The sequence below is a fragment of the Ovis canadensis genome, chromosome 7 (assembly GCF_042477335.2).
Source record: "Ovis canadensis isolate MfBH-ARS-UI-01 breed Bighorn chromosome 7, ARS-UI_OviCan_v2, whole genome shotgun sequence".
NCBI classification, from domain to species: domain Eukaryota; kingdom Metazoa; phylum Chordata; class Mammalia; order Artiodactyla; family Bovidae; genus Ovis; species Ovis canadensis.
The window spans coordinates 109,552,299-109,624,387 of record NC_091251.1 but is presented as its reverse complement, the minus strand read 5'-3'; positions in this window follow the sequence as shown (position 1 = coordinate 109,624,387).

Here is a 72,089-nt window from a genome sequence, read left to right as displayed (position 1 = left end):
ATCAATATCTCCAAAATTCACGTGTGAACAATGCAAATATCCATCATTTGGTTATAAAGGCTATGTCTAATGAATTCAGTGAATGCCGTGAAATTAAACCATGTTTGCTTCTTGGAAGGAAATTTATGACCAACCTAGGCAGCATATTAGAAAGCAGAGCCATTACATTGCCAACAACTGTCCGTCTAGTCAAAGCTGTGGTTTTTCCAGTGGTCATGTACGGATGTGAGAGTTGGACTATAAAGACAGCTGAGCACCGAAGCATCGATGCTCTTGAACTGTGGTGTTGCAGAAGACTCTTGAGAGTCCCTTGGGCTGCAAGGAGATCCAACCAGTCTATCCTAAAGGAAATCAGTCTTGACCACTCATTGGAAGGATTGATGCTGAAGCTGAAACTCCAATAGTTTGACCACCTGATGCGAAGAGCTGACTCATTTGAAAAGACCTTGATGCTGGGAAAGATTGAGGGTGGAAGGAGAAGGGGATGACAGAGGATGAGATGGTTGGATGGCACCTCTGACTCAATGGACATGAGTTTGAGTAAACTCTGGGAGCTGGTGATGAATAGGGAGGCCTGGTGTGCTGCTGTCCAAGGGGTCACAAAGCAGACATGACTGAGCAACTGAACTGAACTGACTGAATGAATTCAATATTTTTGGTATACAAAAACATTTAAATACTAGAAATGTCTACATAGGACATTTTAATATTAAACATACTTCTAAGTGGTTAAAAAGTCAGAAGCTATTGTTTCAAGATTGCAAGATTTCATGGATGTTTCTGGGAATAAAGAATAGAAAATTTTCTGAACCATTTCTAAAACCATTTCTGGAGTTTAATTCTGTACTTAAGTTTTCTCTACACTGGAAAATTTTTTAAATTTTAGAGGCATAACTAAAAGGAATCTATTATTCAGAAGGTCCCCTGGAGAAAGACATGGCAACCCACTCCAGTATTCTTGCCAGGAGAATCCCATGGACAGAAGAGCCTGGTGGGCTACAGTCTATGGGGTCGCAAAGAGCTGGACACAACTGAAGCGGCTTACCACGGCACATTTAGTCAGCCCGATCCTCATGGGTCAGCCTTGCCTATCTCTCTAGCTAAAACTTCCACCCACCCTGATAACACTTGAAATTCCTAAAACATCTCCAGTTGTTTTATGCCTCTGTGCTCTCTGAAGGTGAAGGTGAAGGTGAAGTCGCTCAGTCGTGTCTGACTGTTTGTGACCCCGTGGACTATAACCTACTAGGCTTCTCCATCCGTGAAAGGCCCTCTCAATCTGATCCAAACATGAACGCCTTCCTAGAATTCTAGCTCTGATAGCATTTCTTCCCTGAAGCCTCAACTCCTCCTTCTCAGGCAAATTAATCACACTGAATCCTGATGCTTTGTTGATGAGGTTGCTTACTACAGTAGATGAATTCTAGAGGGTGGGATATCCAACCCCTAGATAAGGTCCAGCCCAGAGCAGATGCCCCTAAATGTGTATTGAATTAAAGTGAAATGAATCATCTAGTGACTTTTTAGAGATTTTAAAATAGGAGAAGGAACGCACATTGCTTTTTAGTTCCAGGGTTAGTCATCTCTTCAGTGTCTGCTACTCCACTGATACAAAGAGAATGTCAAAACAGAGAATAATTATACTGTGATGACTAAATTGTGGAGGAACAATATTGAACTTGGGGATTTGATGCTTAAGAACACAGTGGGTTGTGTGCTGATGGGGAAATGACTACCAAGCATTTGCCTTTCTGCCTCAGTAGGTTGTGGTGGAAGACCCATGAGTAAGGCATGAGAATGGCAAGACTTGAGTGCTTCTGGAAATGGCAGGTCCTCCAGTAGGATGTGAGAGCTGGACTATAAAGAGAGCTGAGAGCTGAAGAACGGATGCTTTTGAACGGCGGTGTTGCAGAAGACTTTTGAGAATCCCTTGGACTGCAAGGAGATCCCACCAGTCCATCCTAAAGGAAATCAGTTCTGAGTATTCACTGGAAGGACTGATACTGAAGCTGAAACTCCAATACTTTGGCCACCTGATGCAAAGAACCGACTCATTTGAAAAGATCCTGATGCTGGGAAGATTGAGGGCAGGAGGAGAAAGGGACGACAGAGGATGAGTTGGTTGGATGGCATTACCAACTCGACGGACATGAGTTTGAGCAAGCTCCAGGAGTTGGTGATGGACAGTGAATCCTGGTGTGCTGCAGTCTGTGGGGTTGCAAACAGTTGGAGATGACTGAGTGACTGAACTGAACTGAACTGAAAGTAGGATCCTGAGGGAAAAACAAAGATGCCAGATCTCCATGTTCATATTTGAGTTAAATTTCTCCAGGGAGAAAGGAAGAGATACCAATTTTCAGCACTCCAGAGCAGTGTGCCAACATTATAGTGTGGTGATCATATGTATACTAGTTTGAAAACTAATAGCCACTAGAATTCTTTTGATCTTAAGCTTTCTCCCACAATGCAACAAAATGTAACATAACCTAGCATTGTACAGCATACTATACCAGTCTGTGATTTGGTAATGGTCAAAGGAACTAAAAGATATATACATACCTTTATGCAACGGCACCCCACTCCAGTACTCTTGCCTGGAAAATCCCATGGACGAAAGAGCCTGGTAGGCTGCAGTCCATGGGGTCGCTAAGAGTTGGACACAACTGAGCGACTTCACTTTCACGTTTCACTTTCATGTATTGGAGAAGGAAATGGCAACCCACTCCAGTGTTCTTGTCTGGAGAATCTCAGGGATGGCGGAGTCTGGTGGGCTGCTGTCTAAGGGGTCGCACAGAGTCAGACACGACTGAAGTGACTTAGCAGCAGCAGCATGCCATATCTATAAAACATATCTTTTTCTAAAAGTATTAAATAATTTAACATTATTAAAAATTTCAAATAGCTCTTTCTATTGGTTATTTTGAATATTACATTTATGTTTAGTTAGAAGTATACCTTATTTTCTTCTTCTTCTAAAACCTACTTTTAAGGTCAAATTCTGTAAAGAGACCTGTTTTAAAGATAAGGCATCAAGTTATGTATATATCTTTTAGTTCCTTTGACTATTACAGGAGCATAGACCCTGATGCTGGGAAAGGCTGAAGGCAGGAGGAGAAGGGGACGACAGAGGATGAGATGGTTGGATGGCATCACCCACCTGATGGACATGAGTTTGAACAGGCTCCGGGCATTGGTGATGGATGGGGAGGCCTGGCGTGCTGCAATCCATGGGTCGCAAATAGTCGGACATGACTGAACTGAACTGAATGGATGAAAAAAGATGCTTAAAATATGAGAATAAAGAGATATTCAAAGGACACAGTAAAAATATATATATATATATTTTTTTTTCTTATATTTGTGTTTTTCCATATCCAGTTACTGCTTTTGAGGTTGAAACCTGAAATATAATTTGTTTTTAATTCTAAATTTAAATAATACATTCATAGGAATAGATAATTAAATGTGCTCTTTCAATTCAAAAAAATACTGAGGGGGCATTTGAGTCGTTTGGCGATCTTGTCAAAGTCCATATGATAGTAGGTCTGGGGTTTGGCCCGAGAATTTGCATTTCTGACAAGCTCTGAAGTGATGTCTGTGCTGCTGGGTTGAAGTCACTGTTAAATAACAGCGATCCTGCATGGGTGAAAGCACTGGCACAGCTCTTAGTAGCGAAGCTAAAGTAATTTTAGTCCCAAATAGTCACTCAGCTCTACATGCAAGAGGCCCATCAATTCAGTTTTGGGCTTTTTGCCTTCCTACCTTGTGATTCATTTATTTTTTCCCTTCTATAAGTCTGATTTTGTACATGATTAAGTATGAACTGGTTGCTAGGGGATACGGTAAATGAGACTTCACAGTAGGAGAAGATAGAAAACTTAACTGTTAGGTAGTCAAGTGAGAAGAACAGAAAAGTAAATTATCAGCTAGTCTCATTCCTATTCATCATACGACTTTTAAGAATAACAGGATATCAATTAAGTGCTAGATACCATCTTCCTCCACATTAAATGTGTTATTTGACACTACATTGCTTAATCAATCTTGTTGTACACTAATTAAATGGCTATGGCTGAAGTTTTTTTTTTTTTTTTGAGAAAGGCAATTGGTTACCAACCAATAGCAGTCAATGTATGTTCTAAAATTTCCTATTCTGAGTGAGAAACCTCTGTTTTGTGGACTATCTTATGGGACTAAGGAACGGGACAGATGAAACATCAAAGATAAGAGAATGCAACCTCATTACTTGTTAGTTACTTGTTCTGAAATCAAAATGGTGAATAGTAAAATGGATTTTGCTATCTGGAAAATAACGATAATAATAAAGATGATATAAACAAATATAAAATTTTAAAAATAGAGTGGGTCAAGCTGATCTGTAGATCAGTAAGGGGATGCAAGGTCATAGGTATAATTGAGATCTCAAGTCCACAGGTTAGTCTTGAATGTTCATTTATGAAGGAAGAATTTCAGAGCAGAAATCTGGCAAGCAATTCAAGACACTAGTTTTCAAACCACCCTAACATTACAAGGCCATATTTTTAAGGTAAAAGGCTTTTTGAGAAGGCAAGAGAGGAGGCACTGATGGAGTTCACTAAGAGGCCGAAACCTCTTGCTCCCACACCAGTATCCAGAGCTACCCCTTGAGATTGCTGTTAGCACATAATGTACAAAGATCCCAATATTTTAAAAATGTGGCATAGCCTATAAAGCACTACTCAAATTAGAGTTGTTTTTTTCTACTATAGCTGAAAGAAAAAAAGTCTTAAAACACAGTCTGAATCTGCGTTGAACCCATTTTTAAGGAATTGCAAGTGAAGTTTTTAGCATCTATAAGAATGTAATTATGCTTCCATTGCTTAATGTATGGACTCAAATTCTGACTTAATTATTCTGCAACTAAATTTATATGCCATTTAAGTAGTAAATCTTGGCAACTGCTCTTACAACTATCATTGGAAATGTAATTAACTTGGGTTAGATAAGTTTTACAGTGAGAACTGAATGCAGTGTAATACCAAGGCATTATTTAAAAGGCAAAGGCTAAATACATCTTTCTAAACTTTCTTGTTTGTTTGCGATTTCTTTTCCCAGAAGGCTAAATGTTTAGTTTGTTTTCTTTTTCCAGCTTCACATTTTAGTCTGCTAATTGGAAGTTTTTCCTTTTCTTTCTTTTAAGGAAAAGAGTTCTACTCTTTGTATTACATCTTTTACTAAGAATTCAGTTTATTTTTAAAAAAAGCCTTCTCTGTATGTGATAGAGCAGTTTGACTATATTTTAAAAGTTAGTTCCCTCTGTTTCACTGTAGTTAAGTATTGAATTTTCTTTTTGTAATTTGAAACTAAGGTTTCCCTGGAATAAATATTTTACTGAACCTAAAAACTGTATTTTTTGTGACTTGTTAAGAACTGACAATGCCCTTAGCTATTTTTATTATAAAAAAATACAAATGATAGCTTAAAAAAAAAGAGGAAAAAGGAAAAAGCAGATTAAGGGCACTGTGATCCCACAAGCATGTATGCTCAGTAAGTGTTCAGTCACTCAGCTTATGTCTGACTGTTTACGATCCTTGGACTGTAGCCCACCAAAGTCTTCTGTCCATGGAATTTTCCAGGCAAGAATACTGCAGTGGGCTCCCATTTCCTCCTCCAGGGTGACCAAAAATATTTTAAGCTTATTGAAGAAATATTGATAAAGAATAATTGTCTTCCCTTAGGTTTGGGATTTGGATAAATCATGATGCTACATTAAGATTATATAATGAAATCTTTTGTCATCATAAGTTAATGTTCCTTTTTTGGTTCAGGTGGTAAGTAATATCTCTCTTCTTATAGATGAGAAGAATGCAGAGGAAATCTTTTTTTAATTTGAGATTTATTTCTTCTATCTACCCTCATAGAATTAGGTTTATACTAACATAAATTTCTTACATTTATCTCATTTAATTATTATTCATTGTATCAGATTTTTTATGAATGCTTTCATATAAATACACATGAAATTAAACATAAAAGGAATCATACATAAGAATCAATTCCAAGTAAATTATAGATCAAAATATAACATGAAAAACAATAGAGCTTCTAGAAAATAACATAGGCAAATATATTCACTAACTTGGAGTACACGAATATTTGTTAGAATTTACAAAAGTTTAAAAAAAACAATAAAAAGGAAAAATTATCTGCAAAAAAGAATATGCAAATAGCCAATAAACATATGAAAATGTTCTTGACCTTATATACTAAAGAAAATATAAAACCAATTTATATATCGCTAGGCAACAGATGATAAAAGAGCCAAGTCAAAAAGTCTGATAATGCTAAGAGTTGACAATACATAGAGCAGTACATCTTGCAAAGAGCCGACTCATTGGAAAAGACCCTGATGCTGGGAAAGATTGAAGGTGGGAGGAGAAGGGGACGACAGAGGATGAGATGGTTGGATGGCATCACTGACTCAATGGACATGCATTTGAGGAAATTCTGGGAAATAGGGAAAACCAGGGAAGCCTGGCGTGCTGCAGTCCATGGAGTCACAAAGAGTCAGACACAACTTAGCAACCAAACAATAACAACAAAGAGGACTTGAAGTTCTCATCCATGGCTGCCCTGAGTATAAACTAGCATCAAGCACTTTGGACAACTTTTTAGAAGGATGTTCTGAAGATGCCTTTCCTATGATCTAGAAATTCCTCATGTAAGAATATGCCCATAGAACTGAACACATAAGCTCACAGAGACTTAGATCAAGACCACTCAGAAGGGACAGGCCAAGACGGAACCCTGGGAGGATCCCAATCTCACCTCTTCACAGACATGACCTACAGATACATAAAGATTCCCTGTGAAAAGGACCTGAAAACCAGCTGCATATCTCCTCTACAACAAAGGGTAACAGAGTGACATTAATACACGCAGGGGAGGCAGAGGCCTTCTAGCCAAAATCTCCACCCCAGTGCATTTACCCACGACTGGCAGAGATCTCACAGATATGGAGCTTATTATTTTTGTGTGTGTGTGCAGTCCACCTCAGGCAACCTTTAGGACCTGAAATCCTGAAACGAGCCACCCAAACCTCCTACATCCAGAACCACAGATATATAGGGAATAGAGAATCTTTGCTTTTAAAGGACTCATATGTGCACTAATTTGCCCCAGAACCCAGTGCAAAAACAGCTGCTTGAAAAATGCCCAGACCGTACATGAAGGAGACTCATTTGCAACTATGAAAGCACATGCTGGAGGGGCTGGAACCTGCTGGGACTGTCTCTGGGGATGAGGAGCTGGCAGACATCGATTTTGCCTTTTCCCTCTAACAAGCTGACGCTACTGGGCACCGTTTTTCACTCTCCCTCCCATGGACTAGTACCACTGAGCACACCCACTCCGGTGGCCCCTCCAAAACCACTGGGTGAGAAATATGCCCCCATGTGCTACCCGGTGACCCTCCTCAGCCAGCAAGCAAGTGCGCTGTCTCTGCATCACTCCCACAGTTCCACCGAAGCCAGTTGGGGTGCACAGTTTGCGCAGGGGATGCCTCTGAAACACTTGGTCCTGGTGACCTCATCCCCAAGCAATTGGAAAGAGAACTTCTTGCAAGCTGCCACCCCCATAGCACTGCACAGATAGACTAAAACACCCCCTAGGCTTCCTGTAATAAAAAAGGCCTATTTATTTCTGCTCAAGGGGCACGCTTTAGGTTTCCACACGTCTAGAGCCTGTGGAGGGCTCTCAGAGAATGTGGGTCAGGGCATGCCATTTTTGTGCTCGCTTTTGATTTTGCTTCAGCTCCCTGGTACCTACCCCCCTCAACCCCCCAGAAAGGAGCCCAATCACTACTGTAAAGCCTTAAATTTGAGAACTGTTACTGAAGAGACATCTCTAGACTGCCTGACCTGGAGGCCAGGAGGGGTTATAATTATGATCCAACAGGATTGTACACTTTTGCATGTCTTTATACCTGCTTTTGGAGACTCTCATTTTCCATCAGCCCTGAAACCAAGGGCTAACAGAGATCCCTCTCTCTGGAAACTTCACAGGTCTTGGCACACCTTCAACATCTGGGACCTGAAGAATAAACCAGACTGCTAAGACACAAGCACAAAAATCTGAGAGACAACAGCTAGGCCAAGGTGTAAAGGATAAGGTTTATCTCATTCATAAGGCTGGGAGGGAGTATTGTTTCATCTGATATGTAGAAACAAACAGAGTCAAGTAAAATGAAGAGCCAGAGAAATACGCTCCAAACAAGAAAACAATAGAAAACCCTAGAGTGGGAAACCCATAATGAAAGGGAAACGAGTAATTTAACAGAAAAGAGTTCAAGTAATGATCATAAATGAGCTCATGAAATGCAAAGAACGGAATAATACAGTGGGAACTTAAACAGAAAGACAGAAAGCATTAAAGAGTAACAGAGAGAAGTCAATAGTTAAAACACACAGAACCGAAGTGAAACATACTCTAGGGGTCTGTCAGCGGAATAGATCAGTTCAGTTCAGCTCGGTCCCTCAGTCGTGTCCTACCCTTTGCTACCCCGTGGTCACACGCCAGGCCTCCCTGTCCATCACCAACTCCCAGAGCTTACTCAAACTCATGTCCATTGAGTCGGTGATGCCACCCAACAGCTCATCCTCTGTCTCCCCCTTCTCCTCCCACCTTCAAATGTTTCCCAGCATCAGGGTCTTTTCCAGTGAGTCAGTTCTTCGCATCAAGTGGCCAAAGTATAGGAGTTTTGGCTTCAGCATCAGTCCTTCCAATGAATATTCAGGACTGATTTCCTTGAGGATAGACTGGTTGGATCTCCTTGCAGTCCAAAGGACTCTCAAGAATCTTCTCCAACACCACACTTCAAAAGCATCAATTCTTTGGAGCTCAGCTTTCTTTATAGTCCAACTCCCACATGCATACATGAAGACTTGAAAAACCATAGGTTTGACTTGCCAGACATTTGTCAGCAAAGTAATACCTCTGCTTTTTAATATGCTGTCTAGTTTGGTCATAGCTTTTCTTTCAAGGAGCAAGTGTCTTTTAATTTCATGGCTTCAGTCACCATCTGCAGTGATTTTGACCCCCCAAAATAAAGTCTCTCAAGGTTTCCATTGTTTCCTCATCTACATGCCATGAAGTGATGGGACCAGATGCCATGATCTTAGTTTTCTGAATGCTGAGTTTTAAGCCACCTTTTTCACTCTCCTCTTTCAGTTTCATCAAGAGGTATTTAGTTCCTCTTTGCTTTCTGCCATAAAGATGGTGTCAAATGCATATCGGAAGTTATTGGTATTTCTCCTGGCAATCTTGATTCCAGCTTGTGCTTCATCCAGCCTGGCATTTTGCATGATGTATTTAACATGTAAGTTAAATAAGCTGGGTGACAATATACAGCCTTGACATACTCCTTTTCCTATTTGGAACCAGTCTGTTGTTCCATGTCCAGTTCCAACTGTTGCTACTTGACCTGCCTACAGATTCCTCATGAGGCAGGTCAGGTGGTCTTGTATTCCCATCTCTTTCAAAATTTTCCAGTTTGTTGTGATCCACACAGTCAAAGGCTTTGGCATAGTCAATAAAGCAGAAATAGATGTGTTTCTGGAACTCTCTCACTTTTTCTATGATCCAGCGGATGTTGGCAATTTGATCGCTGGTTCCTCTGCTTTTTGTAAATCCAGCTTGATCATCTGGAAGTTCATGGTTCACGTACTGTTGAAGCCTGGCTTGGAGAATTTTGAGCATTACTTTGCTAGTGTGTGAGATGAGTGCAATTGTGCAGTAGTTTGAGCATTCTTTGGCATTGCCTTTCTTTGTTTTTTTTTTTTTTTTACTTTATATACTTTATTTTTTATTTTTTTTTTAGTTTTTTATTTTTTAAAATTTTAAAATCTTTATTTTTTTATTTTTTTTAGCCTAATTTCTTTTTTTTTCTTTTTTTTTATTTTTAGTTTTTTATTTTTTACATTTTAAAATCTTTAATTCTTACATGCATTCCCAAACATGAACCCCCCTCCCACCTCCCTCCCCATAACATCTTTCTGGGTCATCCCCATGCACCAGCCCCAAGCATGCTGCATCCTGCGTCAGACATAGACTGGCGATTCAATTCACATGATAGTATACATGTTAGAATGTCATTCTCCCAAATCATCCCACCATCTCCCTCTCCCTCTGAGTCCAAAAGTCCGTTATACACATCTGTGTCTCTTTCCCTGTCTTGCATACAGGGTCGTCATTGCCATCTTCCTAAATTCCATATATATGTGTTAGTATACTGTATTGGTGTTTTTCTTTCTGGCTTACTTCACTCTGTATAATCGGCTCCAGTTTCATCCATCTCATCAGAACTGATTGAAATGAATTCTTTTTAACGGCTGAGTAATACTCCATTGTGTATATGTACCACAGCTTTCTTATCCATTCATCTGCTGATGGACATCTAGGTTGTTTCCATGTCCTGGCTATTATAAACAGTGCTGCGGTGAACATTGGGGTACATGTGTCTCTTTCAGTTCTGGTTTCCTCGGTGTGTATGCCCAGAAGTGGGATGGCTGGGTCATAAGGTAGTTCTATTTGCAATTTTTTAAGGAATCTCCACACTGTTCTCCATAGTGGCTGTAATAGTTTGCATTCCCACCAACAGTGTAGGAGGGTTCTGAAAACTGACCTTTTCCAGTCCTATGGCTACTGCTGAGTTTTCCAAATTTGCTGGCATATTGAGTGCAGCACTTTCATAGCTTCATCTTTTAGGATTCTAAATAGCTCAACTAGAATTCCGTCATCTCCACTAGCTTTGTTTGTAGTGATACTTCCTAAGGCCCACTTGACTTCGCATTCCAGGATGTCTGGCTCTAGGTGAGTGATCACACCATTGTGACTATCTGGGTCATGAAGCTCTTTTTTGTACAGTTCTTCCGTGTATTCTTGCCACCTCTTCTTAATATCTTCTGCCTCTGTTAGGTCCATACCATTTTTGTCCTTTATCGAGCCCATATTTGCATGAAATATTCCCTTGGTATCTCTGATTTTCTTGAAGTGATCTTTAGTCTTTCCCATCCTATTGTTTTCCTCTATTTCTTTGCATTGACTGCTGAAGAGCAGAAGAAAGAATCCATGACCAGGAAGACAAGGCAGAAACTCATCTGAACAAAGCATCAAAAAGGAAAAAAAAAAATTAAAAAGTGGAGATAGAGTAAGCGACCTATGAGAAGCATCAAATAGAAAAATATTTGCAGTATAGGAGTTCCAGAAAAAGAAGAGAGAGAAAAAGGGGAAGAAACTGTGCTTCAGCAGATAATGGCTAAGTGTCACTAACTTAGGGAAGGAAACAGATGTCCAAATCCTAGAATCCCAGGGAGTCGCAAGTAAGATGAACCCCAAAAGACTCAAAGTTAAAGAAAGAATCTTTAAAACAGCAACAAAATAATAACTTGTTCAGTGCAATGGAACTCCTTTAAGATTATAAACAAATTTCTCAGCAAAAACCTTGTAGGCCAGGAGGAAATGGCATGATATATTCGAAGTAATGACAGAAAAAAATGAAAACAGAACTTGAAAGCAAGAATACTCTACTGGCAAGGTTATCAAGAATTCAAAGTGAGGTAAAGAGATGTCAAGAGAAACAAAATCTCAAGGAGTTCGTCTGTACTAACCTGGTTCTACAACATATGTTAATGGGGCATCTTTAAGCTGAAAAGAAAGAGCAACAGTTAGTAACAAAATCACATGAAAGTGGATATCTCACTGGTAAAGGTAAATGTAAGCGTCACGAATCAGGCACTTACAAAGCTGGTATAAGGACTTCCCCGGTGACCCGGATGGTGAAGAATCCCCTTGCAATGCAGGAGATCCAAGTTTGATCCCTGGGTTGGGAAGATACCCAGGAGGAGGGAATAGCTACCCACTCCAGTATTCTGACCTGGACAATTCCATGGACAAAGGAGCCTGGTGGGCTATAGTCCACGGGGTCACAAAGAGTCAGACACGACTGAGCCACTTTCACTTCACTTCACTTCAAAACTGGTATAAAGATTAAAAGACAAAAATAGCAAAATAAGTATAACCACCATAATTAAGGGATAAACAAAAAATTAATATGTACAATGTGATACCAAAAACATAAAACATGTGGGGTAATAAAAATATAGAATTTTAGAATGTGTTCAAACTTAACTTGCTATCAACTTAAATTAGACTGTTTTATACATAAATATATATGTCTATTATATGTTTATATTTATATATTTAAATATACAAAATATATATTTCACAAATAAATGTATATATAAAATATATAAAAATTATATATATTCCATATATAAATATATATATTTATATAAAATATAAACATATATAAAACTTTTATATTTTATATATAAAACTGTTCTATTTTATATATTGTTCCATTTATATATTTATATATAAAAGTGTTATATCATGCTGCTATGTATATGTATAAAAAACAGTCTAACTTAAGCTGATAACAAGTTAAGTGTGAACACAATCTGAAACTCTGTGTTTCTACTACCCCACATATTTTATGTTTTTGATATCACATTGTACATCCTTTTTCTGTTTACCCCTTTATTAATTAGAGTGTTTATTTTTATTTTGCTATTTTTCTCTTTTATTCTTTATACCAGCTTTATATGTTGCTGTATATAAACCTTATGGGCACAAGAAAGCAAAAACTGTAGTAGATGCACAAAGGAATCTAAGATCAACACTGCAAAAGTCATAAAACCAAGTGGAAGAAAGGAGAGAGAGGAAGAAAGACGAAAACAACCACACGGCAATAAGTACATTCTATCAATAATTACTTCAAATGTAAACATGCTAAATTCTTTAATCAAAAGACATATAGTCGCTAAATGGATTTTAAAAAAAGTTTCATCTACCTACTGCCTATAAGAGATTCACTTCAGATATAAGGACACATAGAGGCTGAAACTGGAGAAACATAAAGAATGTTTAATGAAAATGAGAAACCACAAGTAAGACGGGGTTCAGTTCAGTTCAGTTCAGTCACTCAGTCGTGTCCCACTCTTTGCGACCCCATGAATCGCAGCACGCCAGGCCTCCCTGTTCATTACCATCTCCCGGAGTTCACTTAGACTCACATCCATTGAGTCCGTGATGCCATCCAGCCATCTCATCCTTAGTCGTCCCCTTCTCCTCCTGCCCCCAATCCCTCCCAGCATCAGAATCTTTTCCAAGGAGTCAACTCTTCGCATGAGGTGGCCAAAGTACTAGAGTTTCAGCTTCTGCATCATTCCTTCCAAAGAACACTCAGGGCTGATCTCCTTCAGAATGGACTGGTTGGATATCCTTGCAGTCCAAGGGACTCTCAAGAGTCTTCTCCAACACCACAGTTCAAAAACATCAATTCTTTGGCGTTCAGCCAGTCCAAATCTCACATCCATACGTGACCACAAGAAAAACCATAGCCTTGACTAGATGGACCTTAGTCGGCAAAGAAATGTCTCTACTTTTGAATATGCCATCTAGGTTGGTCATAACTTTTCTTCCAAGGAGCAAGCGTCTTTTAATTTCATGGCTGCAATCACCATCTGCAGTGATTTTGGAGCCCAATAAAATAAAGTATGACACTGTTTCCCCTGTTTCCCCATCTATTTCCCATGAAGTGATGGGACTGGATGCCATGATCTTCGTTTTCTGAATGTTGAGCTTTAAGCCAACATTTTCACTCTCCTCTTTCACTTTCATCAAGAGGCTTTTTAGTTCCTCTTCACTTTCTACCATAAGGGTGGTGTCATCTGCATATCTGAAGTTATTGATATTTCTCCCGGCAATCTTAATTCCAGCTTGTGTTTTTTCCAGTCCAGTGTTTCTCATGATGTACTCTGTGTAGAAGTTATTTAAGCAGGGTGACAATATACAGCCTTGACATACTCCTTTTCTTATTTGGAACCAGTCTGTTGTTCCATGTCCAGTTCTAACTGTTGCTTCCTGACCTGCAAACAGATTTCTTAAGAGGCAAGTTAGGTGGTCTAGTATTCCCATCTCTTTCAGAATTTTCCACAGTTTCTTGTGATCCACACAGTCAAAGGCTTTGGCATAGTCAATAAAGCAGAAAGAGATGTTTTTCTGGAACTCTCTTGCCTTTCCCATGATCCAGCAGAGGTTGGCAATTTGATCTCTGGTTCCTCTGACTTTTCTAAAACCAGCTTGAACATCAGGGAGTTCAGAGTTCACGTATTGCTGAAGCCTGGCTTGGAGAATTTTGAGCATTACTTTACTAGCATGTGAGATGAGTGCAATTGTGCGGTAGTTTGAGCATTCTTTGGCATTGCCTTTCTTTGGGATTGGAATGAAAACTGACCTTTTTCAGTCCTGTGGCCACTGCTGAGTTTCCCAAATTTGCTGGCATATTGAGGGCAGCACTTTCACAGCATCATCTTTCAGGATTTGAAACAGCTCAAGTGGAATTTCATCACCTCCACTAGCTTTGTTCATAGTGATGCTTTCTAAGGCCCACTTGACTTCACATTCAGGGATGTCTGGCTCTAGATGAGTGATCACATCATTATGATTATTTGGGTCTCCAAGATATTTTTGGACAGTTCTTCTGTGTATTCTTGCCACCTCTTCTTAATATCTTCTGCTTCTGTTAGGTCCATACCATTCCTGTCCTTTATTGAGCCCATCTTTGCATGAAATGTTCCCTTGGTATCTCTAATTTTCTTGAAGAGATCTCTAGTCTTTCCCATTCTGTTCTTTTCCTCTATTTCTTTGCATTGATCACTGAAGAAGGCTTTCTTATCTCTTCTTGCAGTTCTTTGAAACTCTGCATTCAGATGCTTGTATCTTTCCTTTTCTCCTTTGCTTTTCGCCTCTCTTCTTTTCACAGCTATTTGTAAGGCCTCCTGAGACAGCCATTTTGCCTTTTTGCATTTCTTTTCCATGGGGATGGTCTTGATCCCTGTCTCCTGTACAGTGTCACGAACCTCATTCCATAGTTCATCAGGCACTCTATCTATCAGATCTAGGCCCTTAAATCTATTTCTCACTTCCACTGTAGAATCATAAGGGATTTGATCTAGATCATACCTGAATGGTCTAGCGGTTTTCCCTACTTTATTCAATTTCAGTCTGAAATTGATAATAAGGAGTTCATGATCTGAGCCACAGTCAGCTCCTGGTCTTGTTTTTGTTGACTGTATAGAGCTTCTCCATCTTTGGCTACAAAGAATATAATCAATTTGATTTCAGTGTTGACTTTCTGGTGATGTCCATGTGTAGAGTCTTCTCTTGTACTGTTGGAAGAGGGTGTTTGCTATGACCAGTGAGTTTTCTTGGCAAAACTCTATTAGTCTTTGCCCTGCTTCATTCCACATTCCAAGGCCAAATTTGCCTGTTACTCCAGGTGTTTCTTGACTTCCTACTTTTGCATTCCAGTCCCCTATAATGAAAAGGACATCTTTTTTGGGTGTTAGTTCTACAAGGTCTTGTAGGTCTTCATAGAACCATTCAGCTTCAGCTTCTTCAGCATTACTGGTTGGGGCATAGACTTGGATTACTGTGATATTGAATGGTTTGCCTTGGAGACGAACAGAGATCATTCTGTCATTTTTTGAGATTGCATCCAAGTACTGCATTTTGGACTCTTTTGTTGACCATGTTGGCTACTCTATTTCTTCTGAGAGATTCTTGCCCACAGTAGTAGATATAATGGTCATCTGAGTTAAATTCACCCATTCCAGTCCATTTTAATTCTCTAATTCTAGAATGTAGACCTTCACCCTTGCCATCTCCTGTTTGACCACTTCCAATTTGCCTTGATTCATGGACCTGACATTCCAGGTTCCTATGCAATATTGCTCTTTATAGCATTGGATCTTGCTTCTATCACCAGTCACATCCACAACTGGGTATTATTTTTGCTTTGGCTCCATCCCTTCTTTCTTTCTGGAGTTATTTGTCCACTGATCTCCAGTAGCATATTGGGCACCTAATGACCTGGGGAGTTCCTCTTTTGGTATCCTATTATTTTGCCTTTTCATCATGTCCAAGGTAAGAGAAACCCAAGCAAGATGGTAGGTGTTGCAAGAGGGCATCAGAGGGCAGACACACTGAAACCATACTCACAGAAAACTAGTCAGTCTAATCACACTAGGACCACAGCCTTGTCTAACTCAATGAAACCAAGCCGTGCCTGCAGGGCAACCCAAGATGGGCGGGTCATGGTGGAGAGGTCTGACAGAGCCTGGTCCACTGGAGAAGGGAATGGCAAGCCACTTCAGTATTCTTGCCTTGAGAACCCCATGAACAGTATGAACAGTAAGACGGGGTAGCTATATTTATATCAGACAAAATAGACCTTAAATTGAGACTGTAATAAGAGACAAAGATAGGCATAGACAAAGATAAGGGCATGAACCTAGCAAGAAGATAGAACATCTGTAATATTTATGCACTCGATGTAGGGGCCCCTAAATAAATAAAGCAAATATTAATGGATCTAAAGGAAGGAACTGACAGCAAGAAAACAACAGTAGGGGAGTTTTATATCTCACTGTATCGGTGGATGGATAATCCAGACAGAAAGCCAATAAGGAAATATTGGCCTTAAATGATACCTTATGCCAGATAGATGTTAACAGGATATTTATCCAAAAGCAACAGAATGTACGTTCTTCTCTAGCGCACTTGGAATATTCTCTAGGGCAGATCATATGTTCGGCCTCAAACCTCTCAATAAATTTAAGAAGATTGAAATCACATCACACACCTTTTTCTAACCATAGTGGTATGAAACTAAAAATCAACTGCAAGAAGAAAACTGGTAAAATCACAAATATTTGAAGATTAAACAACTGAGAAACAAATTGGCCAACAAAGAATTCAAAGGAGAAATGAAAAAATATCTTGAGAGAAATGAAAATGGAAGTACAAAAACTCTGAGCGCTTGCACCGTAAAGATATTACAAGGATTAAACAAGCACATGTGAATAGCTCCATGCTTACTGTCTAGGTAAATCTTAACTGAATTTCTTTCCTTTTCCCCTCAAATTTTTGTTGTCATTATTGTTCAGTTGCTAAGTCATGTCCACCTCTTTGCGACCTCGTGGACTGTAGCATGCCAGGCTTCCCTGACCTTCAGTGTCTCCCAGACTTTGCTCAGATTCATGTCCACTGAATTAGTGATGCTATCTAACCATCTTTTCTTCTGCCACCCTCTTCTCATTTTATCTTCAATCTTACCCAGCATCAAGGTATTTTCCAATGAGTTGGCTCTTTGCATCAGGTGGCCAATGTATTGGAGCTTCAGCTTCAGCATCAGTCCTTCCAATGAATATTCAGGGTTGATTTCCTTTGTGATTGATTGGGTTGATCTTCTTGAGTCCAGGGGACTCTGAAAAGTCTTTTTCTTTTTTTTTTTAATTTTATTTTACTTTACAATACTGTATTGGTTTTCCCATGCATCAACAAGAGTCTTCCACAGCGCCACAGTTCAAAGGCATCAATTCTTCTGTGCTCAGCTTTCTTTATGGTCCAGCTTTCACATTCACACATGACTATTGGAGAAACCATGGCTTTGAAATACAAGAGGTATTTTATGTGTTTGTATCTTACGGTGCATGACAGCCTAAAAGACGCTTGTAGATCTAAGTTAATTCAAGTTTTGCTGAAAATTGAGTACATACTTTCAGGACCTAGATCAGGTGTTAACTTTTTATTAGAATGAGAATGTGACATATTTCTTGAGAATCCAAGATTGACAAGGGCCAAGTGCCAGCCTTTACTATTTCTTCAGGCTGACGGATAGCTTTTTCCTTTTCCACCGGTATCTCTAAGAAAATTTGCCTTTTAAAAGTTTCTAGTCCCTGAAAAGTGGCAAAACAACTTGTCTACAAACATATTTCTATAATAGATGATAAAAAAATGATTCTCTCAGATGTGAAGGGTGATATTTCTGTACAGATTTCAATGTATTCAGGATCCCAAAGTTGAATAAATGAGATAAAGTTAACATTGATCCTTCTCCTATTGAGTGAAAGGCTATGGTTTGTCACTAGGATGTTTTAAATTTTCCCCCTACATTTGTAGCTATTTTAGGTCTTCATTCTCATCATCTTTAACAGTTTTGAGAGTGGCCAAATGAAGCACAGCTTTATAAGTGATTCATTTTGTGTTACTTTTAAATGTTTGCCTGGAAACAGAATTGCTTTCCTCATTGACTATCTGAAACAAAGTTTAAAAGAAAAAAACCTGACCAGCATTCCTAAAATACTAGTTTTATGAAGACTTTATGTTTTCCCTTTTCCTATTAGAGAAGAACAGACTGTTTGAGAATATGAAGACTGGTTTGCCTGACCCATGAACCGAAAAAGTGGGCACACAATACAAGTTTTCTTCTGAGTGGGTATAGTGGTAGTGTTAGTCAATCAGTCATGTCCGACTCTTTTCCACCCCATGAACTGGGGCCTGCCAGGCTCCTCTGAACCAAGGAATTCTCCAGGCAAGAATACTAGCGTGGGTTGCCATTCCCTTCTCCGTCTTCTGAGCGATGGCCTTCCTAGTTGTCTCTTTGGAGTGTGAAGAGTGATGATGTGAAAACAAAGGCATCTAGCCAAACCTAGAGTCTCTTAAGCAATGTGTGTATGTGGGATGGAGATTTTAAGCATTTTGACATTCAGAAATTGCCTTTGTTTCGCTTTTACTGTTTACCATAGTTTGATGGGATTTAAAAGTTTAAATAAATTTCCCTTAAAAATTTGAAGGCAACATGCAGTCTTCCATCTGCTGATTACTGCTGATGAGAAAGTAGATATGAATTTACTTCTTCTTCTTCTTGTAAGAATAAAGAAAGCTGAGCACCAAAGAATTGATGCTTTTGAACTGTGGTGTTGGAGAAGACTCTTGAGAGTCCCTTGGACAGCAAGGAGATCCAACAGTCCATCCTAAAGAAAATCAGTCCTGAATATTCACTGGGAGGACTGATGCTGAAGCTGAAGCTCTAACACTCTGGCCACCTGATGTGAAGAACTGACTCATTGGAAAAGACCCTGATGTTGGGAAAGATTGAAGGCAGAAGGAGAAGGGAATGCCAGAGGATGACATGGTTGCACGGCATCGCCGACTCAACGGACATGAGTTTGAGTGAACTCCAGGAGTTGGTGATGGACAGGGAGGCCTGGCGTGCTGCAGTCCATGGGGTCGCAAAGAGTCATACATAACTGAGTGAGTGAACTGAACTGAGCTTGTATGAATAGGCAACTTTCCCTTTGCTAACTTTGGAAATCCTAAGGAAACTTTCTTCTATGATGTTCTTTAATTTTACCAGTGTCCTATAATTTTGGGGCCTCTTAACTGATTCCACTGTTTTCATTTATTCTACTTACTCTCTGTGGGCCCTTTCAATGGGCCCACCTATTTCTCCAGCTCTGAAAGATGGTCTTCTGATTCTTCCTTTATTATTACCTCTCATCCATCTCTCCCGTTCTCTCTTCCTGAAGTTCTACTGTATAGACGGGAGTCCTCCACAGCACTTGCTTTCTGTCATGTTATTCTTCTCTTTATCCCCTTCTCCAGTCCTGATCTTTGTCTGTCTTATCTAGTTTTAATTTTGCCAATAAGACATCTTAATATATATTTTCTCGTTTTTCATACCAGCCTATTTCATGGATGTAGTATCTTCACAAATCTCTATGAATATATAATAAAACATATCTAAGCCCTTTCTTTCTTATTGAGGCAAGTAGTTCACTTGGAAAATAACCTTGTCCTTTCCATTTGTGATGCTCCTTTTTTAAAAAGTCAAATGCCTGGTGATATTTGTTCCTTTATTCATATTTAAGAAAAAAGAAAAAAACAAGTTGATTTCATGGAGGACTCTTACCTCTGCTACACCATAAAGCTACACTTCAGGTTGCTTGAATGGATTGCATGAAGGCAGCCTATCCCTCAAATACAAACTAAGAATGGACCCTGGGAACACTATTCAGCAACTTAAAGGTCCTTTAGATAGAGGCTCAATTAAAAAATATATATTATATATATATATAAATATATAATAAACATTCATTTTTGAGGGTAGAATTTCCAGCCATGGTAATATAAAGAGTTTGGTAAATTTTTGCTGCAAAATATAAATTTTCTCTGGGCAAAAGTGTGGAAAATCACTATGTTACCATTCTGGAAATCAGCTTAGGCAAACAACCAATTCAGAAATGTTTATTCATAGAAAGTGGGAATCTATAGCTGTTGCCTGAGATGGCTCCTATTCCTCTCCTCCTTGATTCAGTTTACAAAGGAGTTTTATCGGGATGGGGTTGGCTGTGAAAACAAGAAATTTTGCTCCCACTGGGCTAAATTTTATTTGGATCAGAGAACAAAAACTCATGGCCACTGCCCTTGATGGAAGAATAGTAAAAAAGAAAAAAAATAGTGAAAACAGAAAACAGAGAATACACACAGTTCAGTTTAGATTGAAGCTGCAAATCCAGGTAGGGGCCTGGATCAGCTACAAATTCAACAGAGATCCAGGAGCTGAGCGAGCCATAGAAGGATTAGGCAAGCTCCCTACACAGCCGTGAATGATGGGAAGTTCCTATTCATGAGCAATGAAAACCTGAAGGCATAGAACTCGGATTCCAGACCTATTACACGGAGAAAGCATAGGCACATAGATCAGTGGAACACGGCAGAGAGCCCAGAGATGCACGGATACAGAGACACCACACATAGTCGCTTCAACAAATGTGCAGATATTTTCAGTGGAGAAATAATAGTCTTTTTATTTATTTATTTATTTTGGGGATTCTTAGTGTGTCTATTTATTTATATAAATTTATTTATTTTAATTGGAGGCTAATTACTTTACAATATTGTATTGGTTTTGCCATATATCAACATGAATCCGCCACAGGTATACATGTGTTCCCCATCCTGAACACCACCTCCCTCCGCCCTCCCTGTACCATCCCTCTGGGTCGTCCCAGTGCACCAGCCCCAAGCACCCAGTATCAGGCTTCGAACCTGGACTGGCGATTCGTTTCATATATGATATAATAGTCTTTTTAAAAAATAGTGCTGGAATGACTAGAAATTCATATGCAAAAACGTGAATCTCTGTTTGTAAATCACACCTGATTAAAATTAAACCAGAATGGAATACAAATCTATATGTAAGAGCCATAACTATAAAGTGCCTCAAATAAAATATAGAGCAAAATATTTCTGACCTTACTTCAGTATAAATTCTTACATATAATGCCCATGAAATAGAATTTGATAAATTTGACTCTTTTGACCAGAATTAAAAACTTTTCTCTGGAAAAGACACCACTAATAAAACTGAAAAAGAAGCCACAGAGAGGCAGGAGATATTTGAAAATTGTATATTTGAAAAATAATTTGTATTTAGAATATATAAAACTGTTTACAAGTCACTAAGAAGAAGAGTAACAGTCAATTAAATATGCACAAAATATTTGAATAGACACTTTGCAAAAGATGATATGAAAATATAAAATTTTCTAATAAGCATGTGAAATATCATTAATGAAATATGGGGATAACGTTTCCCCATATTTCCCCAAATAACATTGGGGAAATGCACATTAAAACTACTGAGTCATACACTTACATGCTCTTTATAACGGGCAGAATGGTATCTTTAAAAAAAACTGAAAGTATCATGTTTCGGTAATTATTTGGATAAATTTGAACCCGCCTACATTGCTGTTGGCAAAAACAAACAAACAACTGAAAAAAAAAAAAGGTGCAATCAGTTTGGATACAGTTTGTCAGTTCAGTTCAGTTCAGTCGCTCAGTCGTGTCCGACTCTTTGTGACCCCATGAATTGCAGCACGCCAGGCCTGCCTGTCCATCACCATCTCCTGGAGTTCACTCAGACTCGCGTCCATCGAGTCAGTGATACCATCCAGCCATCTCATCCTTGGTCGGCCCCTTCTCCTGCCCCCAATCCCTCCCAGCATCAGAGTCTTTTCCAATGAGTCAACTCTTCACATGAGGTGGCCAAAGTACTGGAGTTTCAGCTTTAGCATCATTCCTTCCAAAGAAATCCCAGGGCTGATCTCCTTCAGAATGGACTGGTTGGATCTCCTTGCAGTCCAAGGAACTCTCAAGAGTCTTCTCCAACACCACAGTTCAAAAGCATCAATTCTTCAATGCTCAGCCTTCTTCACAATCCAACTCTCACATCCATACATGACCACTGGAAAAACCATAGCCTTGACTAGATGGACCTTAGTCGGCAAGTAATATCTCTGCTTTTGAATATACTATCTAGGTTGGTCATAACTTTTCTTCCAAGGAGTAAGCGTCTTTTAATTTCATGGCTGCAGTCACCATCTGCAGTGATTTTGGAGCCCCCAAAAATAAATTCTGACACTGTTTCTACTGTTTCCCCATCTATTTCCCATGAAGTGATGGGACCGGATGCCATGATCTTCGTTTTATGAATGTTGAGCTTTAGGCCAACATTTTCGCTCTCCTCTTTCACTTTCATCAAGAGGCTTTTTAGTTCCTCTTCACTTTCTGCCATAAGGGTGGTGTCATCTGCATATCTGAGGTTATTGATATTTCTTCTGGCAATCTTGATTCCAGCTTGTGTTTCTTCCAGTCCAGCGTTTCTCATGATGTACTCTGCATAGAGGTTAAATAAGCAGGGTGACAATATACAGCCTTGACATACTCCTTTTCCTATTTGGAACCAGTCTGTTGTTCCATGTTCAGTTCTAACTGTTGCTTCCTGACCTGCATACAGATTTCTCAAGAGGCAGGTTAGGTGGTCTGGTATTCCCATCTCTTTCAGAATTTCCCACAGTTTCTTGTGATCCACACAGTCAAAGGCTTTGGCATAGTCAATAAAGCAGAAAGAGATGTTTTTCTGGAGCTCTCTTGCCTTTCCCATGATCCAGCAGAGGTTGGCAATTTGATCTCTGGTTCCTCTGACTTTTCTAAAACCAGCTTGAACATCAGGGAGTTCAGAGTTCACGTATTGCTGAAGCCTGGCTTGGAGAATTTTGAGCATTACTTTACTAGCATGTGAGATGAGTGCAATTGTGCGGTAGTTTGAGCATTCTTTGGCATTGCCTTTCTTTGGGATTGGAATGAAAACTGACCTTTTTCAGTCCTGTGGCCACTGCTGAGTTTCCCAAATTTGCTGGCATATTGAGGGCAGCACTTTCACAGCATCATCTTTCAGGATTTGAAACAGCTCAAGTGGAATTTCATCACCTCCACTAGCTTTGTTCATAGTGATGCTTTCTAAGGCCCACTTGACTTCACATTCAGGGATGTCTGGCTCTAGATGAGTGATCACATCATTATGATTATTTGGGTCTCCAAGATATTTTTGGACAGTTCTTCTGTGTATTCTTGCCACCTCTTCTTAATATCTTCTGCTTCTGTTAGGTCCATACCATTCCTGTCCTTTATTGAGCCCATCTTTGCATGAAATGTTCCCTTGGTATCTCTAATTTTCTTGAAGAGATCTCTAGTCTTTCCCATTCTGTTCTTTTCCTCTATTTCTTTGCATTGATCACTGAAGAAGGCTTTCTTATCTCTTCTTGCAGTTCTTTGAAACTCTGCATTCAGATGCTTGTATCTTTCCTTTTCTCCTTTGCTTTTCGCCTCTCTTCTTTTCACAGCTATTTGTAAGGCCTCCTGAGACAGCCATTTTGCCTTTTTGCATTTCTTTTCCATGGGGAAGGTCTTGATCCCTGTCTCCTGTACAATGTCACGAACCTCATTCCATAGTTCATCAGGCACTCTATCTATCAGATCTAGGCCCTTAAATCTATTTCTCACTTCCAGTGTATAATCATAAAGTATTTCATTTAGGTCATACCTGTTTCTTAAAAAGTTAAACATATATTTACCATGAAACCCGAGTCAGCTTCTGGGTATCTACCTCTTTGTCTTTTCAATTCTTCACAAATTTTCTGTCTTCTTGTATAAAAAGTACAAAAGCTGTCTGCTGTGGTCACTTTTTTGAGTCTCATATTTTTTATGGACTTCCATATGTATGAAATTAGATCTGTCTTTCTCCTGACTTTGTCTTATGTTGACTTAATTATTAGACCAGGCAGAGAATCTGGAATGGAAGAAAGGAAGCCTTTCCTATCTCTGGAGTGGCACCAACCTAACGCTGAACTGTGCTTACTGAGATGTGACTGTGGACACTGGATCTGACATCTTAGACAGTTTCTCCCCATGACTAATGACATCATATTTCAGTAAGATTTTTCTCGATTTCTTCCTGATGAATTTATCTTTAGAGTAACATCTGCTTTCAACTTCTAAAGAGCAGTAGATTCAAAACATGAGGTGGTGTGTGACTCTTTATTGAACTGCCTTATCTTTCCCTTGAATCTGGCACAACTATTTCCATGCTTAAGGCATATATTAGTTTTTACATCTAAAATTGCTTCTTTCATGGATTCCTGTTTTTCAACTTTATTGAAATATAATTGACATATGACATTGTGTAACTTTAAAGTTTACAAACTCTTGGTTTTGCATACTTAAATATTTCAACATAGTTAGCATAATAATCTAAGCTAACACCTCCATCATTTCAAACATTTACCTTTTTTTTTGTAATGAAAATATTTACTATCTACTCTCTAAGCAACTTTTAAGTGTGTAGAGCAGTACTTTTATCTACAAGCCCAATGCTGTGCATAAGAGCCCAGGATTTCGTCATCTTCTAACTGGAATTTTGTACTTTTTGACCAACATTTGCCACTCCTCCCACACTTCAGACTTTAGGAACCATCATTCTAACCCTGTTTCTACAAATTTGGCTTTTTCATGGTCCCTACTTCCTTTCTCGTAACTCTTAAATCCAAGTCCAGATGTAACTAAATAATTCTTTCTTTGTGGAATATTGTATCCTCCAAAATTACACTTTCACAGCGATACGGACCGTACTTCCACTAAATCCCACACTACGGACATTTTATGATCTTTTCCTATAATAGAGATGGAGATTATGTAGGTTATGTACCATCAATCTATATTAACCTGTCAAAGGATAGGGATGCCAATCCCATCTAAGGAGAGACACTTTTTTGATTTTGAAACAAGAGAATTTATGGCCTCAGGATCCCCTTGGTTAATTCGTTTCTTACATCCACTCCCTACAGGTGGCTGACCATGCTTCTTTCACATAAATAAATGATGTGTTAAGACCTCTTTGCTATGAGAGATAAAAATTGACCATTATTACCATGATTTACTGGTTTAAGTGATTATAGCATAGTGGATTGCTGTTACCTTATTAATTACAAATTAATTTAATTTGGGGAGGTTGAAAGAACTAGCTGGTTTTCTCTAATTAATTGTTTTTGGATGAATTGCTAGAGGAGTCTTTTATGGTGGTGATATGAGCTAATGGCATCGGCTTCCATTTATGAAGACTAGGTTGTAACTTAGATGAGAGCCATAAATTATGTGAATCCCGTCATGTTTTAGGTGCTACTCGTATGTTCGGATACTAACTTAATCAGCAGACTCAGAGGAAATGAGCCTCATCACAGAGAAGAGACTGAGGAGCTTTCCTGAGATCTGCCTTGGAGAGGGTTTATGAAGTCCTTTGTGCGTTCGGCGAATCTGAGCTCTGGAGTAGCTCTGTCATCTGAGTGTACTTGGTCTCTCTGGGATTGAATTCTGGCTCAACCTCATACTGGCTGCATGTGACCTGCAGGATCTTGAAAATGTTGCTTCAACTTCTAGGCTTTGGCTTGCTCATCACAAAATTAGGGAGAATAATGGTATTTACTTCAAAATGGTTGGTGAGAGGGTTAAATAAAATCAAAAAACGAAATGCATGAAGCAATTCCCTAACATGTAGTTAAATGCTCAGAAGTGAGCTGTACTATTATCACTGTTGTTGTTTTTTATCATTATTGACCAACCTTCGTAGAATCTCCTTTCTTACCCTTCAATTCTCTCTTCTTTCTCCATTTCATGAGTCTTGTATTCTTGAATCATTTTCAACATCAACCTAAAAATACTAATGTTGCTGCTGCTGCTGCTGCTAAGCTGCTTGTCATGTCCGACTCAGTGAGACCACGTAGATGGGAGTACACCAGGCTCCCCCGTCCCTGGGATTCTCCAGACAAGAACACTGGAGTGGGTTGCCATTTCCTTCTCCAATGCATGAACGTGAAAAGGGAAAGTGAAGTTGCTCAGTCGTGTCCGACTCTCAGTGACCCCATGGACTGCAGCCCACCAGGCTCCTCCATCCATGGGATTTTCCAGGTGAGAGTACTGGAGCAGGTTGCCATTGGGATGAGTTTGCAATAATTTCGGTGTCTAAAATAGCATTTTGTCCTTATGGATTTTTCTTTAAACGTGAAAGGCGTTTAATTTCCTCTTTACTATTGCTTGTTGCAGGACTCATTTTTTATGCCAACATGTCTAAAAGTTGATTGGTTAGTTAAATTTTCGATTCATGCATTAGTCATTTTAGAAGGTACTTATTGCAAGTATCATGCTTGTTCTTTCCTCTGCGTGTACAGGCATACCTCGTTTTATCACACTTCACAGATACTGTGATTTTTACACATGGAAAGTTTCTGGCAACCCTGTGTCTAGCACATCTACCTTTTTTCTGTCGGCATTTGCTCACTTTGTGTCTTTCGGTCACATTTTGGTAATTTTCAGAACATTTCATTTTTTCATTATCATATTTGTTATGGTGATCTGTGATCAGCGATCTCTGATGCTGCTACTATAACTCACTGAAGGCTCAGACGATTGGTAGCTGTTTTTAGCAATAAAGAACAACAACAATCTTTAATTAAAGTGTGCAAATTGTTCAGACCTGATGCCACTGCACACAATGGTGGTGGCGGTTTAGTAGCAAAGTCGTGTCCAACTATTACCTTAAAGTATAAACAGAATTGTATATGCACTTGGGAACCAAAAAATTTTGTGTGACTTGCTTTATTATGACGACTGCTTTACTGTGGTGGTCTACAACTGAACCCACAATACCTCTGAGGTATGGTTATACAAATTATGTTGTTTAGATTAAAAATATCTTCTTGGCTATATGTTAGCTGCATTCATTCATTCATTCATTCAGGTACTTAACAGAAAGTGCTTGTGTACCAGCTGTGCGCCAGGCATTCTCTAGGTACTGATATGCAGTTAAAGCTGACCATGGCTTTAACAACAGAGAGGTCATTGGTAGTCTTGATAGTTAACAGCCTGACGAGAGGGTGAACAGGAGTAGAAAAATGGAGGAAAGCAAGAGTAGGTGACTCTGTCAAGAAGTTTTTCAGAGAAGAACAAAAGCTTGGGATTAAGTGAAGAAAAAAGCAAAACAAAACTGCACAGTCAAGAGAAGTCATTATTGTTGCTGTTATTATTGAGAAATGGGGAAATGATAGCTTGTTTGTATGCTAATGAGATTGATCCCATATTGTTGATTCAGGAAAGAGGAAGTAGCCGAAGCCGTGTCCTTGAAGAAATGAAAGGCTACAGAATGTGTAGCTAAGACAAATGCTGGCCTTTGATAAGGAAAGAGAGCCCATTCACAGCAAAATAGAAAGAACTGAATATTGGTCATCAATATCCATCATTAGCTAAACCGTGCTTAGTTATGTTTCCCTCTAACATTGGTCCTGCACCCGGGAGAGGAGACCCTAGAACATCTGGTTTTGAAGGTCAGTGGGAACTGCATATGGGGAGAGTTGAGGGTCTGTAGGAAATAGCCCACACTCTCAAAGGGCGCACACAAAATCTCAGATGCTCCAAGTCCCAGCTCAGAGACAAGAGTTTGAAAGGAGCCTGAGTCAGATTGACCTGTGGATGTTGAAGAGCCTCCCAGAGAGACAGGATGTAAATGGGACTCACTAGGGATGAAGGTGCTGGCAATGGCCGATCTGGGGAGTCCATGCTACTAAGTGGACCTTGGAGCTGGCAAGAGGCACTTTGAAGTCCTCTTTGTAGCCTATTAGAGCAGCCAGGGGCTCCCCAACCAGGGCTGGTGCTGGCAGTTCGGCTCCTCAGGCTGTGCAGAAGGGGGCAAGCAGCACGTCTGATAAAGGATTCACATCCGAAACATACAAATAACTCACACAACTCAACACCAATAATGCAAACAGCCTACTGAAAAAAAAAGAAAAAGGGTTGCTGTTGCTGTTTCTAAGTCACGCCTGACTCTGTGACCCCATGGAGTGCAGCACACCAGGCAACCCTGTCCTTCACCATCTCTCGACATTTGCCCAAGTTCTTGTCCATTGAGTCAATGATGCCATCCAACCACCTCATCCTCTGTTGTCCCCTTCTCCTCCCACCTTCAATCTTTCCCAGCATCAGGGTCTTTTCCAGTGAGTCCGCATCAGGTGGCCTAAGTATTGGAGTTTCAGCTTTAGCATCAGCCCTTCCAATGAGTATTCAGAGTTGATTTCCTTTGGAATGGACTGGTTAGGTCTGTTTGCAGTCCAATGGACTCTCAAGAGTCTTCTCCATCACCATAGTTCAAAGGAGTCAATTATTTGGTGCTCTCCCTTAAAAAAAAAAAAAAAAGAAGAAGAACCAAAAAAATGAATAGTGAACCCAAATAGACTTTTTTTTCCCCCCAAAGAAGACAACCAACAGACATATGAAAAGATGCTCAGCTCTTAATCACTAGGGAAATGCTTATCAAAACCACAGTGAAATATGATTTCACACCATTCAGAATGGCTACCATCAAAGTGACAGCAAACAACAAGTGTTGTCAAGGATATGGAAAAAAGGGAACGCTTGTGCTCTGTTGGCGGGATTGTAAATTGCTGCCGCCGCTACGGAAGACAGTATGGCGGTTCATCCAGGGTGCGCTATTACGTTCGAATGGATAAACAGGCTCCTAATGTATAGCACCGGGAACTGTGTTCAATATTCTGTGATAAACTGTCATGAAAGAGAATATAGAAAAAGAATATATGTGTATAATCGAGTCACTTTGCCTACAGCAGAGATTGGCACAACCTTGTGAACCAACTAAACGTCAATTTAAAAAAAAAAAGAAAGGAAAAAATACAACCCCTTTAAAAAACATAAAAAGAGATCTTATTTGCAGTAATGTGGATGGATCTAGAGGATATGATACTAAATGAAATAAGTCAGACAGAGAAAGACAAACGCTAAATGCTCTCGCTTACATGCGGAATCTAAAGAGAAAACAAGTGAAACAGAACAAGACCAGATTCATAGATACAGAGAAAAAGAACTGGCTGTCAGAGAGGATTGGGTGAAATAGGTGAAGGGGCTTTAGAAATACAAGCTTCCAGTCACAAAATAAATAAGCCACAAGGATGTAACAAAACAAAATAATAGTGTGTGGAATAGAAATACCTTCCCCCCCTTAGTGAGGGCTGCTTCTAATTTCATCAGTGAAATCCCTGGCTCTGCTCCTGTTCTCTGCTTTCATCCCCTTTTCTATGGAGTGAAATTTAGTCCACAAGGTCCATGTGGCATCCTTAGAATGTGGGAGTGTGAAAATTCAAGCTTGTGTGTGTGTGCAAAGTCGATTATATGTGTTTGCATATGTATCGCTTTATTTTTTATTGGAGTATAAATTGATTAGCAATGCTGTGTTCACTTCGGGTGTTCAGCGAAGTGGTTCAGTTGTGCATCGACATATATCTATTCTTTTTCAGATTCTTTTCCCATTTATGTTGTTAACTAACATTAGGCTGAGTTCTCAGTGCTATACTGAGGCCCTTGTTGGTTATCCATTTTATTGGAGTTGGCAAGTTCATTGCTAACTTTATGTTTTTAGCTTTTATTTTATTATTGTTACTTAAATTGGAGTATAGTTGGTTTACAATGTTGTCACAGTTTCTGTTGCACAATGAAGTGAATCAGCTATATGTGTATATATATCTCTTCCCTCTTGACACTCGCTCCTACCCTGCTGAAATTTTAACTAGAAATATTTTCAAAGGAGAGTAGGGACACCATGTTGTTGAAAACTGCATGAAGATCAATATTCTACGTTTCCTTTTGGAGCACGTGCGTTGACTTAAATACCTGTACGTACACCTGCCTTATCCATGTGATGGGAGCACTGGTCCTTCAGCCAGTTTTGGTGGGAGACTTTCTGCAAGGACAGGCTCACACTAAGAGAGAAGGTGCCCTTTCCCCTTTAATTATGGTAGTAGAAGGAGGTTTTAATCGCTTTAATTAATGCCTGGGGTTTCTTTGAAATTTCTGTGCCCTTCTGTACAGCCGTGATAATATCACAGTCTTTTTGTGAATTAGTTCCAAGAGCAGTGGGAGACACTGAGTTTATTCTCGTGAAATGGCCTTTGATTTCTTCTTATATAAAAGTTGCTTATCATGGTTGCCACCTTGGCTCTGCCAGTTGCTCTGAACTAATTTCTCATTCCTATTCTCAGAGTGATGTTTTATTTAAATGAAACTTCTACTAAAGAATTCTTTTTGTTTTGGGGCAAGGCAGAAAGAAAAATTGTGGAGAAGGGTGCCTAAAATTATTTTTACATGTTATGGGCCTTTTATGAACTTAGAAATTCCTCACTTAATGGATGATCCTGGATTGAATTTGGAATCAGAAATAGACCATAGGGAAATAGATGAAATTTGAAAAAGAAGCTTATAGGTTAGTGGGCTCCCCAGGTGGCATTAGTGCTAAAGAACCCACCTGTCAATGCAGGTAGAGTTAAGAGACAAGAGTTCGATCCCTAGGGTGGGAAGATCCCCTGGAGGAGGACACAGCAACCCACTCCAGCCTTCTTGCCTGGAGAATCCCATGGACAGAGGAGCCTGGCGGGCTGCAGTCCACAAGGTCGCACAGAAAGTGAAAGTGAAGTCGCTCAGTCGTGTCTGACTCTTTGCGACCCCGTGGACTGTAGCCTACCAGACTTCTCTGTCCATGGGATTGTCCAGGCAAGAATACTGGAGTGGGTTGCCATTTCCTTCTCCAGGGGATCTTCCCAACCCAGGGATCGAATCCAGGTCTCCCACATTGTAGGCAGACACTTTACCCTCTGAGCCACCAGGGAAGTCCACAGGGTCGCAGAGAGTCGGGTACTAATGGAGTGATTTGATTTAGCATGCACGCAGATTAGATAGCAATGTAATATTACTAATAATTCTCTGCTTTTGAAAGTTATATGAGATGTTAACACTTGGAGAATCCAGTTGAAAAGTGTAAGAAGATTCTTTGCATTATTTCTGCAAAACTTTTTAAAATTTGTTTTTAATTGGAGGGTAATTGCTTTACAATGTTGTGTTGGTTTCTGCTGTACAATGTGAATCGGCTGTATGAATACATATATCCCTTGCCTCCTGAGTCTCCCTCCCAGACCCCCATCCCAGCCCAGAGTGTGAAAAATTTTTGAAATAGATAGTTAAAAAGAAGTTTCCTTACTTTTTGTTGAATTCATGAAATTGTGGAGATGAGAATCCTAAAATTAATTCTAAACCAATGTAAATTAGATGACAATGTGGAAATAGGCTATGTTTTTGGGGAAATAGGTAGACTGTTTGAGATGACAGATTTTGGAACAAAGCTACTAGAGTTGCTGAGAAGAGTGACATTGAGGAAGACCTTGTTAAAAAACATAGAAATTGCCAAAGTAATGATTGTGGTCACATTTTGGCATGCTCTCACCTAAGAGAGGGATTTGATTTTCTTCTCTATGAACTTAGTAGGCTAATTAAGGTCAATAGATAAAAGATATAAAAGATGATTTGGAGGTTATTATGTAAAAAACACTTCTGACAGTTACTTAAAAATGAAGTAGACTGCCTTATAACACAGTGTAATTTGCATCGCTGGGAAATTAAACCAGAGGGCAAGTGATGCTTGCTTTTTAAAACTGCAGAAGGGGTTTCTGAATTGGGTAGGAAGCAAGAAAAAATAAGCTGTAAGGTCTTTCCCAACATTAATAGTCTATGATTTTTTTATTATCAAATACTAAAGTGAAGCTCCCAGTCGTGTAATCTACTGTACCAATACTACTGTATTAATGAATACTACTTCTAGAATAATATTATGTTTAATATGTGTATATGTGTGTGTGTGTGTTTGTATGTGAACCCCTAAAAGGTTCAAGTTTTCTAAAATATTCACCCCAAGCTGATGATTTTCAGAGATCATATAAGTGGATAATATCAGATGCTGCACAGTCCTGATTAAATGTGATTTATTTGTCTGTGTAACAGTAGCTCGAGACTGCTCCAAAGGTATCTGCAGGGTGCAGGCTTGGAGTCGGTGTGGGAGTGCTGCGACACGGGGAGCCCACGGGCTGGGTTTGCTGGTGTTTTGTGCAGCCAAGGACTCTTAACTTGATGGATGGTTGTTTCTTTCTTGATCAATGCATGAATCATCTCTCATAGGTCAACAAAGAGAGAAATCAGTGGGTGAGCCTGCCCACTGCTGGATTAAGATCAAAGCCTAGAGAGAACTTAGCATTTCTAGGGCAGATATAAGAAGGTTTTTTTTTTTTTTTTTTTGAGTCCTTGGCATATTATTCTTTTTCAAGCTTATGTTGTCCACACTGGATGAAAAAGGACCAGTATTTTTTCTTTACTCAATGGAATGACTTTTAGATGAGATCATGGTAGACCATCCTTAGACTTCTGTTTGGATGTTCTGCACATAATAACAGTTAATTTAGAAAGATTAGGATGAATTCTTGAAAATGCCTTTGTTTCATAAATCATCATTTTTCTTTGGGAAATGAGATAGTATTTAAACATACAAAATAGCACTTCAATTGGTCAGTCTTGCTTCAGTCTGCAAGATGAAGGAAGAGGATCTTTTACTCCATCGCAGAGGCGCAAATGTTACTCGAACAGTTCCTATAGGTGGGCCATGAAAACACGACCTAAGGGATCCTGCTATGCTCAGACGCTCAGTCCTGTCCAACTCTTTGCGACCGTGTGGACTGCAATCCACAGGCTCCTCTGTGCCATGGAATTCTCCAGGCAAGAATACCAGAGTAGGTTGCCATTTCCTCCTCCAGGGGATCTTCCTGACCCAGGGATCGCACCCAGCTCTCTTGCATTGCCTGCTTTGGCAGATGCTTTCCCCTAGCGCCACCTGGGAAGCCTATGAAAAAGCTTTGGAGTTTCAGATATCAGTCTTTCAGATACTATTTTCTTTAGACAGTATTAGGAACATATAGATGTGTTAAAAATAAATGGGAATTCTACAGGAAGATCCCCTGGAGAAGAGAATGGCTACCCATTACAGTATTCTTGCCTGGAGAATCTCATGGATAGAGGAGCCTGGCAGGCTACAGTCCATGGGGTTGGAAAGAATTGGACATGACCAAGCAACTAATACTCAGGATAATCCTTACTGACTTAAATTCGGCAAACAAAAATATACGTGAGAGAATGAACAAAAAGCCTTATCTGTGGAAAGAACTGGCTCTGCTTGAGAAAAATGGGATTCAGAATCAGCTAGCTCTTTACTGATTTTTCAACGTCCAGAGAAATAATGTATTTTTCCTGAGTCTTAGTTTTTTTTTATTTTTAAAGTGGGTAAACAGTATGTATTTCAAAGGGCTGCTATGAGAATGAAAGGAGATAATCTTGGTTAATTAGCACACTGTCTGGCACAAACCAGACACATTCAATTTTTCATTAAGAAATTAATTGCATAATTATTTTTTTTTTGGATAGAAAATAGTCTCAGTTAGGACAAGACTATATATGTAGTCTTCTTTTTGTTATGCTAAGACTCTAGCACTGTGCCTTGGATATAATAACTGATTAGCTATTATTTATGGACTGAATTATTTCAATGATTTCAGTTCCTATACTCTTGGCAGTTTAACTGAAGTGAGGGACTGTGGGGTTAACATAGAGGGAAGCATTGCGGAAGCCAGCCATGACCCTCCACAGCCTCGAAATCGGCTACTTGACCCATCCCATCTGTTAATACAAAGATTTTCTTTTTCCTGAGAAGGAAAGAAGTATCACCTGGGAATCGCAAATATAACGTTAGTCCTAGAAGTGGAATAATTCAACCTGTTCTGTATTTACAGCGAAACACTGGAGCTTTTACTGGAGGAGGAAGGCTGGAACAGTGGTAGGCAAAAGATACCAGGAAGGATAAAGAAACAAGCTTGGAAAAGTCACATCATTCTGGTTTCTTTCAGGATGCCTTGCAAAGCCAAATAGAGTCAAATCTTTCTGGATCTATCTTCGTAGATGTTAGATGAGGACAGCTGTTTCTGTCATGAGTGAAATTGTTTTTATTCCTTCAAGATTTGGAAATCAACTCCATCTTTCACATTAATCAGAGAAGAGATGACATTAACTTTCGCAGATGGTTAAGTCCCTTCCAAGAAACCTCTCAACCTTTCCATGAATAGAAATGTATGTTTCTATGTGTGTGTTCTATCAGTTCAGTTCAGTAGCTCAGTCGTGTCTGACTCTTTGGACCCCAAGGACTGCAGCATACCAGGCCTCCCTGTCCATCACCAACTCCCAGAGCTTACTCAAACTCATGTTCAGTGAAGCAGTGATGCCCTCCAACCATCTCATTCTCTGTCGTCCCCTTCTCCTCCTGCTTTCAATCTTTTCTAGCATCAAGGTCTTTTCTAAAGACTCAGTGCTTTGCATCAGGTGGCCAAAGTATTCAAGCTTCAGCTTCAGCATCAGTCCATCCAATGAACACTCAGGACTGATTTCCTTCAGGATGGACTGGGTAGATCTTGAAGTCCAGGGGACTCTCAAGAGTCTTCTCCAACACCACAGTTCAAAAGCATCAATTCTTTGGCACTCAGCTTTCTTTATGGTACAACTCTCACATGCATATATGACTACTGGAAAAACCACAGCCTTGACTAGATAGACCTTTGTCGGCAAAGCAATGTCTCTGCTTTTAATATGTTGCCTAGGTTGGTCATAGCTTTTCTTCTAAGGAGCAAGCATCTTTTAATTTCATGGCTTCAGTCACTATCTGCAGTGATTTTGGAGCCTAAGAAAATAAAGTCTTTCTGTGTTTCTATTGTTTCCCCATCTATTCACCATGAAGTGATGGGACCAGATGCCATGATCATCGATTTTCGAATATTGAGTTTTAAACCAACTTTTTCATTTTCCTTTTTCACTTTCATCAAGAGGCTCTTTAATTCTTCTTCACTTTCTGCCATATGGGTGGTGTCATCTGCATATCTGAGGTTATTGATATTTCCCACGACAAGCTTTATTCCAGCTTGTGCTTCAACCAGTCTGGCATTTCACACAATGTATTCTGCATATAAGTTAAATAAGTGCAGCCTTGATGTACTCCCTTCCCAATTTGGAACCAGTCCAGTATTCTGGCCTGGAGAATTCCATGCATTGTATGGAATTCAGTGGGGTCTCAGAGAGTCAGGCAAGACTGAGCGACTTTCACTTTCACCTTTGTTCCATGTCCTGTTCAAACTATTGCTACTTGACCTGCATACAGATTTCTCAGAAGGCAGGTCAGGTGGTCTGGTATTCCCATCACTTTAAGAATTTTCCAGTTTGTTGTGATCCACACAGTCAAAGACTTTGGCGTAGTCAATAAAGCAGAAGTAGATGTTTTTCCAGAACTCTCTTGCTTTTTTGACGATCCATCGGATGTTGGCAATTTGATCTCTGGTTCCTCTGCCTTTTCCAAATCCAGCTTGAACATCTGGAAGCTCCCGGTTCGAGTACTTTTGAAGCCTGACTGGGAGAATTTTGAGCATCATTTTGCTAGCGTGTGAGATGAGTATAATTGTGTGGTAGTTTGAACACTCTTTGGCATTGCCTTTCTTGGGGATTGGAATGAAAACTGACCTTTTCCAGTCCTGTGGCCACTGCTGAGTTTTCCAAATTTGCTGGCATATTGAGTGCAGCACTTTCACAGGATCATCTTGGAGAATTTGAAATAGCTGAACTGAAATTCCATCACCTCCATTAGCTTTGTTCATAGTGATGTTTCCTAAGGCCCACTTGAGTTCACATTCCAGGATGGCTGGCTCTATGTGAGTGATCACACCATTGTGGTTATCTGGGTCATTAAGATTTTTTTTTTTTTATATAGTTCTTCTGTGTATCCTTGCCACCTCTTCTTAACATCGTCTGCATCTGTTAGGTTTGTACCATTTCTGTCCTTTATGCCCATCTTTGCATGAAATGTTCCCTTGGTATCTCTAATTTTCTTGAAGAGATCTTTAGTCTTTCCCACCTTATTTTTTTCCTCTATTTCTTTGCACTAATCGCTGAAGAAGTCTTTCTTATCCCTCCTTGCTATTCTTTGGAACTCTGCATTCAGATGGGTTTATCTTTCCTTTTCTCCTTTGCCTTTCACTTCTCTTCTTTTCTTAGCTATTTGTAAGGCCTCCTCAGACAGTCATTTTGCCTTTTTGCATTTCTTTTTTTCTTGGGGAAGGTCTTGATCACTGCCTCCTGTACAATGTCATGAATCTCCATCCATAGTTCTTCAGGCACTCTATCAGATCTAACTCCCTGAATCTATTTGTCAGTTCCACTGTATAATCATAAGGGATTTGATTTAGGTCTTACATGAATGTTCTAGTGGTTTCCCCTACTTTCTTCAATTTAAGTCTGAATTTGAAAAGAACTCTCCGAGTGTAAAGTTACTTATGTAGACCAATTTGTTCAGAAGTTCACTTGTTAATTTTGAGATTTTTGCCATTAGGACTCTATAATAACCATTCTCTGATAAGAATTTTTAATTTTAAAAAGATCTACTAAACTAATTTTTTTTTCTGTCATTCATTTTTTCTCCATTTTTGCAACTCATCCGAGGTCTCTGGTCTTTGAGCCACTTCTGATCTTTCAGTTTTTGTGTAATGAAAGTTCTGATTTTTACTTCACATTTATAGAAATGAGTGATTCTGTACCAGCAACCCCAAGCCCTTCTCTGAGTACTCTCCTAAGAGCACACCCTCTTTAACATTCATATCCGTACAAAATGTATGGACACACCACAGCAGTTAAAAGAAATATTTCTCTAACTGCTGTTGGCAGTTCACTTCTAAGATGGACTATAGTAGAATCTTGCCGTTGGTGAAAGTTTTGGAAACAGAGAACAAGGAACCATTGTCTGCTATTAACTCCATAGGCCTACAGAGACTTAATTATCAGTGTAGCTACATGGAATGTCACACCTGATATAAAATGCCAATGAAACTAAACAGTGCTGGGGTGGCGGGGGATTTGTTGAGGCTCTGTTGTACCATGAACTTTGAAGTCAGAAAACCTAACTTGAGTTTCTGGCCCTGTGCCTTGTTATGTGATGTCTATGAGTCTCAAGATTCTCTTCTGGAAAATAGGAATACTTACATATATCTCAGGCATTAGTTTTAATGTCTCTCAATCCTCCTATGAGAGGAAATTAAGAGCATACATGTAAATACACTAGTGCCTCTGTGTTTCTTTGCTTCTTCACTAGCCGTGATTTGAGAAACAAGATTTGTCTTTGCAACTTATCTCCATCCTGGGCTGTCTGTATACATTTTGGGAAACAAACAACACTTTGAGTTAGGTTTTTCTTTTCTTTCTTTCTTCTTTTTCTTCTTTTTTTAAGGACAAAAGGGACTCAGGTACAGAGCTGAGTTAATCATCTCCCTCAATCCATTGGACATCATCGTCATTGGTCCATGCAATGTCCTCCCATTGTGTTTGTTCATTTCATTTTCATATCTATTCTTACCCCATTACGCTTGCTTCTCATAGGTGAACTTTTCATGGTGCTGATGTGTGTCCTTTTATTTGTATATGTTCTCAGAAAACAAGTATTATCGATTTGTTTGTGCGTAGTTCTAATTTGCATAGATTATGTTGTGTTACAGATCTCGGTCTTTTATTTCATACTCAACCCATTGCTGTTTAAGCTTCTGTCTCAGCTGTGTGCTCACATGGCTACAGTTTACTGCACTCTCTGCCTCCGCTGCATCTCCCCTCTCTTTCCTCTCAGTTGTGGGCATCTGAATTATCTCTGATTCTATTGGGTTGGCAGAAATTGAGAAGCTGGACATTTCCAAGTGACAGGGACACAGAACCCTCATGCGCTACCTGCAGGAGGTTAGGTGTGCATGCTCTGGAGAGCAGTGTCTGAGGATACGCGTGTGTTTGCACGTGTGTGCCTGTGCGTGCCTACATTAGCAGAAGGACACAGATCTGGATTATAGAGGATATAGAAATACACTGATAAACACACACACATGTCTTATGATCTAGAAAGTGCTCTCCTGAAGTCTGAACAATGGAGGTTCGTGGCATTCTAGTCTGCAGCATAGAAAATAGGAGGAGGTATGAAAAAGTGCTGAAGGTCAATTCACCGTTCTGTCACGGTCTGATAATGTGTGTTATGGAAGACACAAAGTTCCTTCTGCATTCTTCCTGGTGAGAATAAGGCAGAATTTCCTAATCCTCTTGGGCCATGGAGCCCTTTGGCAAACTGGGAAGACCCATGAAACTCTTCTCAGGAGGTCATTTTTAAACACATAAAATAAAATTTATGTGATTACAAAATAAGCCAATCATACTGAAATTAAGTTATAAAGATATTAAAATATGCTGTGTTAAAACCATCAATGCTTTGTTAATGTAGTAAATAACAATTTAGCATCAAGTCTGGAGAAGGCACTGGCACCCACTCCAGAACTCTCGCCTGGAGAATCCCATGGACGGAGGAGCCTGGTGGGCTGCGGTCCATGGGGTCGCTGAGAGTCAGACATGACTGAGCGACTTCACTTTCACTTTTCCCTTTCATGCACTGGAGAAGGCAATGGCACCCCACTCCAGCACTCTTGCCTGGAGAATCCCAGGGACAGAGGAGCCTAGTGGGCTGCCATCTATGGGGTCAAACAGAGTCGGACACGACTGAAGTGACTTAGCAGCAGTAGCAGCAGCATCAAGTCTAACAAATAACTAGCTGCAACAACTGTAATGTGATAAGAAAATAACTGTGATTAAGCTGGTGATGGAAATCACAGATACTACGGACGCTACCGTGGTTTTGACATTCATCACTGAAGGACGTGTCCTTGAACTCTAGGCTAAGAATCCTTGGTTTAAGGAAAGAAAATTGAGCTTTGGTCATCACTGACCTCTCCTGCCAACACCTATTTGCAGTCAGACCACTGGACGTCTGCTTGGGTCAGGATCACAGATTTAACTTCTGAAAAGGAGTCAGCCTTGGAAGACGCATGCTTTCTATAACCCTGGAAGCCTGTAGGTGGAGAAATACAAGCTCAAGGGACAACGGCCACCAGTATGTGGTCCATGAATATGCCATCCCAGCAGGGCTTTTGTCTTGCTCTGTTGTTACCCTGTGGACTTCGATGGTCATCCTTTGAGACTAAAGTGCAGCCAAAGAGTGTTCCATTGAGAGTGTGTGTAGGTGAACATTTACAGAAGGGGCAAGAGCAGAACTGAGGACGCTTTGAACTCACTCCTCTCTGCTCCCTCTCTCCACCCTCCACTCTAGACCTCGGCAGAGCCCCTCCTGTCTTGTCTCTATCAGACACCCTCCAGCTCACAAGAATCTTCAAATTCCCTAAATTTCCGGCAGTTGGCTTTGTTCTTCCTTTAGAACCATAACCCTCTCTTGCTCCAGTAGTTTCCTTGGGGTTTATTCTGAAGGGAAGCAATCCATAGTTCTTGCTAGTTCATCCTCTTGACAGGAATATATACGTTTCACTATCTGAAAAATATTTTCCAGTAGTCATGTACAGATGTGAAAGTTGGACCATAAAGAAGGCTGAGTGCCAAAGAATTGATGCTTTTGAACTGTGGTGTTGGAGAAGACTCTTGAGAGTCCTTTGGACTGCAAGGAGATCCAACCAGTCAATCTTAAAGGAAATCAATCCTGAATATTCACCGGAAAGACTGATGATGAACTTGAGGCTCCAATACTTTGGCCACCTGATGCAAAGAATTGACTCATTGAAAAAGACTCTGATGCTGGGCAAGATTGAGGGGAGGAGGTGAAGGGGGCAACAGAGGATGAGATGGTTGGATGGCATCACCGACTCAATAGACACGACTCTGAGCAAACTCTGGGAGATAGTGAAGGACAGGGAAACTTGGCATGTCCAAGGGGTCACAAAGAGTTGGACACCACTTAGCGATTGACAACAACGATCTGAAAAATAGCAATTTAATATATAGTCTTTATTTGACAGTCTTGAGAATGAAATGAGGCAAAGCAACATCCTTGGTACAGCTGCTGGCCCTAGTAGGTATGCATGTTATCTGCCCTAGTTTTCAAACATGTAGCATGTCAACAGCAGTCTGGTATGTGCCAGTGTCCACCACGGGAAATGAGGCACGTAGCAGAGGTGCTTCCCTCTGACACAGAGGCTCTCAATCTCCACCACATAATAGAATCACCAAGGAAGATGTATATGTGTGGGCCCCACCCTGGTGCAGTTACACTGGAATCTCCGTGGGAGGGATCAGAGCAATAGCACTTTTAAAAATGTCTCATGTGATTTCAACGTGCAGTCAAAATAGGGAATCTCTGAATGAGGTTCTTGACTTGACAATTACTTCTATTCCTTCATACTCAGTAACTCTGGGTCATCAATGAACAGAATGAAATTCCTGGGTGAAATGCTCAGTTTCTACATAAAGTAACCAAGCTGGATGTCTCATGTGCACGCACTCACATAGATACACTCTGTATGTGTGAGAAGCCGACTGTTTGAAGCACTTGAGGGTGAGACGGATCTGGGGAGGAAGAGGAGGGGAGATGACATTTCTAGATTGGCAGAGCATCTTTCCATTATTCTTTGTAGAGAATAAGAAGATATATCCCCCATAATACTAGAATCCTAAATTTAGAGAACCGAGCCCTTTGCAAAAGGGTGTGCTCACTTGAACTTAATAGAAACAAAACAGTAATATTCCCCGAGACCACATCATCTGTTAATACAAAGTTTGCCTCTGGAAAAAAAAAAAAGTTTGCCTCTGTAGGGCTGCATCTGTAGGAGATTTGTCCAAGTGAAACCTGTGGTTCTGGGTTATGTGACTCATTAGTAGCTCTTCTGGCTCTCTGCTATTTGAAATAAACCAGATTTAGAGCATCTCATCTCGAGTTATTATAAACCCTCGTGTTTTAAAGTTGCCTGCCAATTCAGAGTTATATCTGTCCGTTCTTTCCAGGGAGTGAGGCATGGGATGGGGAGGAAGACTTGGCACCCAGAGCCCTGCCTCGCAAAAAGAGCGCAGATGGTCCTGACAGCTGGGACGAGGAACCGCAAGCCACGGAGGAGATCGCAGCTGAAGACGGATTATGACTTTTCCCTGGAAAATATTGCCTGAGCAAGAAGGAGTGGAAGTTTAGGCAACTCCACTGCATGAAAAATACACACAAAACTTTGCAGCCATCTCAAGGTGACACTTTGAAACCCTAAAACTAACCGCGGGTGATCCAACGGAGGCGGGAAACTCAGCCCTCACTAGTGTGACTCTTAGATCATTTGTTTTCTCAGTTCTAACAATGTCTTCCAATTGCCACTCACTGGAAATTCAGCCAGCAGCTAAGAGCAGATTGCCAGGGCGAGAATGCAGAAAAGAAGAGAGCCTGGAAGGATGACAATTATACGTATGGCTGCCCCGAAGAAAACATCTGAGGACGCCTGTCTGCAGAATCTTCCTCTTCTTCTTAACATCAAAATCAGAATCACAGGAACCCATCTGCCAGTGCCTCTGACTCAGGGTTCAGGCGGGAACTGACCCTTTTGCTCCTTCCCCTGCCCCAGTCAGATTTATCTCTCCTTGTCTTGTATTCTCCAGGTCTGCTCTGCCAAGTGACAGTCAGTTTGACAAACGACTCCTTACTCATAGATTGAGTGTTAATGCATTCATTAAAAAGTAATAACAAGCATTCATTCAATGCTTTCTATATGTCAGGAAATGTATTAAAAGCATTCACATGTATTACTTCCAACCAAGTTAACATCTTCATTTTGAAAGCTAGCTAATTATTTAACCCAAGAAAATGGCCCAAATGTCAGAACTTTAGGCTCCCAGCAGGGGAGAGAGGGTGTCTTTATTGGCTACAAAACATGGAGATTCTCAAATCACATCTGGTGGTCTATCATCCATTTTATCCTTGGAAAGGTATTTATTATAAAGCATATAAAATATGAGTCAGAAACCCTAAATTAGAGATGAGTATCTTTTATAGACAATGATATTTAGCCATTACTGAAATTCTCTGAACTTTAGTCAGAAGCCCTAAATTAGAGATGAACATCTTTTATGCACTGTGATCTTTAGCCATCACTGATTTTCCTGAACTTTAGTTTCCTTATCAATAAAAGCAATATAATCAATACGACTTCTATGGGTGATGGTGGAGATTAGCCCTCACTGTCAGTTTGTAATTTATGTGTGTGTGCTTAGTTGCTCAGTCATGTCTGACTCTTTGTGACCCCATGGACTGTAGCCCAAACGCGCCTCTGTCAATGGGATTCTCCAGGCAAGAATACTGGTGTGGCTTGCCATTCCCTTCTTCAGAGGATCTTCCCAACCCAGGGATGGAACCTTTGTCTCCTGCATTGCAGGCTTATTCTTTACAATGTGAGCCCGCATAGAAGTCTATTTGTAATTTAAAATTGTATGTGTATATATATATATATATATATTAGTTATACTGATGTTTGTTACTAATAAGTCTCCTGTAAGTTTTTCAAACCAGAATCACCAAGGTCACTTTGGGATTCCAATGGATATTTTTTCAATAGAATATTTGGAAGTCTTTAATCCTTTAAGAACTTCATTCTAATTTAAGACAAACTTGAGACAATATTTGCCATGTTTATTATGGATTAGCATTTACTTGATGAACAGATGATAATTACCTTAAAAAGGACTATTTTCAGTGCAGTGCTACTATATCTTGTGGACAACTTTAATTTCTTACTCAGTCTGCGAATGTTTCTAGGTTGTGTGGGTGTCTGATAGTCTTAGTAAAAGTTTAGATATATGAGTATAATAATTTCTATTTAAGCTCAAAATCATCTCAGCCAGTAGCTGCCAAATTATAAATGGTGCTATTGTTACAAAAGTGCTTCCCAGGGTGCCCTAGTGGTAAAGAACCTGTCTGCAATGCAGAGGATTAAGAGACGCTGGTTCAGTTCCTAGGTTGGGAAGATTCCCTGGAGAAGGGCATGGCAACCCAGTCCAGTATTCTTGCCTGGAGTCTCCCATAGACAGAAGAGCCTGGTGGGCTGCAGTCCACGGGGTCGCAAAGAGTCGGACACGACTGAAGAGCCTTAGCATGAACATGCGTATTGTTACATGAGCACTTTTGAAAGGCCTGGGTAAAATTATTAATATTTTTTTATGCCAGAATTTATACATTTTTCCTGGTTTGGCAAAAAAGTAGAGAGCAATAGTTTGGGAAATTTGATTCATTTGGGAAATGAATAAAAATGAAGTAGGGATTTTTCTGTTCAATTTCAGGATGTTTTGCTCATCTGGTTTGGAACTTTTGCTCATTAGTCTGATAGCTCCATATTAAAAGAAATGAATACTGCTTTGGATAAGTTTTGATGGTCATATATATAATAAGAGAAGTAGGCGATGTTTTCCATTAGTTTCTTAGTAGTGACAGTAAGAGAGATCCAGCTTATTTTTGTACTGGCATTGAAGTTATTCTGCTGCTGCTGCTGCTGCTGCTGCTAAGTTGCTTCAGTCGTGTCCGACTCTGTGCGACCCCAGAGACGGCAGCCCTCCAGGCTCCCGCGTCCCTGGGATTCTCCAGGCAAGAACACTGGAGTGGGGTGTCATTGGCTTCTCCGGAAGGTGTTCCAAATATGACTAAAGTCATATGCAAGCCTTAGTTTTGACAACTGTTTCCCACGCCATTCCTCATGCTGTGAACTCTGCATCAGAAAAGGTAGTTGGCTCTGCTTCCTTTACTGGAGGATGAGTGAACATCTGTCTGGGTTCTGGCTGTGTTTTACTTCCCTTTTCATCCACAGTCTCTTGCTCAAAACCTGCACCCAAACATTCAGAACGATCTGCGGCTGTGACATCACAGCGCCTCTGGTCTCCATTTTCACCTGTGAAAATGTTACCCAAATTCCAAGGTTCTCTTGAAATTAATCTTTCTTTCATTTTCTCTTTCCTTCTTCCTCTTTCTTTGTTTCTATTTCCTTCCTTTTCTCTCTTTTTTCTTTTTTGTGTTTAGATCCAGGCTTCATCTTTCCAAATGTGGTTTTAAGAAATGTGTTTTCTATTTTCATGATAGTTTTTGAGGATATTAAAATGCTTAATAACTTATAACTTGTTTGAGGATAGAAATAGTAACACATACCACCGTGGTTCCCAGAGCGCCTGCCGTGGCATTATGGGGCCCCACAGGGAATTTACCAGGGTGCTGCTGGGTATTTTAGATTTTGCAGGGAAACACTGACAGCTGACATCTGTTGGTCACTGCCTGAACTACAAGCTTGAAGTAGTTGGTAGTTTCAATATTGGATCACTTTATATTCCTTTTCATGACCTGCAAAGCTGGGTTTTGTTTGATTTTTAAAAATGCAAAAAACGAATGTGAGGCAATAAATGAAGGCAATCAGGTCCAGTCTAATACCAATATTTGAGAATTCGTTCTGTGTTCAACAGGCATATGCATCTTGTTAGTAAATACAAATAAAGTAAAATATTTGTATATTTCTGAGTTTTAGTGCATTAATTTCAAATGGCGAGTAACTGGTTATGATAGAACAGTTAGTGGAGCCTAATTACTTAATAAATGAAATGATAAGTGTTTACTTTTACTAAGTGAGTGCTGTGAAAAAAATTATTGAGACACTGAGGGTGCTGTGAATCAAGAAAGTTTGGGACCCTTTGTTATCTTGTATGATATTTGTATTCTTTGCAAACACCCAGAGTGCTCTACTCAGTGTATATTCAGTCAATACTTTTTTAATTTGAAATAACTTATGCTCATGGTATACGGTGAGTTTACTTAGAATTTGCTTCTCTTTCACATAAATAAAATATTTGAAAGATTTCAAAATAAATAAAACAGCAAGCATGGGTATTTACACATCCATGGTGCTATGCAAGGCACACTGTTTATGAGATGCAAGTGTATTGCCTTATATAGTCCCCACGATATACGTCATTCTTAAATTACCTTTCATATCACTTCTCTTACATATCCAGACTCTTACATGTCTGACAAGATGAAGGGGAAAAAGAAAAGGCATTTGACCTTACATCCGACTCACGGACTATAAAATTTTTATTAAAGAAGGTGGAGACAACGTCAGCCTGAACATGGACAGTCAGCATCGGTCAATAAGGGCCGTGCAATAAAGCTCTACAAGTTTGGTTTTAAAAGAATCCCGAGAAGCTTGCCTCTGTGGAATTGTATTGATTGCCCTTCACCATCGGATGCTGGGTAAATTACACAAAATGCTCACACACACTGTTACATGAGACAGGGAGCAAACAGACAGGGCAGCAGCCAGCAGTTCCTTGCACTGGGCAGCAATTCTCTCCAAAAGGGTTTGTGCATGCACAAATATACAGGGGCTTAGGAATTTCTTAGTCTCTGAGATGGGCAGTATCGTGGGAGATCAGATAGAAGAGCCGAGATGAGTGAATATTGTCATGGACAGATGGGTAGAAAGGGGTAGAGAGGTTCCTGGAGGAGGACGAGAGAAATAGAAACCACACTTCGCAGATTTTACAGTTTTCGCCTCAGGCCAGCCTGGAGCTACCAGGCAGTTTTGATTGTCACTTAAAATCTGAATTCCTCGTTTATTTAAGAGAATGTGAACCTTACAATGTCTCTTTACTTCCATTTGCAATGGGGCAAGTGAGGGTTTTTCTCACATGTAGCTTCTTAAGTTCATCCAAGATTAATAACTTTGTAGAAATGTAATAATTTTTGTTGCTGCTCAAAGAAATCTGTTGCCCATATGTCATTTTCTGTATCATTTGTGTTTTTTTAGCAAATTGTGAAATTATGGTCGAGAAAGGGAAGGGAAAATAGGGAGCTGTTGCCTCTCTTAGAAATATGATTTGAGAGGAAATGTGCTGTTTTGATTATATTTGCATCAATTCATTTCAAAGTTGGAAATGCTGAGGTGCTTAATTGATCATTTTTTAATAACCCCAGTAAGGCTGTTAATCAGTATTTACATTTAGGAGCTATAACCAGTCAACAATGGGCTTAGTGTTTTTAAGAAAAATTATCTAAAATCTGAAAATAAAGCCAAAAGCATGATTCAATGCCTTTTCAATGTTATTTTAGGATTTTGTAAATAGGCTCACACCACTTTACTTAATTATCTAGCAGAATGCATATTTGTTTGACTTCAGTTCAGTTCAGTTCAGTCGCTCAGTTGTGTCTGACTCTTTGCGACCCCATGAATTGCAGCACGCCAGGACTCCCTGTCCATCACCAACTCCCGAGTTTACTCAGACTATGTCCATCGAGTCCGTGATGCCATCCAGCCATCTCATCCTTTGTCGTCCTCTTTTCCTCCTGCCTCCAATCCCTCCCAGCATCAGAGACTTTTCCAATGAGTCAACTCTTCGCATGAGGTGGCCAAAGTACTAGAGTTTCAGCTTTAGCATCATTCCTTCCAAAGAAATCCCAGGGCTTAGCTATTTACTATTTGGTTAGAGTCCACATGAAGAAGTTACATGTTAACATGAAGATATCTTCCAATAAGAGAGATAATTTCAAAGGGTGCAATTTTATTGCTCTGTAGAGCATCAATTGCTTTTGTATCTATTACCAAATAAATTCCAGTATTCCTTTGATTGACTGACAATATACACCACCATTCTTAACAGGCTTTGAACTACCTTTATCATCTTACTGACATTCTTGTTAATGAGTTGAATAAAACATTAGGCACGTGGTTATTCTATGTTTGCATGAGAGTCATGTTTTAATCTTTTTTGAAAATAACACTGGGGTCCCAATCAAATGGATAATCTTTGCTACATTCTCTGATCCACCTCTTTAAAGCAATCAGATCTCACACTATTAACTGCTTAGAATTCCAGACAGGCTTAAACTATAATTTGGATGAGGAAGAAGTACTCATTAGAAAAACTGCCTAGGCAATTCAAGCTATTCATGTGTGTTGGCCATATGTTTTCTGGCCGGAAATGATGCCTTTTAACTGGGGTATATGTTGTATCCATCCCTAAAGCAGGCATCACATTATCTTGGCGACTCAACGAAGCGTATTTGGGGGATGCGAGTGGTCGAGAATGAAACTGATCATTCTGAGTGCTTCCCACATGTGAAGCAGCTGTTATTCATGCTCTAATTGAGCCTTTTAAATAGCTCCACATAGTAAGATTGTTGTCCCTACTATACAGATGGGAAAATGAAATTCAAAGAGGAAAACTTATTTGACCAGACTACATGACATGGGTTAAACCCAAGTTGACCTGACTCCCAACTCACAGATTTTCCACTACCCTGAAACTGAACCTGAGGGTTATTTCCAGTTAGCTAGGAACTATCAATTAATGAGAATACCCCCTAGCTCTCCAAAATCATCACATTTTTTCTTTTGAGAGTGACCAGAAATTTTGGTCAGGTATTTACAGCGATATTCTGAGTACTGTGCCACCAACAATTTGCAGAGTTTATAATACATAGAACCAGAATGGACAAATGAAGCAAGTGAAAGAAAATAGATTGTAGAATGATTTTAAGGTGAGAGCTTCTTTATCATAATATATTTTATAGTATAGTCCAGCTTTCTAATATCAAGCACTTCCTTCTGGTTTTCCAGTTTGGGGAATTCTGTATCACGCTAACTCTTGATGGTGTCAATGCTGGGTCCTGCTGTGGAGTTCAAAGAGGTTGGATCCCCTCTCTGCCTGCCCCAGTGTATCCATAGGTGGCACTTGTTGATTTTGTCTAAGCCAGTAAGTCACTCTTTCCTGATATTCTGAGACTTTAGTGGATGATGTAAATATAGGAGGCAGTAACAAGTCTGAATCACTGCAGGGGTCGTGGAGGCACATGGGCCAGACTATTTCTGCAGGATGGTTTGCTGAGGCTCCTGCTTGGCTAATCCTTTGGGGTTCTCTTAATGTGGCTGAGACGATGCCCACTCCACATTCTTCTTTTATTCGTTTTGGTACATTTTAAGCAGGGTGAGTGACTGACACATTCAGATGCAAACTTCCACCCCTCCTTGTAGCTAGAGATGGCTAATTGACTATGTTTCAGATAATGGGATGTGAGCAGTTCAAACACTGGTTTTCTTGCCCTGACGCTCTCTTCTGTCTCTATTTCTGCAGGTTTCGATGAGGCTGTTGTAGCAATGAAGTCCTGACCTTGCAAAAGAGGACAATGGTTTAGGAAATGGCAGAACAACAAAACGGAGGGAACTGGATCCCTGGTTGACTCTATGGAATGTCATGCTTAAACAGACTAGCATGACTCTGAAGTGAGAATAAAGTCCAGCATGCATAATTTGTAATGCTGGGGCGCCTCTTTATTATAGATGTGGAGTCTCTACTTTATATATTTAGAATCTTCCCAGTTTTAAAACACCAGATTCTTCAGTCTCCTTCAATTCTGTGTACTCCTGATTTGCCTTCAATAAACTATATTTTGATTAAGATAGTCAAATTTAGGTTTTATTGCTTGCCGCTGAGAATTCTGACTGATATGGTCTTCTTCATTGTATTATTTAAAGTGCTTTTAGCTTGTCCTGAAGCCTCTGCTGTAATAGTCACATTTTTTGTTTGTTTTTGCTGATTTATTTAGTGACTGCCAGGCACTAATTTTTCTCTTAATGGACCCCTGTTTACTAAATATGAATTTAGAGGCAGATAGCTGTCATCACTGTGCTTCATCATTCAAGAAATTTGTTAATAGATGGCATAGACCGCTGATGATATCTTGAGTCAAACATCTAGAAAAGATCACGAGGAAAATAAGCTTGGTCCATCAGCTCTTCTGGGACCAGTCCCAAGACTCTGGTCTCTGCTGCCTAGGACTGGTTCAGAGCTGATGTCTAAGGAATGTGTATTGAACTATTTGTTGACTATGTCACTGCATTACCAGCAACGGGAAGGGCTAAGCCCACTGAAATTCTAATTAGGTGACTTCTTAGAAATTAACGGAAGCCATATTTAAACATATATGAGGACAGAAGCAGAACACGGTGCTCTTCTCTCTGCACCTATACTTTCCTCCTTTCTTTGGCAGAGCTCCTCTCTGAGCTGAACCTATTATACCATGTGCTTCTTTACAGGCCTTCTTTGCCCTTCTCTACCCTAAGAGGCTGGCCTCAGGGGCAACATCAGTAAGATTCCTGGGTGCTCAGTTTTCTATTGGATTTCTGTCCTTTGGAAGGGCAGCCTTCAGGGATGGAGAAGTTGGGGAAAATAGTGATGTCAGAGTCTTGGACTGGGTGGTTACTTGACTGAAGAAAAAAAAATACTGCAATTAAGAACAGAGTGAAGTAAGCCAGAAAGAAAAACACCAATACAGTATACTAACACATATATATGGAATTTAGGAAGATGGCAATGACGACCCTGTATGCAAGACAGGGAAAGAGACACAGATGTGTATAATGGACTTTTGGACTCAGAGGGAGAGGGAGAGGGTGGGATGATTTGGGAGAATGGCATTCTAACATGTATACTATCATGTAAGAATTGAATCACCAGTCTATGTCTGACGCAGGGTGCAGCATGCTTCGGGCTGGTGCATGGGGATGACTCAGAGAGATGTTGTGGGGAGGGAGGTGGGAGGGGGGTTCATGTTTGGGAATGCATGTAAGAATTAAAGATTTTAAAATTTAAAAAATAAAAAACTAAAAAAAAAAAAAGAATTCTAATTCTTTATAACCATCTCTCTCTCAAGAGCTGACAAACTGTTCCCTTAGCGCAGCTCTTAGGTCCTAGAAGCGGTGAAAGCCCAGGTCCCAGTAGAGCCAGGTACTATACTGTCTCTTTGATTCCTCTACAAGCCCACATGGATGATAGTCATTTCATAAACGAACCTTCTCGAGGTGTCCCAACTTGTATGTGTGTCTTTTGTTTCCTGTTGCACCGCTGGCTGATATTTTTTACGTTCAGAATTTGGAACTAGAGAGTTATATTAGCTAAGGTATAAACTAATGAAAAAACTCAGTGTCCAGGGACTTAAAAATGTTGGATTGTATTTCTCCTTCGTAAGGAGAAATTCTCCATCAGAGAGAAGTGGGGGTCGCAGGGCTGGTAGCAGCTCTGCCCTCCCTGACAGACATCTTCCATGGGGTAGGCGGATGCTAGTTAGCTGCCCTGGTCCACGGTTTCCAGCCAGCATTACAGAGTAAAACACCCGAAGGAGGTCACTCCTTATCTTGTGATTATTTGTTCATGTGGCTGTGTCTTGCCTTAAATCTCCATTGCATTATGCAGGGTCTTCATTGTGGCGTGTAAATTCTCTGGCTGTGGCATTTGGACTCAGTAGGGGAAGTGTATGGGCTTAGTTGCTCCTAGACATGTGGTATCTTAGTTCCCTGATCAGGGATCGAACCCACATGCCCTGCATTGCAAGGCAGATTCTTAATCATTGGACCTCCAGGGAAGTCTCACGCCTTAGCCTTTTAAGAGAAAGATTCCAGAATGAAGCACATTACTTTTCACATTGCATAGGCATTACCTCTCATGGCTGGAGTTAGGTGACAGAAATGCTGGGATGTTTAATTTTTCTTTGGGCAGGAATGTACCCCACTGACTTTCTATTACTATGGAAGTAGAGAAAAATTGTCATTGGTAGGTGACTAATTTAAAGCCAGAGATTCATTTTAGTTCAAGAGGAGCCAACCAGACACTGAGTATACCCCAAGGATACAATATTGTAAGGTATTTCCTCCTCTCGATGAATTGATGGCTTAGTGGGAGAAACAGGAGCTAAGACAGATAGTTTCAACACAATACATGGGATGTAAGAAGAGTCTGGCACAAGCGCTGTAGGAGCATGAGGGGTAGCTAGTCCTGGTTGATAGCTGCAAAAAGGCATAAGGAAGGACAGAGCTGAACTGTGGCTTGACGTCATGGGGCTTTCCTGGTGGCTCAGATTGTAAAGAATCTGTCTACAATGCAAGAAACTCGGGTTTGATCCCTGACTCAAGGAGATCTCCTGGAGAAGGGAATAGCAACCTGTTCCAGTATTCTTGCCTGGAGAATTCAATGGACAGAGGAGCCTGATAGGTGACAGTCCAGGGGGTCCCAAAGAGTCAGACATGACTGAGTGACTTTGACTTTCACTTTCACTTTGAGATCCTAAGCACAAACTGTTGCCCTATCACCAAGCTAACCCCCTGTACAAAGTCACCCATCTTTACCTGGAGATGAGCCCATGATAATATAAAGTTCTGCCAAGCTCCTATTCCCTGAAGGAATCTGGCCTAAGTGGATATTAATGCTTGAGGTTGCTATAATCTTTTGCCTACAGTGCAAGAAAAACTGACTCACTTGATCTTGAGCTTTACTGATTGACCCTGAGGTCATTGTTAGAGGCAGGAGAATCCAGAAATGACCTGGAGTAGACAGAGAATGATCTCTGCCAGGTTTGGTATCCTCTGAGCTGCAAGAGAACAATAAAATGTTGAGACAACTCAACTTTCTGCAGCCTCCCTTTGAAAAGTGAAGAGGTTCTTGGGCCAACCTGCACAGCAGACTGCATGGAGCTGTTGTTGGTTCTCATTCTCCTTGAGGCTTTGATAAGCTGTGCATTCTAGTATTAGAACACCTGAGACCCAATGTGACCGTATATCTTAGGAAGGAATGGTGACCTGATGTATCTTCTTTCAAATATACATATTGAATATCTGCTACACCCCGTGCACCATGCTAGAAACCAAGGAGCTTCTCCTAATCCCTTATATCCTTACAGTAAGTCTTCACTCATAGAAGGAAAGCCGCCCCTATCTCTTCTTAGCCTCTGTAGAACCACCTCCAAAATACTCTGCTCATAACATGAACCATAAATGGTGGACTTTTCGTCTGGGTTGAGGTGAACCTGCAGCTCAGACAGTTTCCTACAGGCCATGGTAGAAGGGGAGGGCCAGACTAAGTGAGTGTGGTTCCAGACCACCCCCGAGCCCATTCTGCCAGCGTACTCTGTTTTTACTGGAATTATGTATGGATTTGTTACTGTTCAGTCAGTCATGTCTGATTCTTTGTGAACTCATGAACTTCAGCATGCCAGGCTTCCCTGTCCATCACCAACTCCCAGAGCTTACTCAAACTCATGTCCATCGAGTCAGTGATGCCTTCCAACCATCTGTCGTCCCCTTCTCCTCCTGCCTTCAATGTGTCCCAGCATCAGGATCTTTTCAAATGAGTCAGTTCTTCACATTAGGTGGCTGAAGTATTGGTGTTTCAGCTTCAACATCAATCATTCCAATGGATCAGTTCAGTTCAGTTCAGTCGCTCAGTCGTGTCTGACTCTTTGCGACCCCATGAATCGCAGCTCGCCAGGCCTCCCTGTCCATCACCCACTCCCGGAGTTCACTCAGACTTGCGTCTATCGAGTCAGTGATGCCATCCAGCCATCTCATCCTCTGTTGTCCTGTTGTCCTCTTCTCCTCCTGCCCCCAATCCCTCCCAGCATCAGAGTCTTTTCCAATGAGTCAACTCTTCGCATGAGGTGGCCAAAGTACTGGAGTTTCAGCTTTCGCATCATTCCTTCCATAGAAATCCCCGGGTTGATCTCCTTTAGAATGGACTGGTTGGATCTCCTTGTAGTCCAAGGGACTCTCAAGAGTCTTCTCCAACACCACAGTTCAAAAGCATCAATTCTTCGGCACTCAGCCTTCTTCACAGTCCAACTCTCACATCCATACATGACTACTGGAAAAACCAATGGATATTCAGGGTTAATATCCTTTAGGATTGACCGATTGGATCTCTTTCAGTCTGAGGGACTCTCAAAAGTCTTCTCCAGCACCACAGTTCAAAAGCATCAATTCTTTGGCAACCTTCTTTCTCTATGGTCCAACTCTCATAGCCGCACATGACTATTGGAAAAGTCATAGTTTTGACTAAGTGTTAGAATTCCACATCAAATTTCTTAAACAAAAGAAGACAGGAAAAATGGGCTTAGGGATGACACAGAATCTGTGCAAGTCACTACCTATTTATAGCTACATTTGGATGCTTCTGAGTCATTGCAAGGGTTGGGGCTCCACATATTAAATTCCTGGATTCCTTTGCCACCTGGCCTAAGGCTGGCTCTCCCAGGGAGGGATCCTGGCAGACAGGGGAGAGGAGCCCCTCTCTCCTTTCTTGGTCTTTCCTGCTCTCCAGCTGCAGTGACTGTGACGGCAGCCACGGAGAGGGTGACGATATTGGTGGCAGTAGCAGGGCTGTGATTGCAGAGGCTCCTGGGATCTCGCTCAGGAGCTGATGTCCTTCTGCAAAAGCCTCTGGTGGAAACTGACCCTGGGCTTTTTTAATCAGGTCTTCCCTTTTTGTTCCTCCAGCCCATACATGTAACCAATACCTGTATTTCTTCCTCTCTGTTTGAAATACCTGCAAACATTTCTGCTTTCTATTTGGATTCTGAGAGATCCAAATGGAGTATGGATGGGTGTTGGTTGCTGAAACAAATGCAAAGGAAATGAGGAATTGGTGCTTCCCTGGTGGCTCAGATGGTAAATTGTCTGTCTACAATGCGGGAGACCCAGGTTCGATCTCTGGCCTGGGAAGATCCCCTGGAGAAGGAAATGGCAACCCACTCCAGGACTATTGCTTAGAAAATCCCATGGATGGAGGAGCCTGGTAGGCTACAGTTCATGGGGTCGCAAAGAGTTGGACATGACTGAGCGACTTCACTTTCACTGCAGAATAGTGGTTATTAATAAGGCTTTTAAATCTGTTATAAGAAATGGGTAAAGATAAGGGCTGGTGCCCTGGGCACTGGGTGTGATAGAAAAGCTTTTTTTCTGAAGTGGCTGCCCCTCTTGTGATGGTTCATAAGTCCTGAGAGGGACTCGTGTGGTTAGATGTACAGGGGTCCACGTCTATACTGGTCGGAGAGAGAGAATTTCTCCAATACAATTGCTGGTCTAGACACCATCCACATATAAGGACAGTTTCAGAAATAGATTTCGCTGTCTGGTCACTGGATTGTTTATGTGAGGGCAAGGAAAAGGGGAATGTTCTGTGTGCCCGGAAAACTGTGGTGGCTTACTTCCCGTTTGAATAAAGGTGCTTGCCCACCCAGTGACTTAGAACTGGGCTCCCCCAAAGTGGATCCCTTTCCCATCACCCCCACACAGAATCCCATTGAAGGACCAACCATCTACGCGCTATTCTCCTGCTCCAACACAATATTTGGAAGGTCATGGGTCTGTTTTTGCAAATTAAAGGATTAGGGAGGTGTCCCTGGGAAATAAAACTGGATGGGATTAGAATAGGTGAGATAAACAAAAAGCCAAGCAGAGGTCAAATTTTGCTAAAGAGAGAGAAAAGGTGTGCGTTTGGACCATTTAAAGTCTGACACTAAAAGCTGAGGTAATTGAAGTACGATTGATCATAAAATGATGGAGTTTATCAGACTGAGAATGGAGAGGGAAGGGCCAGAACCAAAAGGAGAAAATAACTATGAAAGCGGAGTCAAACCTACACACAGTGTCAGTGGATACATCTAATGGACTCAAAAATGAAGGCTAATGGGAACTCAGCCTCTGTGAAGCCATCTGAAGGGTATATTAATTCAAAACTGAGCTGAAAAAGAAACCTATAATCCCAAGGTGTAGGGAAAATAATGAAATATCAATATGTGAGTGGCAAGAGAATATAAGAGACCAAACCAGAACAGGACATCAAGATGTAACAGTGAAAATTATAAGGCAACAAAGAGCACATGAAGAGAGGGTGGTAAGGGGGTTAGGCCTGAGAGTTTCACAAAAAAGAACAAACTAAACTGTGGTGCGTGGGAAGCGAGATCTAGAAAAGTTTAATTTCTTTTTCTTTTTTTGCAGCAAATTAAAACAAGCGAGGAGGGATCTGGCATACTGGTATTTTTCCAGGGATGCTGCTCTGACTTGGCTAATGCTTATGGTGACCATACAATTTGTTACCCCAATAAGGACATTTCTGAGACTAAAAGAAAAAAGAGAAAAAGTGAAATCGCTCAGTGTTGTCTGACTCTTTGTGACCCCATGGACTGTAGCCTACCAGGCTCCTTTGTCCATGGAATTCTCCAGGCAAGAATACTGGAGTGGGTTGCCATTTCCTCCTCCAGGGAATCTTCCTAACCCAGGGATCGAACCCAGGTCTCCAGCATTGAAGGCAGACGTTTTACCATCTGAGCCACCAGGGAAGAGTATGCTATAAATAGTTACATGTGGCAACAAGCATAAACAGAAATGATCCTATGCAGTTGGGATGTCTGGTTATTACACTTAACAGGGAGGAGTATTCAGGAGAATAGTTACTATGAGGAAGGTTAATATGGAACACAGACAAGAGTGTTTGCAAGTGTGAGTGAAAAAAAAATGTAAACAAACAAATGTTTGGATCTGTTCTGTTCTGCTTTTCTCTTCTAGCTCATTGAATGCAAATGGCATCAACACAAATCAACGCAAAGGCTCAGCCTTCCCTGGATCATGGGAACGGGATGCTTACTCTTTTTATGCCAGAGCAACTAGCTGGACCAAGTAATACCTATGGTCCAGCAAGTTGCCATGGTGATGAGGAAGGCAAAAGCTAGGTATCAACGGCAAACGCTTGCAAGAAAGAACACGGCTGGAGGCAAAGGAAAAGTGAGAACAAATTAGGAGAAAGATGATGTCTCAAGTGTGAGGATAGCCAGTGGCACGGCAGACTGAAGCTCGGGGGCATAGAGTCCCCCCTCCTCATGTGACCTTGGTTGGTAGATTCATCTTTACCCTGGGAGGTGGAGTGTGCAGCTGTGTAGGAAACGACAGAAGTGCCTATAGGACTTGGCATGTAATAGGAATAAGGGAAACTGGGCTGCTCTAGGTAATAGGGAATGCTGGAAAGTGGGGCAAAATTGAGAATGTATTGTGATATAAAGTTAATTTAAAGCAAAACAAAACTGTTCTAGTCAAATATACATCTTCTATAGCTCCCGGGGGCTTCCCAGGTGGTACTAGTGGTAAAGAACCTGCCTGCCAATGCAGGAAATGTAAGAGGCAGGGTTCGCTCCCTGGGTTGGGAGGATCCCCTGGAGGATTGCGCAGAAACCCACTCCAGTACTCTTGCCTGGAGAATCCCATGGACAGAGGAGCCTGGCAGGCCACTGTCCATAGGGTCACAAAAAATCAGACATGACTGAAGCAACTTAGTGCGTGCGCGTGCGCGCGCGCACACACACACACACACACACACACACACACACACACACACCCAGTCTGTACGTACACTCCTCAGCCTTTAAAGTTCTGAAGAACAACGCGGGGTGCAGGAAGGAGCGGCGGCAGAATCCAGTTTCCTAGAAAGTCTGACGATGGTTGACGGCAAAGTCCTGATTTTGATCAACCTGGGGCAAAACAGTGAATTCCATTGAGCTGTGTTTTTGACTTCTCTGCTTTGAAAGCTCGTATATCCCCCTCCCTCCCCCAGTTCTGCCTCAGTTACACTGATGTTGCCTCCCAGGTTCATGGGACATCCCTGACTTGTTTCTTAGTTGCCTACAGTTCCGCCCTATGTGTTCAGTGCTTCCTGCTCGGGAGTTGTACCCAACGACTCTCCTGTTCCTGCCCCTGTAGAAGGTGCTCTCCTGCTGGATGTGAGGCAGTCTCACCAGGAAAGATACTGGTACACTGATGGCTCTCCAAGTGAGGGTGTGGAGGGCAGAGCTGTAAAGATGTCCTGAGGTGCCTGTCCCCAGACTGTAATCAGGCAACCCTAGTTTAAGTACTCTGATCTTTGCAGATGGAATTAAGGTAGTGATTACTAATTGATGGACCTTACAATGGGAAGGTTATCCTGGTTTATCAAGACTGTTTCAAGGTAATCAGGGAAAAGGAAGGGGGAAGAAAGAAAGAAAAAGATGTGGCAGAGGAAGGAGGCAGAGGAAAGATGAGGATGAAGGAGAGACAGTTGAGTGAGAAGGCTTTGACCACTATTACTGGTTTTGAAAATGGAGGGAAGGAACCATACCCAGGGGATGTGGATGGTCTCTGAGGATGACTGAGGATGACTGAGGATAACTCCTGACCAATGGGTGGCAAGGAAACAGAAATCTCAGTCCCACAACCACATGGAACTGAATTCTGCCAACAATCTGAACATTCTTATAAGCAGATTCCTCCCAGAGCTTTCTGATAGGATCCCAGTCTTCCAAAACCTTGAAAGACTTGGATCATAGAAATCAACCAAGCCCACTGGATTTCTGAACTGCAGGGCTAAAAATTATGCATTTGCATTATTTTAGGCTGTTAAATGGTAGTTGGTACAGTAATGATAGAAAACTAATTCATAGGGCCAGGCAGTAGATCAACAGTTCCTTGAGGGCAAACTCAGTATTTTCTTAACTCTGAAAGTCCAACAGCCAGCACACTTTCTGGCAGACATTCAAGCCACAGGCAGATTTAGAGTAAAATAAGATGCTTCTAGTGGTAAAGAACCCACCTGCCAATGCAGGAGACACAGGAGACATGGGTTTGATCCCAGAGTCAGGAAGCTCTGCCTCTGTGAGGAGGGGTTAGCACCACGGAGTCTGAAGCCTGTCTGCCTGGAATTATATTCATGCCCTACGGTTTTTAGCTATGTGACCTTAGCCACGGTCCTTGATCTCTCTGACTAATTCTTAATTCATAAAATGAGGATTATAATGCTACTTTAACCATAATGTTGTTGTAAGGGTTAAATTACATGTGCATAAACGTGTGTTTGAGCCGGAGTGGGTTGCCATTTCCTTCTCCAAGAATATAATAGTCAATGCATAAATGCTAATGTATTGATGCTATCACTGGGACAGTGATCATGTTGTTCCTTCGTGTCCTGACCCTGTTTGGCCATGCATCCATTTGATCTGAGTGCCAGGGGGCTGTTGCTTTGTGCACAGCCATATCATGAGCACCTAGCCAAGCACATGTAATGAGTTCTCAGTATTTACTTTTTTCATGAATAAATGAATGGATAAGTGAATAACATCATCGACAAGCTGCACAGATTGGCAAAATCAGCAAAGACTGCTGAATCTGACAGGTGTAGGAGTTGGCCTGAATATATTTTCCTGAAGCTGTCTTTTTTTGAAAAAAAATTCTGATAAGGGTTTTTTTTTTTTTCATCATTTTTCTGTTCTGATAACTGTGCAGCGTATTTAGAAAATCAACTTCAGGTCAAGTTGGTAAAGTTCACAATGAGGTATATCTTTTTGCTCCAAACATAAGGAATCAACAGGAAGCATCGAAAGATATGAAAACACAGAGGAAGACTTGAAAACGTGAAAAGTGCTCTCTGGTTTAGGCAAATGTAACCTGATTGGGAATGGGAGTCTGAGGCAAACTGTTTCCTCGGGTTGGAAGCTGGTAACGGTGACATGAATTTGAGCAAATTCTGTGAGACAGAGGACGTGGCAACCCATTCTAGTATTCTTGCCTGGAGAATCTCATGGACAGAGGAGCCTGGTGGGCAGTCCATGGGGTCACAAAGAGTCAGACACGACTGAGAGACTGAACAACCACACAAATGGTTGCGGGAGACCCGAGTGTTACTGGAAATTTAAAATGCTCCTCTTGAGTGGGGGCCAAACCAGGCTTGGCATTTGAACCTGAAAGATGGTGTGAGACACGTTTCACTGCGATATAGAATAGAGGGATGCGCTGGGGTTCCTGCTGCTAGGGCGACAGTTTTATAGGAAGTTCTGGCCTAGGCTATGGGGAAAGCAGACACACAGCCACAGCTGGGACTTGAATCAGGCCCCTCATGGCTTGACTGCTGCACCCTTGATGCTCTGGGTGTTTCTGTGAGGAAGAAGCTCTGCTCTGGGCTAAATTGCTTCAGTCCTACCCAACTCTTTGTGACTTATGGACTGTAGCCCACCAGTCTCCTCTGTCCATGAAATTCTCCAGGCAAGAATACTGGAGTGGGTTGCCATGCCCTCCTCTGGGGATCTAACTGACCCAGGAATCGAACCCCTGTCTCTTGCATTTCCTGCATGGCAGGCAAGTTCTTTACCAATTAATTCAGTTCAGTTGAGTTGCTCAGTTGTGTCCGACTGCTTGTGACCACATGAATCACAGCACACCAGGCCTCCCTGTCCATCACCAACTCCAGGAGTTCACCCAAACTCATGTGCATCGAGTCGGTGATGCCATCCAGCCATCTCATCCTCGGTCGTCTCCTTCTCCTCCTACCCCTCAATCCCTCCGAGCATCAGGGTCTTTTCCAATGAGTCAACTCTTCGCATGAGGTGGCCAAAGTATTGCAGTTTCAGCTTTAGCATCAGTCCTTCAATGAACACCCCAAGACTGGTCTCCTTTAGGGTGGACTGGTTGGATCTCCTTACAGTCCAGGGACTCTCAAGAGTCTTCTCCAACACCACAGTTCAAAAGCATCAATCCTTCGGCACTCAGCTTTCCTCACAGTTCAAATCTCACATCCATACATGACCACTGGAAAAACCATAGCCTTGACTAGACAGGCCACTGTTGGCAAAGTAATGTCTCTGCTTTTGAATATGCTATCTAGGTTGGTCATAAATTTTCTTTCAAGGAGTAAGCATCTTTTAATTTCATGGCTGCAATCACCATCTACTGTGATTTTGGAGCCCCCCAAAATGAAGTCTGACACTGTTTCCACTGTTCCTCCATCTTTTTGCCATGAAGTGATGGGACCGGAAGCCATGATCTTTGTTTTCTGAATGATGAGCTTTAAGTCAACTTTTTCACTCTCCTCTTTCACTTTCATCAAGAGGCTTTTGAGTTCCTCTTCACTTTCTGCCATAATGGTGGTGTCATCTGCATATCTGAGATTATTGATATTTCTCCCAGCAATCCTGATTCTAGCTTATGCTTCTTCCAGCCAAGAGTTTCTCATGATGTACTCTGCATATAAGTTAAATAAGCAGGGTGACAATATACAGCCTTGACTTACTCCTTTTCCTATTTGGAACCAGTCAACAAATAAGCAGGGTGACAATATACAGCCTTGACTTACTCCTTTTCCTATTTGGAACCAGTCTATTGTTTCACGTCCAGTTCTAACTGTTGCTTCCTGACCTGCATATAGGTTTCTCAAGAGGCAGTTCAGGTGGTCTGGTCATGGAAAAGAAATGCAAAAAAGCCAAATGGCTGTCTGAGGAGGCCTTACAAATAGCTGAGAAAAGAAGAGAAGTGAAAGGCAAAGGAGAAAAGGAAAGATACTCCCATTTAAATGCAGAGTTCCAAAGAATAGCAAGGAGAGATAAAGACTTCTTCAGCGATCATTGCAAAGAAATAGAGGAAAACAATAGAATGGGAAAGACTAGAGCTCTCTTCAAGAAAATTAGAGATATCAAGGGAACATTTCATGCAAAGATGGGCTCGAGAAAGGACAGAAATGGCATGGACCTAACAGAAGCAGAAGATATTAAGAAGAGGTGGCAAGAATACACAGAAGAACTGTACAAAAAAGATCTTCATGACCCAGATAATCACGATGATGTGATCACTCACCTAGAGCCAGACATCCTGGAATGTGAAGTCAAGTGGGCCTTAGGAAGCATCACTGCGAACAAAGCTAGTGGAGGTGATGGAATTCCAGTTGAGCTGTTTCAAATCCTGAAAGATGATGCTGTGAAAGTGCTGCACTCAATATGCCAGCAAATTTGGAAAACTCAGCAGTGGCCACAGGACTCGAAAAGGTCATTTTCATTCTAGTCCCAAAGAAAGGGAATGCCAAAGAATGCTCAAACTACTGCACAATTGCACTCATCTCACATGCTAGTAAAGTAATGCTCAAAATTCTCCAAGTCAGGCTTCAGCAACACATGAACTGTGAACTTCCAGATGTTCAAGCTGGATTTAGAAAAGACAGAGGAACCAGAGATCAAATTGCCAACCTCCGCTGGATCATGGAAAAAGCAAGAGAGTTCCAGAAAAACATCTATTTCTGCTTTATTGACTATGCCAAAGCCTTTGACTGTGTGGATCACAATAAACTGTGGAAAAGATGAGACAGGTATAAAAAACTATTGATTCACTAATTCACTTTGGTGTACCACAAAAGCTAACATAGCATAGTAAAGCAACTACATGCCAATAAAAATTAATTTAAGCAATAGGAAAAAGAGTAAGCAGAAAAAAAATATCGTAAGATTTAAGTAAAATATATTAGAAACCACAATAAATAGAAAGAGATTTAACTCACTAACTAAAATAAAATAAGCACCAGATTGCTTTGGGAAAAAAAAAAAAGCAAGCAGAAGATCCAACTGAAGACACTTTCATAGGAAATAGACAAGGCAGCATGGGCCAACACTCCAGGGACCGAGGGGCTGTGGGCACAAAGGGAGGCTTAGGGCGTCCTATCAGCATTCTGCCTGCGTTTCCTCAAATCTCCGCTTAGAAGCTACTTAGATATTTTCCTTGGGGAGGGAGAAAAGAAAGGAGAGGGTGGTATTAGAGATGATTCACATGGTGCCTTCAATCCCATCCATGTTGCTGTATTACTTGGAAGAAATAGAAAGCAAATATGGCAAAACCTTAAGATCTAATGAAGCAGGGTTATGAATCATTGGCATTCATATTAGTCTGTGCTTTTGTCTATATGTTTGGGATAATTAATAATTCAATACAGTTAAAACAAAAGTCAAACTAACAAATGAGAGGCTTTTCTGGTAATTTGCTTGTTCTCAGTGTTGGTTTCCTAATTTTTCAATACTGAAAATTTGAAGAACAGTGTATGTCACTTTAGAAAATTAAATCCTCCTGGGTTATGTTCTTTTAAGTGTTCTGAATTTCACTAACTGCTAATGTGAGTTTAGCAACCGTATTAGCTTCTCTGAGCCTTGGTTTCCTCTTCGGTAGAGCTACTCCTTATAATGAGATCATTCTGATGTGTGTGCTGTTACATTGCTTGTCAAATGACTGCTTTTACGCTCTGGCCTAAAATGTCACTGTGAGAAAACCCAAGTAGGCAAATATGATTATTCCAGCTCTGACTTCTTTACTACCTTGTCAAATGGCCTTTGTTGGGAGATTTATTTCTGGCTTCCCAATCTCTCCTCTAATAATTCACACTTCTTATCTATTTGTTCACTTACTTTTTTAATCTTGCCAATTGCTCAAGGATTGACTGGCATTGGATGTCATAAACGTATTTCTTCTTATTCTTGGAAACCATTGATCATGAAATATTTGAGTGGAAGTGCCTAAGACTAAATGCATCACATATACTGAGAAGAACTGGTTGGGTGAGGTAGTTTTGGGTCTAAGGTAGGCAGATTATTTTGAGAAAAAAGAAATGAGCAATAACAACTAATAATTCCAATGATACATTGAAAGTAGTAATATTTAACATTTATTAACATGTGCCATGTATCAGAAATTGTGCCATGAGCTTAATACACACTATGCTACTTATCACAACAGTTCTATGAAAAAATATTATTATCCCTAGATAATGAGGCAGATGGTGACTGCAGCCACAAAATCAAAAGATGCTTGCTTCTGGGAAGAAGCTATGACAAACCTAGACAATGCATTAAAAAGCAGCCAACAAGGGTGCATATAGTCAAAGCTATGGCTTTTTCAGTAGTCATGACTGAATGTGAGAGTGGGACCGTAAAGAAGGCTGAGTGACGCAGAACTGATGCTTTGAAACTGCAGTGCTGGAGAAGACTCTTCAGAGCCCCTTGGACTGCAAGGAGATCCAACTAGTCAGTCTTAAAGGAAATCAACCTTGAATATTCATTGGAAGGACTGATGCTGAAGCTGAAGCTCCAATACTTTGGCCTCCTGATGCAAAGAGCCGACTCATTGGAAAAGACCCTGATACTGGGAAAGATTGAAGGCAGGAGGAGAAGGAGGTGACAGAGGATGAGATGGCTGGATGGCAATACTGATTCAATGGCCATGAGTTTGAGCAAGCTCCTGGAGACAGTGCAGGCCAGGTAAGCCTGACGTGCTGCAGTCTTTGGGGTTGCAAAGAGTCGGACGTGACTTAGTGACCAAACAAGTCCAAGGGAGGCTAACTAAAGAGTTCCAACAACACGCGGACCGAGGGAGTATCAGTCTGCAAACATCACACACAGAGCCTTGTGTCCCATAAATCCACCCTGGAGATACGCAGTCCTGAATGCTCCATAGCATGGCTGGTGCGGTCTGTTCCACTGAGCTTTTGTCCCTTCTCAGAAGGGCGAAGCCTCTCTGGCATGATTTTAAAGAGATGAAATGTTGGTTGGTACTTGCATCGAACAATGCGTGTCATCTTCCTATGTCCATTTGATTGACATTCATCAAAAATGGCATTCACTTGCATACGAAACCCCAGGCTTGAACATATAAATCTTAATCCAAAGGCAATGGAAATAATCACAAGTAAGTGGGATCTATTTAAACAATAGGGTGTTTCATTAAAAAAACATTTTAAAGAGATGTCAAGAAAATGTTTACACTGATCTCTGTTTGCTTCCTTTTCTGAAATAGTAAAACCCTTTACTGTACAAAGTTCAGCCCTTTCACCTTAATGAGCCATTATGTTTAACACATTGAGAATAGCAGAAGATTCCCATCTACTATCAGTTGCTTTTGAGCCAAGATTCCACAAACTTTAAGATCTATTTGTATGTAACACATAAGCTCATGAATACCTTTAGTATAGTTTTTACATTTTGGTATAGATTTTAGTTAATTATTTTTAAAATGTTATATTAAATGTTAGCATGGTTTAAAAGTAATTTTATAAAACCCACTTTAATGCAATATTTGATAGTATTCATCCTGTGCTGATACACTATTTGTTTTCTCTATTCGATTGTGGCACACTGAAAGCATGACTTGTCAACAAATAAATTTTAAAAATTACATTATTGAAAAATGACCCAAGATATATCCATATATAAATTGAAGCTAAAGGCTTATCACAGCTTCTTAAATAAAAATCTGTTTTATTACCTTCTTTTGGGAGGGTTTCCATTTTCCTCTTTAGATACCCAGTCATATTAGTTCTATTTGTGTATTTGTTTTTAAGTCATGTGATTGAAGACAGAAGCCTTTGTCTTGTAGAAGTTTTTATCAACTCATTGCAGATTTTGCTAGTCTCTACCCAAAAGATGAAAAAGCTGCGCTCTTACCATTTATTTCTCTTAAAAAAAAAGTAATAAGTGAACCTCTAGAAACATCTTGCTTTGCTCGTAAAGAATTCCAGCTTTCTGAATACAGATATGATGAAGATGACATTGCAGCATATTTGCAAAATGATTTTTTCATTAGTAGTTTTCATTAACTTGTTTTTCCACATCGATATTCTTCCTACTTCTTGTCCTTTGTCCAAATACCCATAATTGAAACAAATGAGTATGACTTTGAATAAAAATAATTTAAAATTGCATAAGGGCGAGGGCCACCTTTGTAGCTGGTTGCCCTTGCTGGGCCAGGCAGAGCAGGAAGGCTTAGAAAGTTGAGGCAGACAGTCTGAAGCGTGGGGTCCCCCGAGATGTGGAACCTAGGGTGGAGGCTTTGTTTGATCGAATAGGCAGTTCTGGTGATAACTGTATTAACAAATGAAAACCAAACCATCTAATAGTAGCATTATGAATTGATATCAAATTTTAAAATAATGATGATCATCACTAAAATTTTAAAATAATGACGATCAACTCATTTATTCATTCATTTGATAAATATGGCTGATTCTTACATGTTGGATAGCGTTTTGGGGGATTTGGGAGAGGAATTAATATAAGACTACTCCTTGGTAGCTTATCACACATTCAGTGCATGAGAGAGTTATATCTGCGAACATCTAGTAAGATGCATAAATTACTGTGAGAGGTATAAATTACTGCAGTAATGAGAGGCACAGTAATGAGAAGCCAGGTTCAGTTTGAATCACAATCTAGCTGACGTTGGGTAAATAACCAGACCGGCTTGATTCTCAGTTTTCTTCTTTGTAAAATGGCAATAATACCAACTTTGCAACCCAGAGAGATGATATGGGGTGGGAGGTGGGAGGGGAGTTCATGTTTGGGAACGCATGTACACCCGTGATGGATTCATGTCAATGTATGGCAAAACCACTACAGTACTGTAGAGTAAAATAAAGTAAAAATAAAAATTAAAAAAAAAAAGAATTATTGATCATGGACACAACTGTTTCCCGTAAACACCTGACATGGAGGAAATTTAAAAAAAAGAAAAAAGAGTGACAGCTACCATACTGCTCCTACTATTTCTGCAGTTGCTAATATTACAAACCCCAAATCTTTCCTTATCCATAGTTCCAAAGTTCCCCAATCTTCAAAAAACGATTTAATTTTTTGTAAACTAATTTGTTGGCAGACTGACAGAAACTTGTATTTATAGGCTGTGCTTGTACTATTTGGTGTGAATACTGACACTTAAACCTGCAGAAATAGTGAGAGTTCACCCAGGAGTTTCTCCTCCAGTCTCCGTTGCAAGCGTTATGCAATATGTTGTGTAGATAATACATAGTTGTTGTTTAATTTCAAAACAACATTAAAAAGGAAACAAAAACTGAAGCACTACTGGCCCCAGGTTTTGAGAAGGGACTGACCTAGCTCTTCACCCCACCTGGTGCTCTGTCGAGGCTACTGTATACCTTTCATAGTACTCAGCAGTGAATGTTCCAATTAAGATGTGTCTTGCTGAAGGTATAACTTCTCATAAGCATATGGTGTAATTTATTTATGCACTAGAGAGCGATTCTTTCTCCAGAAGTGTATTTCTTAACTAAAAGTATGTTCTGCATAAATTTTATTTGTAATTTTGCATGCTGTGGTTGTTGAGTAAACATTAAAAAATAATCTTAACAGGTTGTTATCTTCTGCTCATGTTTTGTTTACTGTGACACCTTTCTCCTGTTCCAGAGTGTTTAGGGAGATAGACAACAATTTCCTTTGTAGTCAGGGCACTAACACCAGCAGAAACACGGCATAAGGTAGTGCTGGAACAAGCCAAGAAATACACAAAGGGAAAAATTTTCAAAGATGAATGTTCCTAAAATTCACATTTAGGCTGAAATAGGAGAAGTATTTATAGGCATACTTGAAATTCAGCATATATATTTGAAATATATTTACCGACATAGAAGTATATATAGAGGAGAAGGGGAGGACAGAGGATGAGATAGATGGTTGGATGGTATCACCAACTCCATGGACATGAGTTTGAGCAAGCTCCAGGAGTTGGTGATGGACAGCAAGCCCTGGCGTGCTGCAGTCTATAGAGCTGTAGAGAGTTGGACACGACTGAGCGACTGAACTGAACTGAGGAGGAGTATATGATTACTCGATTTTTGCAGCTTCAAGGTATCTCTGTTCTGCCTTGGAGGAAAACACACACACACACACACACACACACACACTTGGTTATGTCAGCCTACTTCTTCCTATTACTATATTGCTCTAGAAATGGCAACAACTATCATGAGTTATAGGCAAGGATCTTAAATACAGACAGAATACGAACCAAGGTACCATTTCATTTTCTATGCTGTCTATCCCTTAAAGTCCCTTATTTGGTGATGGAAGTCACACACACACACACACACACTTGGTTATGTCAGCCTACTTCTTCCTATTACTATATTGCTCTAGAAATGGCAACAACTATCATGAGTTATAGGCAAGGATCTTAAATACAGACAGAATACGAACCAAGGTACCATTTCATTTTCTATGCTGTCTATCCCTTAAAGTCCCTTATTTGGTGATGGAAGTGATGCCTGAATAAGTGGGTAAATGCTCTTTGATTTAATAAATGTATTTGTGTGGACCTTGTTGAACCTTGTTACCGGAATTTCAGGAGAGACGTAGGCTTCCTAAAGACTCCTGTCCTCTGTGTTACCACAGGTGCAGCATGGTGAGAAAAACCCAGTGTTGATGAAAGACTCAAAACAGGTTTAAGTCCAAGGGCCTAGATTATCATTTTTACAGGGAAGTTAGTGAAGGTCATCACAGAGGCCAAGCAAAATTAGACAATGATTAATCACAAGAAGGTCATCGGAAAGTTTGGCGTGATCTCTGGAATGTCAGAAACATTTGTACAGAAAGCTGTGTAAAAATATAAAAGATGTTATAACATTTTAATAAGCAGCTTTTCATGAAGTCTCTATTGGACTACCTCGTTTGAAAATCAGTGTGTGGATCACAATAAACTGGAAAATTATGAAAGAGATGGGAATACCAGACCACCTGACCTACCTCTTGAGAAACATATATACAGTTCAGGAAGCAAGAGTTAGAACTGGACATGGAACAGCAGACTGGTTCCAAATAGGAAAAGGAGTACGTCAAGGCTATATATTGTCACCCTGCCTATTTAACTTCTATGCAGAATACATCATGAGAAATGCTGGGCTGGAAAGAAGCACAAGCTGGAATCAAGATTGCCGGGAGAAATATCAATAACCTCAGATATGCAGATGACACCACCCTTATGGCAGAAAGTGAAGAGGAACTCAAAAGCCTCTTGATGAAAGTGAAAGAGGAGAGTGAAAAAGTTGGCTTAAAGCTCAACATTCAGAAAACGAAGATCATGCATCCGGTCCCATCACTTCATGGGAAATAGATGGGGAAACAGTGGAAACAGTGTCAGGCTTTATGTTTTGGGCTCCAAAATCACTGCAGATGGTGACTGCAACCATGGAATTAAAAGACACTTACTCCTTGGAAGGAAAGTTATGAGCAACCTAGATAGCATATTCAAAAGCAGAGACATTACTTTGCCAACAAAGGTTCGTCTAGTCAAAGATATAGTTTTTCCAGTGGTCATGTATGGATGTGAGAATTGGACTGTGAAGAAAGCTGAGCGCTGAAGAATTGATGCTTTTGAACTGTGGTGTTGGAGAAGACTCTTGAGAGTCCCTTGGACTGCAAGTAGGTCCAACTGGTCCATTCTGAAGGAGATCGGTCCTGGGTGTTCATTGGAAGGACTGATGCTAAAGCTGAAACTTCAATACTTTGGCCACCTCATGTGAAGAGTTGGCTCATTGGAAAAGACCCTGATGCTGGGAGAGATTGGGGGCAGGAGGAGAAGGGGACGCCAGAGGATGAGATAGTTTGATGGCATCACCGACTCGAAGGACATGAGTTTGGGTGAACTCTGGGAGTTGGTGATGGACAGGGAGGTCTGGCGTGCTGCGATTCATGGGGTCACAAAGGGTTGGACACTACTGAGCAACTGAAATGAACTGAACTGAACTGACCAGATACTTGACTCTGTGATGAAGCATTAGAAACAGTTTCCTTGCCTGTCTTGTAAACATCAAATAATTTCAGAGGGGATAATGATTTTAGGAATTTAACTTCTCTTCCTCCTGAGAATCTATGTACAAGTGAATCTAGACACTTGTCTCACACCTGCAAAAAGTTCTTATTTGTTTTTATACAGCTTGTTTTATTCTATTTGTAGCCTGAGTTGATTTTTTCTTTTTACACAGGTGTGTGAAAGTCATATATTAGTTTCAGTTCAGTTCAGTTCAGTCGCTCAGTTGTGTCTGACTCTTTGTGACCCCATGAATTGCAGCACGCCAGGCCTCCCTGTCCATCACCAACTCCGGGAGTTCACTTAGACTCATGTCCATCGAGTCCGTGATGCCATCCAGCCATCTCATCCTCGGTCGTCCCCTTCTCCTCCTGCCCCCAATCCCACCCAGCGTCAGAGTCTTTTCCAATGAGCCAACTCTTCACATGAGGTGGCCAAAGTACTGGAGTTTCATCTTAAGCATCATTCCTTCCAAAGAAATCCCAGGGCTGATCTCCTTCAGAATGGACTGGTTGGATCTCCTTGCAGTCCAAGGAACTCTCAAGAGTCTTCTCCAACACCACAGTTCAAAAGCATCAATTCTTCGGCACTCAGCCTTCTTCACAGTCCAACTCTCACATCCATACATGACCACTGGAAAAACCATAGCCTTGACTAGATGGGCCATTGTTGGCAAAGTAATATCTCTGCTTTTGAATATGCTATCTAGGTTGCTCATACCTTTTCTTCCAAGAAGTAAGTGTCTTTTAACTTCATGGCTGCAGTCACCATATGCAGTGATTATGGAGCCCCCCAAAATAAAGTCTGACACTGTTTCCACTGTTTCCCCATCTATTTCCCATGAAGTGATGGGACCAGATGCCATGATCTTCGTTTTCTGAATGTTGACCTTTAAGCCGACTTTTTCACTCTCCTCTTTCACTTTCATCAAGAGGCTTTTGAGTTCCTCTTCACTTTCTGCCATAAGGGTGGTGTCATCTGCATATCTGAGGTTATTGATATTTCTCCTGACAATCTTGATTCCATCTTGTGCTTCTTCCAGCCCAGCATTTCTCATGATGTACTCTGCATAGAAGTTAAATAAGCAGGGTGACAATATACAGCCTTGACGTACTCCTTTTCCTATTTGGAACCAGTCTGTTGTTCCATGTCCAGTTCTAACTGTTGCTTCCTGACCTGCATACAGATTTCTCAAGAGGCAGGTCAGGTGGTCCGGTATTCACATCTCTTTCAGAATTTTCCAGTTTATTGTGATTCACACAGTCAAAGGCTTTGGCATAGTCAATAAAGCAGAAATAGACGTTTTTCTGGAACTCTCTTTTTCCATGATCCAGCAGAGGTTGGCAATTTGATCTCTGGTTCCTTTGCCTTTTCTAAAACCAGCTTGAACATCTGGAATTTCACGGTTCACGTATTACTGAAGCCTGGCTTGGAGAATTTTCAGGATTGGAGAATATTAGTTTCAAGGGACCTCCAATTAATTAAACTTCTTGCCAGCTGAGAGTTGAAGTAGAATTTTACCCAAAAATAAGCAATAGAAAGTAAATTTCCCCTAAACTTTTCTGTACAATTCAAGTATGTTTTAGCGATGTTGCTTAAAAAAACTTTAGAAAGAATGTAGTGAGTTATGAGAACAACTTTAGGGTAAAGCAAGTAAACTATGGGGTGATTTACAAAACTGGGGTTACATTGGAGAGCTTTTAAAGTTATTATCGTGAAAATGTATCCATAAAATTATTTTTATTTGACATTCAGCATCTCACAATCCATAGAATCCTATTATCTGTCCAAGGTAGATAATTTGCTTGAACGTATAATTGGCCTTAGTTTAAATGATTGTCTTTAAATCTAGTGACATAGAAGGAATCAATAGTTTTGCAGTAAGGTTGAATATCGAAAACATTTAAATCCATTTCTTAGTGAGTGTCACAATGAGAATAATTTAATACATCTTAGAAAGATGACTTTAATATATAAAATGTAATTTAAAAACTAATTCCTAGTGTTCTCTGAAGGTATTTGACTAAACATTCAGTTCGTGTGTAGTTATCTAACAAGTGGTCCTCAATCAGGTATCTGTAGCCTCTCATAAAGTCTAATAAAGTAGATTTAGGACAGAGGCAGGAAAAAATGGTGGTTTGGGGGAATAATATCATTATAATGCTTTTCTTTCCACTAATTCTTGGAGTCTTAAAATATTTACTTTTTTAAAAAATTTTCTTGCCTTTGGTCACATTACAGAAGTGAGCTTGGTATTCCAGATCGGCTAATGGAAAAAGGAGTTATTTTATCATCATTATTGAAACAGATCTTCAAAATCTTGGGCTCTCTAGCATGGGAATTATACATAATTAAAGATGTAAAGATAAGAATCCACTGTTCTCAAAACAAATAGCCTATCTTCGACTTGGGTTCAATCTCTTGCTAATGGTTCTAAGTCCTGCTCTTTAGACAATTCACTTTTGCCTTTAGCATTTCTGCCTCTAGTCTCCCCAGAAAATAATCTCTCTTCGTTCTTGAAAAGTAAAGTAGTGAGGGGGCTCCATCTACCTGAAAGAGTCTTGACCTATCCTGCTAGTTTGTGAAAGCAAATTCCGTCTGTTTCCTTTATTTGGAAACAGATGGCATACTCATGGGCGACTGAAGAAAATTTAGTCAATTTTTTTTACAAAGCTAAGAGCAGGGTTAAAGATCAAAGATGGGTTGTAAAGGACTCAGGAGCCAGCCTCTACCTGGAAGAAGCATCACTGCAACCCAAGTAGACCTGTGGTGCTTGGAGATGGGCCTCTCAATAAGAGACTTCTGCAGGAATATGCGGCTACTGCTGACCCATGGCAGCAGAACAGGTGCTCGGCCCACCTGTGCTTCCCTCTCTTGCCCCCACCCTCCTCTCTCCTGCTGATATCCCCCACTGATAGAACCCGACTGGGGGTGAGGGAAGGGCTGCCTGGGTAATGCAGATTACAGAGCTTAGCTCTGGGAGCCTGGATGGGTCCCTAAAGTGTGGAGGTGGGCAGTAAATGGAAAATAAGAGCACCATTCTGAGTTGTGCCACGCACAGCACAAGGAAACTATAAGGTATGGACTGTTTTATTGAACAAATGCGCATTCAAGTCTAGGGTTCTCTAGCAATTAACTTTGTGACTCTGGGCAAGTTAATGGCTTCCTTTCTGGCTTCCCTGGTGGCTCAGAGGTTAAAGCATCTGCCTGCAATGCAGGAGACCCAGGTTCAATCCTTGAGTCTGGAAGATCCCCTGGAGAAGGAAATGTATTTAAATCTGGGACAACCTACTATTCAAATTACGGCACTAGAGCAGACTCTTGAGAGTCCCTTGGACAGCAAAGAAATCAAACCAATCAATCCTAAAGCAAACCAACCCTGACTATTCATTGGAAGGACTGATATGAAGCTCTGATACTTTGGCCACCTGATATAAAGAGCCAACTCATTGGCAAAGACACTGATGCTGGGAAAGATTGAAGGCAGAAGGAGACAGGGGTGACAAAGGATGATATGGTTGGAAAGCCTCACCGACTCAGTGGACATGAGTTTGAACAAACTCCTGGAGATAGTGAAGGACACGGAAGCCTGGCATCCTGCAGTCTGTGGGATCACAAAGAGTCAGACGCGACTCCGGAACCGAACAAGAACAACTATGTATTATTATGGGTCTTAGATGAGCCAGACCCACTAAACCTTAACACCAATGGCTGCATTCCACCTAAGAATGC